Source organism: Callionymus lyra, chromosome 3, assembly GCF_982586985.1.
Source record: "Callionymus lyra chromosome 3, fCalLyr1.hap1.1, whole genome shotgun sequence".
Classification (NCBI taxonomy): Eukaryota; Metazoa; Chordata; class Actinopteri; order Syngnathiformes; family Callionymidae; genus Callionymus; species Callionymus lyra.
In genome coordinates this window covers 3,357,377-3,429,465 of record NC_141820.1, presented here as the reverse complement: position 1 = coordinate 3,429,465, position 72,089 = coordinate 3,357,377, and the positions used below count along the sequence as shown (strand labels likewise).

The 72,089-nt window shown below is 42.9% G+C and overlaps 2 protein-coding genes across 5 annotated transcripts; one reads left to right on the top strand and one right to left on the bottom strand.

The window, feature by feature from the left end:
* Positions 1-5,707: 5,707 nt before the first annotated feature.
* On the bottom strand, positions 5,708-10,848 carry LOC148083034 (exostosin-1c-like). Its single transcript, XM_087785678.1, has 5 exons — positions 10,810-10,848; positions 10,645-10,731; positions 10,428-10,588; positions 5,958-6,129; positions 5,708-5,890 (listed from the first exon to the last, which is right to left on the bottom strand). The coding sequence occupies exons 1-5, from the start codon at positions 10,846-10,848 to the stop codon at positions 5,708-5,710; spliced, it is 642 nt and encodes a 213-aa protein (XP_087641804.1).
* A 4,990-nt stretch (positions 10,849-15,838) lies between these two features.
* On the top strand, positions 15,839-46,586 carry LOC148083033 (uncharacterized). Of its 4 annotated transcripts, XM_087786176.1 has the most exons (15): positions 15,839-15,959; positions 19,087-19,165; positions 19,240-19,485; positions 20,276-20,419; positions 20,518-20,631; positions 21,567-21,645; positions 21,959-22,178; positions 22,321-24,079; positions 25,529-25,702; positions 27,458-27,631; positions 35,394-35,567; positions 44,626-44,799; positions 44,860-45,033; positions 45,341-45,387; positions 45,821-46,586. In XM_087786176.1, exons 1-15 carry the CDS (start codon positions 15,923-15,925, stop codon positions 46,360-46,362), a joined length of 4,137 nt encoding a protein of 1,378 aa, XP_087642302.1. In that variant the 5' UTR covers positions 15,839-15,922; the 3' UTR covers positions 46,363-46,586. The 4 variants fall into 4 exon arrangements, with proteins under 4 accessions (XP_087642302.1, XP_087642305.1, XP_087642303.1 ...); XM_087786179.1 differs by lacking the exon at positions 19,240-19,485; XM_087786177.1 differs by lacking the exons at positions 25,529-25,702; positions 27,458-27,631 and adding an exon at positions 33,414-33,587.
* The last annotated feature ends 25,503 nt before the right edge of the window (positions 46,587-72,089 follow it).

The following is a 72,089-nucleotide window of genomic DNA, read 5'->3' as shown; positions in this document are numbered from 1 at the left end:
TAGGATCAAGCGAAATAGCACATCCAGACTTTATTTTACTCATTCATAAAACAATGTCAAAATTATGGCGTTGAAACACCTAAAGATATACAATATAGTCACTTTTACAGGACCTTTTAAGCATGTATTAATCCATGAGAGCCTCTTGACTTCACGCGATGCGTGAACAATCCAAGCTTCAAAAAATTAAAATTAAGCATTTTTTACCGATTTATGTTCATCTCTTGAAGTGGTTCGAGGTCGTTAAGCACAATCGGGGGTAGAATCGCACTGTTGACATTAAACATTTCAAGTGCGCTTCATAGTTCTAGAATTACGGTAGCCAAATGACAACAGCGACACGTCACGTCACGTTACCATGGCAACAACGAGTTAAGCGACGCCTCAAATGTAACCCGGGTCGTTTGAATCCGACGTCGGGGAATGCTCTGTATATTACTGGGTGACCCGGGTAGACGAAAACCGACATTTTTGTCCCCCCTGTAACGTTACCTTAGGGACGCCAGGGGGACATTGCACGGCGTAGGACGGTATGACGCCTTGGGTATGAGGACGTGTTGGCGGGGCACCACTCCGACAACCAGCGATTAAATGATGAATAGCGAGTAAACATATCATCATTGGCCATATTGGGAAGGGGTCCAGAGAACACTACGGAGTCCGACATTGTTCGTGCGAATGCACACACCGACTGAACGTTAACCTTGGTGACCTCCGAGCGACGTAATCGGATGTCGTTGCTGCCGACATTAATAATCATCTTACTGTATTTATGTTTAGCTTTAGCCAGCAGCTTCAAGTTTGATTCAATGTCGCCCGCTCTGGCCCCAGGACTACTCTTGCTGGCTTTGCTAGTTTAACGTTCCGAAGTATGGAATCGCCTATGAACAGAGCAGGTTCCTCGACTGGTGACTTGTCGAGTGGAGAAAATCTGTTGGAAACGCTAAGGGGTTGGTGGTGCTCCGTTGACTTTGGCCGGGAACTATTCCTCCCACGAACAGTCACCCACCAACCCTGGTTTCCCGGCTGCTCGGGAATTGCTGGAGGACTACCTGCTAGGCTATGTGGCTGTGCACTGTCTACCTGACACTGGCTAGCTAGCGGTTTAGCATCGACAGCGCACAACCGGCTCTCTAGTTCAACAAGCTTCACCTCCAATCTAGCTAACAGGCTACACTTCACACAACTACTGCTATCTCTAAAGGAGGTCGAAGCGTAACTAAACATCTGACACACCGAGCAGGAAAGAACAAAGGAGGGAGAGGGAGAAGGAGGAGACATACTGAGAGGAAAGTTTGACGAATGCGCTCACCGGGAAGTTTTTCAAACTTGTCCTCGGCCCGATTCGACTCCGGAGGATGTTGGTCCAAAAATAAATGTAGATGTTCACGGATGCTCCAGTAATAAGGCGATCAAAAAGAGAAACGATTGTTCTGCTTCGAGCGAGAGAGACGCTACACGGTGCTCCACTACGATACGACAGGTGATACCCGTGTTCATGTGAGGTCAGACGGGTAGATGTTAGGTCAGACAGGTACATATGAGGTCAGACTTGTACAGGTGAGGTCAGACAGGTAGATATGAGGTCAGAAGGGTAGAGGTGAGGTCAGACGGGTAGATGTGAGGTCAGAAAGGTAGAAATGAGGTCACACTGGTACAGGTGAGGTCAGATAGGTAGATATGAGGTCAGAAGGGTAGATGTGAGGTCAGACGGGTAGATGTGAGGTCGGACGGGTAGATGTGAGGTCAGACAGGTAGATGTGAGGTCAGACAGGTAGATGTGAGCTCAGACAGGTAGATATGTGTGCGTGGAACCATAAGTAGATTCTGATCCACAGACCTCAGAGCCCGAGCTGGGGTGTAAGGCTGGATCAGATCAGTGATGTAAGGAGGAGCCTGACCATGAATAGCTCTGAAAGTAAGAACCAGAATTTTAAAGTTGATCCTGAAAGAAACTGGAAGCCAGTGAAGAGTTTTAAGGATCGGAGAAATGTGAGTTATCCTACTTGAGCGGCTCAGAATTCTCGCTGCAGAGTTCTGAATCAACTGCAGACGAGACGATCCTTCTTGTTAGGACATGAAAACAAACTGTTACAATAGTCCAGACGAGAAGAAACAAACGCATGGATTATAAGATCCAGATCATGTTGTGACAACATTTTCCTAAGTTTAGAGATTTTTCTCAGTTGAAGGAAACCGTTCCTGGTCAGTTTTCTGCAGTGTTGAACAAGAGACATGTCTTTATCAAATACAACACCCAGGTTTCTCAGGCTCAGTTTGACAGACTGACCTAAGTCACCCAAGTACTGACTCAACCCTGGAATCTTATCATCAGGAGCAATCACCAGAGTTTCAGTTTTGTCCACATTTAGCTGTAAAGTGTTTTCACTCAGCCATTGTTTGATTTCTAGCAAACAATTGACTAAGCTGTTCAGCCTTTGGGGCTCAGTTGGGTCAAAAGAGCAGTAGAGCTGGATGTCATCAGCAAAAATGTGATAAGAAACATCTGGAAATCTCTGAATGATTTTACCAAGGGGAATCAAGTACAGCAAAAACAATAAAGGACCCAGAACAGAACCTTGAGGGACTCCACACAACAGATCTGCCGATTCAGACCTCATTTGATTGGCAGATACACTAAAACTGCGCCCAGAAAGGTAAGATGAGAACCATTCTAACACAGACCCAGACAGTCCCACTTCATCCCTTAGTCTTCTCAGCAGGATCTGGTGATCAACTGTGTCAAAGGCTGACGACAGATCTAAGAGAACCAGAACAGTGAATTTACCAGAGTCAGCCGACACCATGATGTCACTGGACACTTTCAATAAAGCTGTCTCCTTAGAATGATGTTTACGGAAGCCCGACTGAAACTTCTCATGGATGTCGCTCTGATCCAGGAACAAAGACAGCTGCTCAGACACCACCTTCTCCAAGATCTTGGACAAGAAAGGGAGCTTAGAAATAGGCCTGAAATTACTGAGGTCAGTTGGGTCTAAGCCTGGTTTTTTGAGCAGAGGCTCCACAATGGCATGTTTAAATGCATTGGGAAAAACCCCTGTGGAAAGGGAGAGGTTTACCATATTGGTAACCCAGGGGCCAATTACATCAAATACTTTGATAAAAAGCCTACAAGGAAGGACGTCATCTGAGCAAGAGGAGGGTTTCATCTTGTTCACTAGTGCCGAAATATCACCCAAAGATACAGCAGTGAAGGATGACCAAGAGGAGGAGATGGGCTCAAAGACAGTAGGGGTTCCCAACAAAGGGGGAGAGATTTTCTCTTTGATCAATTTAATTTTGTCAATGAAAAATCTCAACAATGCATTGCTGTCAGCTTCACAGAAGACCGGCGTGATTTGAGGAGCAGGAGACACGAGAGAATTAATCGTGTCAAACAAAACTTTGGGGTTTTTCCTATTTGCTGCTACCAGTTTTCTGATGTAATCAGATCTAGCAGTTTCTACCATCTCATTGTAAGAAGTCAACAGATCCCTGAGGTGAAGTCTGTGCACCTCAAGTTTAGTGGACTTCCAGAGACGCTCAGTCTTTCGACAAAGTCTTTCAGACTCAGGAGATCTTCATTTGTCCAAGGGCACCGTTTTTTCTGAATTTTCAAGTTCGATTTAACAGGTGCCACTTGATCCAGTATTTCAACACAATGATCAGTGTAACAGTTAATCAAACTGTCCACATCTGGACAGTCATCAAAGGAAAGATGGTCAAACATAGCAGAAAAACTGTCTGCAGTATCGGCTGAGATGACACGCCTCTGAGACCTAACTTTCAAAGGCTTAGGTTCAGGGATGAAGTCCAGGTTGAACAAGACAAGAGAATGATCACTCAGATGGACATCATGTACAGATACATTAGAATTGTTCAGGCCAAGAGTAAAAACTAAGTCTAAAATGTGGCCTTTTTGATGAGTGGGTTCAGAAACATGTTGCTCAAAATTAAAGGCTTCGGTTAAAGTTAAAAGTTCTTTAGCAGAACAAGATGTGACGTCATCAACATGAAGATTAAAGTCTCCAAGAATAAGAACAGATTCCATCTGAATAATGGAAGATAAGAAGTCACTAAAGTCTTTCAAGAACACCGCCGCCAGAGTTGTTCCGAGCGATCGCAATTGCGCGTCTCATCCTGACCTGTACTCCAGCCCGACTCGATCCCTTGTGGAAATCGCCCGGTACTCGAGAGATCAAACGATATTCCACAGAGTCCGAGTCGATGAGAAGCGGAGCCGGAAACACGTTCACCGGACGTTGGTAGCTGTCGCGAGTGAAGTCCTCCAACGACTCCCTGATGTTGAGAAGAGCATCACGATCATAGATCCGAGATGCTTGAGACATATCTTAAGTGATATGAGCATAAAATCCGGACAAGTAGTCGTTAAAACGACTGTTTTTGGCAATTATTGCAGGAGCTTACATTTCAAGCAGCCGATCAAAGGCTCACCGGAAGCGGAAGTGTGAGGTCAGACAGGTAGATGTGAGGTCAGAGAGGTAGATGTGAGGTCAGACGGGTAGATGTGAGGTCAGAGAGGTAGATGTGAGGTCAGACAGGTAGATGTGAGGTCAGACGGGTAGATGTGAGGTCAAACAGGTAGATGTGAGGTCAGACAGGTAGATGTCAGGTCAGACAGGTAGATGTGAGGTCAGACGGGTAGATATGAGGTCAGACAGGTAGATGTGAGGTCAGACGGGTAGATGTGAGGTCAGACGGGTAGATATGAGGTCAGACAGGTAGATGTGAGGTCAGACAGGGAGATATGAGGTCAGACAGGTAGATGTGAGGTCAGAGAGGTGGATGTGAGGTCAGACAGGTAGATGTGAGGTCAGACGGGTAGATGTGAGGTCAGAGAGGTAGATGTGAGGTCAGACAGGTAGATGTGAGGTCAGACGGGTAGATGTGAGGTCAGACAGGTAGATGTGAGGTCAGACAGGTAGATGTCAGGTCAGACAGGTAGATGTGAGGTCAGACGGGTAGATATGAGGTCAGACAGGTAGATGTGAGGTCAGACGGGTAGATGTGAGGTCAGACGGGTAGATATGAGGTCAGACGGGTAGATGTGAGGTCAGACAGGGAGATATGAGGTCAGACAGGTAGATGTGAGGTCAGAGAGGTGGATGTGAGGTCAGACAGGTAGATGTGAGGTCAGACAGGTAGATATGAGGTCAGACGGGTAGATGTGAGGTCAGACAGGTAGATATGAGGTCAGACAGGTAGATATGAGGTCAGACGGGTAGATGTGAAGTCAGACAGGTAGATATGAGGTCAGACAGGTAGATGTGAGGTCAGACAGGTAGATGTGAGGTCAGACAGGTAGATATGAGGTCAGACAAGTAGATGTGAGGTCAGACGGGTAGATGTGAGGTCAGACAGGTAGATGTGAGGTCAGACAGGGTTAAATCAAACACCAGAGTTGATTAGAATTATTTACTTATTGAACCTTTTGTGGAATCACCTCCTTTGATCGACAACCATCAGTTCTGACACACACACACACACACACACACACACACACACACACACACACACACACACACACACACACACACACACACACACACACACACACACACACATCAGAACCGTCACGAGGCTTCAGAGAAAGTTCTAGAAGTTCTTCTTCATCTGGACTCGTGGCTCCAGAGACAGTCCTCCAGGGTCTGTCGTCTGGTCCAGCCTCCAGTCCTGTCTCCCATGTTCACGCTCTCTCCAGGTCCTTGTACTTCTTGCGGAACACGGACACCTGGTCCTTGAAGAGCACCGGGTCCAGGCGCAGCTGCGAGTGCACCAGAGGCATGTAGCCAAACCAGCTGAAGGTGTTGATGCACTCCTGCCGCTGACTGAAGTGCTCGGGGTCGACCCAAGGAACCGTCCTGGTGCCCTGGTGAGCCAAGAGAAGGTGGTGAGACTAAGAGCATCGGCAGGATCTCAGGAAGAGGAGCGCCCACCTGTGGACCCGGGAGCTCCTTGGACTGCTTCCTCTGGGCCACTTTGATTGGCGGCAGGTGCGTCGCAGCAGAGACCAGGAAGTTCATGAGGATGTCCTCGCAGTTGCACGAGCGGTCCACCAGAGTTCTCAGGGACTGGGGCAGGTAATGAGTGAACAGGTAGTGGTAGTACCTGCGAACATATGCAGAGTTTGAAACATGTTACCACAGTCCTATCAAACTGCTGTTCTCAGAGCGAACACTAGAGGTCGCTTCAGACTCACAGACTTCTTGTCCATCACATCAGAAGTTCAACCTTTAACGTCTGAACATTTGTTTCTTTATTATTCAGTAAACCATAAAAACAATCGATACAAAACTACTTCCAAGCTTTTCAACTTAAAAATATATATTTTTATTATAGAAACGTTAGGATTAAAGAATTAATGTTTTACGATATTAAGGCTTAAACTCAAAAAGATGATTCAATAGAAGAAAACGCTTCAAATAAAGGAAAAATGTTTAAATTCATTTTTTCTTGAACTAAATGTTTTGTTTTGAAAAAACTTTTGATGATATTGTTTTTCATCAAAATCCACTTTCTTTTATTCATTTATTTTATTGTGCAACTGATGTGTTTGATTGACTTTTTAATGTTAGTAAATCGTTTGTGTCATTCTTTTATTTTATTGGACAGACTTGTAGAAAATAGAAAAGCTTTATTCATCCAGAGGGAAACACACTTTCACAACAGCGCAGTTTAAAAAAATAAAGTGCAAGGAAAAAAATAAAAATAAAAGAGATAATACAAAATAAAATAAAAAAGATCTTAAAAATATACAATTATTTACAAAATTAGAAATTTAACACTATTAACAAAATACAATAGAATAAAATAAAATAAAAATAAAAACAAAAAAAGTAAAAAAATAAAATAAAACACACGAGAAGAAAAACACACTACGGATTAGCATCAGGATATTTAAAGTAGAGAGTTAAATATCCTGACACCAGTTGGGATGAAGGACCTTCTATAATGCTCCGTCCTACAATGGGGGGGCCTGAGCCACTGAAGGAGCTGCTCCTCCTCGGTCAGGTGCAGTGGGTGGAGAGTGTTGTCCCTGATGGAGGATAGTCTGGAGAGTGTCCTCCTCTCTCCCACCTCCTCCACCGAGTCCAGCGAGCGGCCCAGGACAGAGCCGGCCCTCGTGACCAGCCTGTTCAGTCTCTTCCTGTCCCGGTCCGTGCTGCCTGCTCCCCAGCAGACCACAGCGTAGTGGATAGCAGAGGCTACCACGGATTCATAGAAAGTCTTTAATAGTGGTCTGCACACTCCGAAGGACCTCAGTCTCCCCAGGAGGTGGAGGCGACTTCGGCCCTTCTTGTACACGGCGTTGATGTGTGTGGACCAGTTCAGTTTATTGTTGAGGTGAACACCCAGGTATTTGAAGCTGTCCACCAGCTCAATGTCCGAGCCCTGGATGCTCACCGGTTGATGTGGTGGGGACTTTTTCCTGAAGTCAATCACCATCTCCCTTGTCTTACCGGTGTTTAAGCAAAGGTAGTTGCTCTCACACCAGTCAACAAAGTCCTTGATGACTGACCTGTACTCCAGCTCGCCCCCCCTAGACACGCAGCCCACAATGGCCGAGTCGTCAGAAAACTTCTGGAGGTGACAGCTGCTGGAGTCATAGGCAAAGTCCGCCGTGTAGAGGGAAAAAGGAAAGGTGACAGCACTGTCCCTTGAGGCACCCCGGTGCTGCAGATGGTCACCTCAGACCTGCAGTCCTGCAGCCTCGCATACTGCGGCCTGTTGGTGAGGTAGTCCATCGTCCATGCTGCCAGCTGTGTCCCAACTCCTGCGTCATCCATCTTCTTCCTTAGCAGCGTCGGCTGGATGGTGTTGAAAGCACTTGAGAAGTCAAAAAACATGACTCTCACAGTGCTACCGGCGGCTTCCAGATGAGTCAGTGCCCGGTGCTGCAGGTAGATGACGGCGTCATCCACCCCCATCTTTGGCCTGTAGGCGAACTGCAGCGGATCCAACGCAGAGCTCACCGTCGTGTGTAGCTCGCGGAGTACCAGCCTCTCCAAGGTCTTCATCAGATGGGAGGTCAGGGCGACTGGTCTGAAGTGGCTTGGTTCCTTCGCGTGCACCGCCTTGGGAACCGGAACCACACAGGAGGTCTTCGACTGGACCGGGACCTTCTCCAGTTTGAGGCTCAGGTTGAAGATGTGTGTGACCAACTCACAAAGTTGATCAGCACAGTCCCTGAGCAGTCTGGGGATGAGTCCATCTGGTCCAGCAGCTTTCCTGATCTTCAGTCGCCTTAATTCTCTCCTCACCTGTTCAGATGTAACAGAGAGAGGTGGCTGTGGGGGGTTGGGCAGCTGAAGTAGGGCGTGTTGGGGGGGATAAAGGTGGCTTGGAGGTGAGAACAGTTGGGGGGAGGGGGCTGAAGCAGGGGAAAAACAGCTTTGTGAAGAGTGGGGGGCAGAGATGGAGGGGGGAGGGGGGCCCTGATCAAACCAGTTGAAATACTGGTTAAGTTCAGTGGCCCATCTTTGGTCTCCCCCTGCTGTGGCTCTGGCTCCACTCTGGCCATGACCTGAGATGTTCTTCAGGCCTTTCCACACATCCCTTGTGTTGCCCTGCACCAGTTGCTCCTCCAGTTTCCTCTTGTATTCCTCCTTGGCCATCCTGATCGCCTTCTTGAGCTCTCGCTGGACCTCTTTAAGCTCCTCTCTGCTCCCTGAAGCAAACACCCTCTTCTTCTTGTTCAGCAGAACTTGAAGTTGAGGGGTCACCCATGGCTTGGTGTTGGCAAAGCACCGCACCTTGCGGGTCGGCGTGACGTTGCCCTCACAGGACTTTATGTAATCCGTGGAATGGTCATTGAAGGTGTCGATGTCATCACCATGAGAGAACACGCTCCAGTCTGTAGACTCAAAGCAGTCTTTCAGCCTCTCCTTGGCTTCATCATTCCACATCTTAACAGTTCTTTTCTGTGCAGGCTGTCTCCTCACCATGGGAGTGTATTCAGGTCGCAGACGTATCAGGTTGTGATCAGAGCGGCCGAGGGGGGGCAGGGCGGTGGAGGTGTAGGCACCTTTTACATTTGCATACAAAAGGTCCAGAGTCTTGTCCTCCCGGGTGTGGCACTTCACGTATTGTGTGAAGGTGGGAAGAATGGAGGAAAGTGAGGCATGGTTAAAATGCCCGTTAATGAGCAAGAGAGAGTTCGGGTGTTTGAGCTGCAGGTCAGACACTGAGGCGCTCAGCCTCTCGCTCGCTGCGGCTGCGTCCGCAGAGGGAGGAATGTAAACAGTGAACACAATCACATGTGAGAACTCCCTCGGGATGTAATACGGGCGGATGCCCACCGCAACAAACTCTATGTCCTTAGTGCACACTTGTTCTTTAATGGAGACATGCGCGGGATCGCTCCATCTCTCATTAATAAACACCGCCACTCCTCCTCCTCTCCTCTTTCCATCCATGTCCCGGTCCGCACGAACCATCTTGAACCCCTCCAGGGAAACAACAGAGTCTGGGATCTTCTCCGTCAGCCAGGTCTCCGTGAAACATAGAAGGCTGCTCTCCCGGAAGTCTCTCTGATGCCGGGTCAGCGCAGCGAGCTCGTCCGTTTTATTCACGATCGAACGTACATTTCCCATGATGATCGATGCAATAAAGGGACGGAACCTACGCTTCTTCTCTTGTTTCATCCGACCTGCTCTGCATCCGCGTCTTTTTCTCTTGATTTCCACGGGAATCGTCCATTCTGCGCTGAGAGAGAGAGCGGTGTTGTGCAACCCCAACAGCTGATCCCTGGTGTAAACAATAGACCCGCTGAGCGTGTCTGCCGACGGAGTTCCCAAAAGTGACGAAAATAGCAGAAAACCGTATGCAAAAGTTGTAAAAGTGGTCTCGTTTTGTGCACAACGGCAACAAGATCCGACCACTCTAAAGAAAAAATTAAAAAGACGCCAAAAAAATGGAAAAAGTGTAATAAAAAGTAAGAAGAAAGAGGGAGCTGTTGTAACCAGCTGCTGCTCGTGCGGCGCCATGTAGAGGCTCATGTTCTTCTGTTGAATTATCTGTGAAATCATGGTTTATTCTTGAGATTCTTCTCTTAATGATGATGTTTAAGTGTTTGAACAGTTTATAAAACGCTTGATGTGTCAGTCGTGGATCTTATTCCTGCCGTGATGAGCTTCATTCATGTCGCAGTATGAAGTGATGATGGACTAGAGCTCAGATGATGGAACCCTGGATTCAGGAGATGTTCACCCTCGACATGGTGAAGAGAGAACCACACGTTGAGCTGGAGCGACTTTACTTTCAGCCTGTTTTGAACTGTGGCTCTGATGGAGGTCCAGCTGACAGCAGCACATGCCGAGCGTCTGTAACGGAGACTATTGAGACTTGTCTAGAAGAACAACAGCTCCACGTCGGCCTCAGATGGAAGAAGTTCTTCAGGTGGTCACCTGTGGTAGAAGGCAGCTCCAGTCAGCACGATGGAGTAGTCGTTGGTCCACTTGGACGTGTAGCCCCAGGCGTGTTTCAGGGGGTCCCAGAAGTGGCTCCTGGGCGGGTAACCCACGATCCTCTCGGGGAAGCTCCTCCACACCAGGAAGGCCAAGTTGACCTGAACGACAAGAGTCAATCCTGAAGCTCCTCCTTCTCGCCATCGTGTCCACAAACCTCACTGGTCAGCAGAACCGTGTCTTCGTCCAGGCTCAGCACAGCTTCCGTTTCTATGGCAACGTGAGGTAGAAACCGACTGGAGGCCTGCGACACAAACATGAGCCATCGGGGAAAGTCAGGACATGAGCGACACACCTGTCACAGAGAGGACGAGATTCTTACCTTCCGTCTGCCGTCCGTCACCGTGAGAGGAACCGACATGGGCGGAGCTTTCTCACTGTTCCAGATGATGATGATCTGCAGGAATGATGTCGACGTTCAATGACATCCCAGAAAACTCAGGTTATTATTTATTACTCGAGGTTATGTTGGTGTCTCAACCAGAAGGATGTGTCTCGCCTGCAGTTCATACAAAACAGCCAGAATTCTGATTCGCTCTCGTAGAAGAACTCACATTTCTCCGATCCTTAAATCTCTGCATTAGTTTGTTTCAGGATCATTTTAAAATTCTGGTTCTGACTTTCAGATCTTTTCATGGTAAGATTTCATTAATTAATTAATAAAACAAGAATGTTCTGTATGCAACAATATTCAAAAGACTTATATGGAAAAAAATGTATTCAAGAATATATATATATATATATAGGTACATTTTTAATAATATATATATATATATATATATATATATATATATATATATATATATATATATATATACATATATAATACAAACAAATTTTGGAGAGTTTAAAAATCTGCATCTTTTTTTGCCAATACTGTGTCAATATTATACATTCTTAACGATACACAACACACATACCAAATATCTACACAACTCTTTAAAGCTGACTTCCTGCAGCACACTGACTGACTGACCTGAGAGCAGGACTTGGACCTGGAGACCACCTGCAGCAGCTTCATGATTGGCTGAGACTGAGACACCAGCGGGGAGACGGCGTGGATGACGGCAGTGAATTCCTGACCCGGAGTGACCCCTGGATTTATGAAACAACACAACAGCATTTCTACAACTGACCCTGACACATCTTTGGGGGGGACGCGTGTGTGTACCCAGGCCCAGGTAGTAGAACGGGAAGTGGGCCAGATGTGTGGAGTATTCGGGAAGAACCAGCAGTCCTCCAGGCAGGAAGTTCCACATGTACTTGTTCCTGGACGCGTGAGAAAACACTCGGTCCTTGATGATCTGTGCGGAAAGAAAACTTGAATCAATTTGTTGCTCCACCAGATGGCGCTCTCAGCCGTGAGATGTTTCTCTCTGGAAACATTACTATTAGAAGGTTAAGAAGTGAAAGAACCGAGAAAGTGAGGCTTCATGAAGCTTCATCAAGAGTTTTCACTGATTGTTGGTCGATGATGATCAACATGATCTTATCTACTCACACGGTTGAAGTTGTGTCGTTCATTTGTTGTGTCAAATATGTAAACAACCCTTAACAGTCCAGGTCTCTGCTCTTCTGATCCCTCCTGCCTTTATTATTATTAACATTATTTTTAATGTTAATTTTAGTAATTAGGTCAGAATATTTGAATTGTTATTTATGTAAAATTAAGGTCAAATAAACTCAGTAACTCCAGAAGCAGCTGTGGATCAATGACATCAACAATATTGAATATTTCAAATGTTGTTTTTATTGATTAGTTTTGATGTGAAGATCAGAACAACCTTCCATCTGCATAACTGATAACCTGACGCTTCGTTCTACCCTCACTCGTGAACAAGACCGTGAGATACTTGAACTCTCCTCCTGTAGATGCTCGTCTTATTCATGAACTCTAGCCCATCGAAACATGTTCTGACCCACGAAGGCTCGTCCAGGTCCAGACGATTTTTAAGATGTCAATGATTTTTTGCTCAAATCAAGCACATTTAAAAATAATAATAATTGTTTCAAATAATATTCCATAAACTGAACAGATTAAGTCGCACGACTGGAACGATTCCAATTTCCGCCTGGAAACATTTATTTATTTCATTGAAGCAAGATCTCAGAGATGCTTCAGGACTTAAAACAAACATCATTTCAACTTCATCATGTTGACGTGAGTCACTCAGACTGTTGACCAGGTTACATCATTTACTCTTCAATAGTTTGCTTTAAAATTATTTAAAAAAAGTTGAAATGGAAAAAAGCTTCTGAAACATTGAACAGGTGGTCATAATGTTATGGCTCAATGATCCGACATGATCGATACCAAAGTCTCAAACAAGACATTGATCGACCGTTTGTGTAGTGAAGTTGTCTTCTCCTCTCGCTGTCTGTGACCTCTGACCTTCAGGGAGACGTCTCACTGGTTGATATTCGACTGCTCTCCCCTGATGGTAGACCTGTATCTCTACTGACTTACTTCCTCTCTTTTAGTCTTTGACTTCGACTTCCCAGAATCTTCATTTTCTCTCAATGTTGTTTCAAGTGGTATGTTTTTTACTGGAAAACTGTCAGGTTAATTCTAGAAATAACTTGAGCGAGAACTGTGTAGTCTTGATAGTATTGATAGTATTGAAGTGTAGTAAGTATAGGGTTAAATTTGATCAGAACGACCAGCACTCTGGTTATTACAAATATTACATTGTAATATTTTAAGAATATACCTGGAATAATGGAGCACCACCTTTGAGTCTTAGTCCAAAGGAAACTATTAAAATTACATGGATAATATTATAATTATTATAATTTACTTTGTTTTTTTAGTGGAAGCAAAATCAAACAAGAAGGAAAAGCACTATACAAATATTACTTAATAACTTACTTACATACAAATCCCCCTTTGGTCATTGTTGGGAAACCGTCGCTGTTTGTCCATCAAGGCCAAGGTTGTTGTAGGTCGAATGTCATCCAACTCATCCAAGATCGTCCCATCCTTTGTGGTTCTTGTACCATTGATAGACATTTCCAAACATCTCTTTATTTAATTTTAAATTATTGTATTATATTATTTATTTATTATTTTAGTTAAATTAGTGTAAGTATTACTAGTAAAAGCAGTAGTATAATTAGTAGTAAAATTACAAGTAGAATTAGTAGTATAAGTATAAGTACTAGAACGGTAGTAGAAGTAGTAGAAGCAGTAGTAGAATTAGTAGTAAAAGTATAAGTAGTATAAATAGTAAAAGGAGTAATAGAATGAGTAGTAGAAGTACAAGTAGAATTAGTAGTAAAACTAGAAATAGAACATGATGGACAGTAGTTTTTCCAGAGATCTGGAACTGTCACCAGTGAGTCCAGCTTCAACCACAGAGCCCTCCTGATCAACCTGTCCAACCTGTTGACACTCCTGTTCCCAACCCAACACACCTCAGCACAAAACACTGCCTCAGAAAGTACAGTCTACTCTGAACTTTCTTATACACATGGTCTGTGTCAGTTTACTGTCCAGCAACACACCGAGGTACAACTTGTCGCCTTTCATTGACACTGGACATGGCTTTGTCCTGGACCTCCCAAAGTCCAGCTCCTTGGACTTTGAGGTGTTCAGCTGCAAGGGGTTCCTCTCACTCCAGTCCACAAAGTCATGTATCAGACTTCTGTACTCGTCCTTGCTGTTGTCCCTGATGCATACAACAATGGCAGTGTCATCAGCATACTTCTGGACAAGACTCGGCTCAGAGTTGTAGCAAATGTCTGAAGTGTAGATGGTGAAGAAGAGGGGCCAGTACTGTCCCCTGAGGTGCTCCTGTAATGCACACCACTGTGTCAGAAGTGATGTCCTCCAGCCTGACATACTGTGGTCGATCAGTGAGATAGTCCGAGATCCAGGTGACCAGACCAGGGTCCACATGCATCTTTGTCAATTTGTCCTGCAGCAGAGTGGGCTGGGTGGTGTTAAAGGCACTAGAAAAGTCCAGGATCAGGATCCTCACTGAGCCACATCCTTAATCTATGTGAGAGTAGGTCCGATGCAGGAGGTGAAGTATGGCATCTTCTACACCAGGGGGCTTGTGCGTGCTGGACATGTGGCCTGAGATGTTTGAGGACCAGCCGCTCCAGTGTCTTCATCAGCGCCACTGGTCTGTAATCATTCAGCTCGCTCGGCCGGATCTTTTTCAGGACTGGAACTATACAGGAAGTCTTCTACAGGGTTGGTACTTTCCCCAGCATGGCTTCACCTCCTGCTTTGCTGACCTCATGGCGTCTCTGTCCCTGCTCCTGAAACCTTCTCTCTGTTAAGGACATCCTTGACCTCCTTTGTTACCAACGGCGTAAAATTAATTTATTATTAGGGTAACAGCGGACAGTCTCAGCAGGGGCGACAACGTCTGAGCAGAAATCTAAATATATAATCCGTTATATAGTGTTTCTGACCCTTGATGTCCTCTTGTGACTTCAGCAGCACATCCCAGTCTGTGGTGTCAAAGCAGTCTCTGATGGCGTCCTCCACAGCTGGTCCACTTTCTGATTGTCCTAGTGGTCACAGTCTGTCTCTGCACCAGAGGAGTGTACTGTGACTGAAGGTGGACCAGGTTATGATCGACCTTCCAAGTGGAGGTCATTGTGCGAGAACCCATAAGCCAGGAACTCCTCCAGAGACCAGAGGTCTGACTGTGCCCCGGTGTCCGCAATGGTGGATATTTTTGCCCCCTGGACCGGGTCTTGGGAGTTGGCTCCACCTCCCAGTCCGACAGGCTCGTCGATTGATACGGTGATTGACCCCTAACTTGGCTCGCCAAACTTGGAAAGGGGCCGTTATTCCTGAGCCGTTACAACTACGGGATTAATGTCCAACCACCGTCATAAACACGAACAAGATGGCCGACTACCAACTCAGTCAACGTATAATGGTTATATACTACCACCTGGTGGCCAAGAGTATTCCACGAACACAACGACGAGTTTGTTGTGAAAATAATCACATGTCAATGATGCTTCAGAAGTGCTGATGTGTTTGTCCATCACTGTCATGGAAGCTTCTGTCAAGTGTGTGAAGCTGAAGACACCTGGAGGACATGTGCAGCATTTGGATCAGAACCAAGACTTGTTTGGATGAAAAGAACAAAACTAGATGAAACTGGATAATAAACAAGTGAAAGAGATAAAGCTGTGTTTGCGACAGGTGTGGCAGCAACAGGTGTGGCAGCGACAGGTGAACAAGACTGCATTCCTTCTTCTAGATCAACATTGTGATTGAACTTGTCAAACGTCTTTATCCTCGTGGCACATGTTGTGTTGTTGAACTATGTTATAAAAGTGTGAGTCAACAACACAGTATGTTGCACTGATGTCTCTGACAGACACACCTCCTCACTGACGGTTCATCAGTGTTTCCCTGAGTCTGGATCAGAAGCAGCTCAGCTCACCTGGAAGTTTCACCTACAAACATGGACACAAGTCTTCAGAGCAGAGAGCTGCTCACAGGTCAGTGACTTTTTTCATGCTGTTCATGATGTTCCCCAGTCAGAGTGTGAATGCATGAGTCAAGAGTGAGTTTGTGAGGTGAATAAATGAATCAAGAGTGAGATGAATCTAGAGTGAGGGGAATAAATTAATAAACAGTTAGATGTATAGATTAACCAAGAGTGAGTTTGTGAGGTCAATAAATTAATTAAGACTGAGGTGAATAAATGAAAAAAGATTGAGGTGAATACATTGATCAAGAGTGAGGTGAATACATGAATCAAGACTGAGGTGAATAAATGAATAAAGAGTGAGGTGAATACATTGATCAAGAGTGAGGTGAATACATGGATCAAGACTAAGGTAAAAAAATGAATCGAGACTGAGTTTGTGAGGTGAATACCTAAATCAAGAGTGAGGTGAATACATGAATCAAGAGTGAGGTGAATACATGAAGCAAGAGTGAGGTGAATATATAAAGCAAGAGTGAGGTGAATAAATTAATCAAGAGTGAGGTGAACACATGAATCAAGACTGAGGTGAATACATGGATCAAGACTAAGGTGAATAGATTAATCAAGAATGAGGTGAATACATGGATCAAGACTGCGGTAAATAGATTAATCAAGAATGAGGTGAACACATGAAATGACAGTGAGGTGAATACGTTTATTCACCTCACTGTCATTTCATGTGTTCACCAAGATCAAGAGTGAAGTGAATAAAGTAATCAAGAGTGAAGTGAATAAATTAATCAAGAGTGAGGTGAATACATGAATCAAGAGTGAGGTGAATAAACGAATCACGAGTGAGGTGAATACATGAAACGAAAGTGAGGTGAATAAAAGAATCGAGAGTGAGGTGAATACAATTATCAGGAGTGAGGTAAATAAATGAATCGAGAGTATTGTGAATACATGATACAACAGTGAGGTGAATAAATGAATCAAGAGTGAGGTGAATAAATGAATCAAGAGTGAGGTGAATACATGAATCAAGAGTGAGGTGAATACATGAATCAAGAGTGAGGTGAATAAATTAATCAAGAGTAAGGTGAATACATGAATCAAGAGTGAGGTGAATTAAACAATCAAGAGTGAGGTGAATACATGAATAAAGATTGAGGTGAATACATAGATTAAGAATGAGGTGAATAATCGAATCAAGAGTGAGGTGAATACATGAATGAAGAGTGAGGTGAACAAATGAATCAAGAGTGAGGTGAATACATGAATGAAGAGTAAGGTGAATAAATGAATCAAGAGTGAGGTGAATAAATGAATCAAGAGTGAGGTGAATAAATGAATCAAGAGTGAGGTGAATAAATGAATCAAGAGTGAGATGAATAAATGAATCAAGAGTGAGGTGAAAACATGAATCAAGAGTGAGGTGAATACATGAATCAAGAGTGAGGTGAATACATGATACGAGAGTGAGGTGAATAAATGAATCAAGAGTGAGGTAAATAAATGAATCAAGAGTGAGGTGAATACATGAAACGAGAGTGAGGTGAATAAATGAATCAAGAGTGAGGTGAATAAATGAATCAAGAGTGAGGTGAATAAATGAATCAAGAGTGAGGTAAATAAAGGAATCAAGAGTGAGGAGAATAAATGAATCAAGAGTGAGGTGAAAACATGAATCAAGAGTGAGGTGAATACATGAATCAAGAGTGAGGTGAATACATGATACGAGAGTGAGGTGAATAAATGAATCAAGAGTGAGGTAAATAAATGAATCAAGAGTGAGGTGAATACATGAAACGAGAGTGAGTTGAATAAATTAATCAAGAGTGAGGAGAATACATGATACGAGAGTGAGGTGAATAAATGAATCAAGAGTGCGATGAGTAAATTAATCAAGAGTGAGGTGAATAAATGAATCAAGAGTGAAGTGAATACATGAATCGAGTGAGGTGAATAAATGACTCAAGAGTGAAGGGAATACATGATACAATAGTGAAGTGAATACATGAATCAAGAGTGAGGTGAATACATGAAACGAGAGTGAAGTGGAAAAAATGAATCAAGAGTGAAGTGAATAAATGAATCAAGAGTGAGGAGAATAAATGATATGAGAGTGAGGTGAATAAATGAATAAAGAGTGAGGTGAGTAAATGAATCAAGAGTGAGGTGAATAAATGAATCAAGAGTGAAGTGAATACATGAATCGAGTGAGGTGAATAAATGACTCAAGAGTGAGGGGAGTACATGATACAATAGTGAAGTGAATACATGAATCAAGAGTGAGGTGAATAAATGAATCAATGTTAATACATTTGATTTTTTCCTTTATTTAACAGGGACACTGCACAGCTTAGCATAGTACTTCAGTTATCTTAAAAACGGGTTTGGTATAATTTGCTGCTGCTATGTCTTTAATTCTTGCACCAAATGTATGTGATGGATTCTGCACTGACTCAATAAAATAAATATTAAATGCAGAGGTAATTTCATTACAATCACTGGTTAAATGTCCATGTATTTTCAATTCATGTCCAGCTCTCTCTTTGTGAATTCATTAACGTTCCTCAATATAAGTTTATTTCCCTTTCGTTCTTTAATAATGTCCATAAAAAAGTTGGTCTTTGCCTTCTTTGGTTCATTCACTTTGTTACGAAGACTACTAAAAACTCGTCCATCATTAATTGATTTAGTGCTGTTTTCACAAGTTGTCATTGAACCAAGGCAGGTTGACCTTGGGGTGTCCATTTCTGAACGTTTTGGTGTATTTTTCTTTAATTCTATTTATGGCATCTAACAATGATCCACAAGAGGCCTCTATATCATCTGTGAGTAGAACATCACTCCAATCAGTTTGGCTTATTTCTTCCTTAAATGCATTCATGTCCCGTTTCCTTATTCCATAGGAATGTTTAATTATCTCTTGCTGGTAAGTAAACCTGTTTTTTTGTCAACTTCTTTGCAACAAGAGTCATATTGTGATCCGACAAGCCAGTGAGGAGATAATAAGATTTAATGATCCTCTCAGGCTTGTTACTGAACAAGTTGTTACATCAGTCAGTATCAGAGAGTGAACACATGAATGTGTGGTTGAGCAACAACATGTTGTTTGTACTGATGAGGTTTTATTATAGTATCAACAACACAATGATGACGAGTGATGATGCTGTTGTGTTTGTGTGCAGGTGTGGACACAGAGGAGGAAGATCCACTATCTAAAAAAGGTCGGAGTGAAGACCATGACAGTCAGACCAGAGCTCAGAGGTGAGAAGATCACTTCTCCTGTCAGACCTTCAAATACTGGAATCATTTTCTCACTAAAACTTGTGTGTGTTCAGATCAAAGCTACGTACATCTGCTGGACCTGGACCTGGACCTGGACCTGGACCTGGACCTGGACCTGGACCTGGACCTGGACCTGGACCTGGACCTGGACCTGGACCTGGACCTGGACCTGGACCTGGACCTGGACCTGGACCTGGACCTGGACCTGGACCTGGACCTGCTCCCAGCTGTGTGTCTCTGAAGAGTGACAGATCTATGGGAAGATTTATTAACTTCAAAGGTGAACAGAAGCATCAGAGGTGAGAGACAACAGGAGCAACAAGAGAACATCTAGCAGTTATTTAAATATGCAGAGAAAACTATACAGTATATCTTTACACATGAGAGGAAGAAGAAAATAATAATAATAATAATAATAAATCTTATATGAAACCACCTTTCAGGAGACTCAAGGTCGCTGCACAATAAAATCACAGCTAGGATAAAATCACACAATTTAACCAAACCATTAAATTTCTTCTTTTAGGAATTACTTTTACTATTGTCCTGGATGAACTCCCATTTATGTTACGACCTGTCTGTCCGTCTGTCTGTCTGTCTGTCTGTCTGTCTGTCTGTCTGTCTGTCTGTCTGTCTGTCTGTCTGTCTGTCTGTCTGTCTGTCTGTCTGTCTGTCTGTCTGTCTCTCTGTCTGTCTGTCTGTCTGTCTGTCTGTCTGTCTGTCTGTCTGTCTGTCTGTCTGTCTGTTCCCAAAATATAATACAAAACCCAATAGAAAATACAAATTGGGAAAAACACTCTTCACTTCCACACTTTGTAATAATCAACTTAAATACTGGCTCACAGCCGTCAAAGAGGCAACAAAAGGAAAAGGCTGCTCAAGAGAACGCAGGCCAAGCAAACAACTACAATTTTACAACAATGAGTTAACGTTTAAAATATACAAACAAAAGAACCAAACTTAACTCCCGGTTACAGTGCATGGAACTGACCCTTCCTGTTAGAGGCTAAATCTGATCAGTGGAGGTCGTAACACATCACACCTTCAAATACTGGAAATACTTTCTCACTGCGACTTGTGTGTGTTCAGATCAAAGCTACGTACATCTGCTGGACCTGGACCTGGACCTGGACTTGGACCTGGACCTGGACCTGCTCCCAGCTGTGTGTCTCTGAAGAGTGACACGTCTATGGGAAGAACAATTAACTTCAAAGGTGAACAGAAGCATCAGAGGTGAGAGACAACAGGAGCAACATTAGAACATCTAGTGGTCAGATGGTGAACGACAGAGGAATGGATTAAAGTGTTGATCAGAGTTTTGTGTCTTTCAGGATCTACCAGAAGAAACAAGAAGAGTCTGAACTCAACTGTGAGTCTCTGAAGAGTGACTGGTCTATGGAACCTCCTGATAATTTCAAAGGTGGACAAGAGTCTTCAGAAGACAGGTGAGGTTTTCTGTCCCTCTTTGACTCACTGATGTGATGTTGGGTCTGTACAAAGGTCTCTGAGGTTCTTTCTACTTGGACTGAAGCCCTCAGATGTTCAGCACTTCATCACAGTTGACATGTTAGCATGAGCAACAGTCATGGAGACAATAACAGCTGCTGTGGGACAGACAGGTGCTGTTGGACTCATGAAGAAATCCACAACTTGATGTCAAATACAGTGAATTCATTTCACTGGATCATTCCATCTGTTGTTGAAGAAGTTTGTATCATGTGACGACCAACAGTCTCTTCAGTTGTTGAGTCAAGAAGAAGAATTCTAAATAGTGCAACTACTTTTCTTCTCCTCCACCTGAAGTCTTGTGAAACTTGACACACAACAAACGTGATGAAATATTCATCAAAAGTCAACTTTGATTTGAGTGTTTTTCTTGTGATGCAACATTCACGTGGATCATATGAGCGCCTCAGATGAAGGTCACTGATAAGAGAAGATACTTCAAGTGATTTAAGAGTCACTGATTCAATGATTGAGGGAATGTTTGAGTCGTCAAAGACTGTTAGTTGATCCTCAACAATCATTCTTTCACTCACAGCTGTGTTTCTATCAGCAGTTAGTGACTCTTGGTGACTTCAACTGAAGATGTTCATGAGTCAATGCAGCTCAAAACTTCTCTTTTATTGAGCTTCACGAACTGCTCGTCAAAAGTGCTGCAGACAGTCGTGGAGGAAAGTCGACTCACAAGAGAAGAAGCAACAAACTGCAGCCATGAGAATGAAATCACGACTGAAGTGTGAGACAAACTTGGTTTTCCATGAATGTGGAAGATTCTATCTTAGGTGGTCTGCACATGGAAGAGTCAGAGTCTTGCTCAGATCATTGGTGTCCTTGTAGAAGTAGACAGAACCTATTGACGGCCTGATGTTCTTCACAGAGAGGATCAGCAGGTCTCGGATGTTCTCAGTCTCCAGTGTGTCCAGCAGCATCAGACAGATGTGGACTCCACACTTCAGGTACGTTCAAGTCTTCAGCCTCACCTGCTGACTACAACAGCTGCTAACTCACCAGTCAGCTGCTTCTGCTGCTTCATGAAGCTCTGATCCTGGACAACTCCACCTGTCAGCTTCATACATGAAGTAGAAGGTCTGGTGTGGCTGAGACTCTTGTTTAGTTTTAGAGAGAAGAAGAGATTTGAATGTGACTCAGACTCTCTGGTCCTACTCTTGAAGAAAGTATTGCTCAACAGGTCCTGGTTAGACTTGGACTGAGACATACCTCTGGTGACATCTGTAGGTCACATGATCAAGTCACATGTTTGTGTTTCAGCTGCTGGAGGACAAGGTCATGACCCTGGTGAAGGAGGAACTGGAGAGAGTGAAGAAGTTTCTCAGACCAGGTGAGCAGAAACACCTGGATGATGAGGAAGAGGAGGAGTTGAAGTGTGAAGAGGAGCAGATGAGGAGCAGCAGAGAAGATTTCTTGATGTTCATCATGAACCTCCTGAGGAGCATGAAGCAGGAGGAGCTTGCTGGTCTTCTGTGGGGAAGTAAGAGGATTTGAACCTTTAACCTGTTGAAAAAGAAAACTTGAATCTATTAGAACATTTGAGATTGAAATTCCTGCAGCTGCTGAGAAGATTGATCTTCAGCTTCTAGAATATTGAGATTCATGGGACTTCTCTTCTTCAGGAAGTCGTGCAGAAAAGTGTCGACGACGGCTGAAGAGGAGCCTGAAGAAGAAGTTCCACAGTGTGTCTGAGGGGGTCGCTAAAGCAGGAAACTCTGCTCCTCTGAATCAGATCTACACGGAGCTCTACATCACTGAGGGGGGCACAGACCAGGTCAACCAGGAGCACGAGGTCCGACAGATCGAAGCAGCCACCAGGAACCCGACCAGACCAGAAACCACCATCAGACAAGAAGACCTCTTTAAGGCCTCACCTGAAGGAGACCGACCAATCAGGAGCCTGCTGACGAAGGGCGTGGCTGGCATTGGGAAGACCCTCCTGACACAGAAGGTCACTCTGGACTGGACTGAAGGCAAAGCTCACCAGAACTTCCAGCTCATGTTTCCTTTCACCTTCAGAGAGCTGAACCTGCTGAAAGAGAAGAAGTTGAGTTTGATGGAACTTGTTCATCTTTTCTTTCCTGAAACCCAAGATCTCAGCAGCTTTGAAGAAGTCCAGGTTCTGTTCATCCTTGATGGTCTGGACGAGTGTCGACTCCCTCTGGACTTCCTCAACAGTCGGGTCCTGACAGCAGCTACAGAGTCCACCTCAGTAGACGTCCTCCTGACAAACCTCATCAGAGGGAATCTTCTTCCCTCAGCTCGTCTCTGGATCACCACACGACCTGCAGCAGCCAATCAGATCCCTCCTGAGTGTGTGGACATGGTGACAGAGGTCAGAGGGTTCACTGACCTCCAGAAGGAGGAGTACTTCAGGAAGAGGTCCAGTGATGAGGAGCAGACCAGCACCATCATCTCTCACATCAAGACCTCACGAAGCCTCCACATCATGTGTCACATCCCGATCTTCTGCTGGATCACTGCCACAGTTCTGGAGGACATGTTGAAGAGAGGAGAGACAGGACAGCTGCCCAACACCCTGACTGAGATGTTCATCTACTTCCTGGTGGTTCTGTCCAAAGTCAAGAAGATGAAGTACCATGGAGCAGCTTGGACAGACACAGTTTGGGATCCTGAGAGCAGCAAGATGATGGAGTCTCTGGGAAAACTGGCTTTTGAGCACCTGAAGAAAGGAAACTTGGTCTTCTATGAATCAGACCTGACAGAGAGTGACATCGACATCACAGCTGCTTCACTTCACTCAGGAGTGTTCACTCAGATCTTCAGAGAGGAGAGAGGACTGTACCAGGACCAGATGTTCTGCTTCATCCACCTGAGTCTTCAGGAGTTTCTGTCTGCTCTTCATGTTCACCAGATGTTCTTCAACTCCGAAGTCAACCTGCAGTCAAGAATCGTTGACATAGAAAAGTTCTACCAGAAAGAAATCAATGAAGCTGTAGAAAGTCCAAATGGACATCTGGACTTGTTCCTGCGCTTCCTTCTGGGTCTTTCTCTGCAGACCAGCCAGAGTCTCCTGACAGGTTTGTTGACACAGACAGGAAGTAGCTCCTGGACCAATCAGGACACAGCAAAGCTCATCAAGAAGAAGATCAGTGAGAATGTGTCTCCAGAGAGAATCATCAACCTGTTCCACTGTCTGAATGAAGTGAAGGACACTTCTCTGGTGGAGGAGGTCCAACAGCAGCTGAGATCAGGACGTCTCTTCACAGATCAACTGTCTCCTGCTCAATGGTCCAGCCTGGCCTTCATCTTACTGTCCTCAGAGGAACATCTGAAAGTGTTTGACCTGAAGAAATACTCTACCTCAGAGGAGGTTCTTGAGAGGCTTCTGCCGGTGGTTCAAGCTTCAAATGAAGTTCTGTAAGTGGATCATTGAAACATCTCTGATATGAACCATGAATGTTTGATTTCCTTCTTCATTCAGGCTGAGAAACTCCAACTTCCTTTCTCTCTTCATGGTTTTTCTTTCACCTTGTTTTGTAAATCCATCATTTTCTAAAGTCACTTTTTGAAACAACATCAACTTTTCATTTGCATTTCATGAGCAAACACTTGAACATGTGTCGTGAACACAAACACACAAACACACAAACAGTGAATGAACAACTGTATGTTTCTCCCTCAGGCACAGACAGGGTTTATTTTAGGCTTGACCCCGAAATCCAGCGTGAAAACTGAACATAAATGATGAAGAAAATGAAAAGTTAACACAGTGTTAATAGAAACTAACATTCAAACAAAACAACACCTCGTTGGCTGCAAAGAGAGAAAAGTCTTGTTTAATGTTTCTTCAAGTCCTTGAGTTTATGCAAATGAATGTCTCTTGAGCTTCTTCTTAGACTTTTGAACTCTTGTGAGATAAACAGACAGGAAGTGGACTTTCAAAATAAAACTAAAAACGTTTCACAAGAACATAAATAACATGAACTTAAATCCACTGCAAACTTCACAATAATACAAAGAATATTCAAAGTAGAAACAAGTTACGACAACAGTTAGTCTGAAGCTAAAATGAAAAACACCAGATGATTCAATGAACTCATGACTTGTATGAAAACCATTCGATTTTCACTGATTATTATAAAACATTGAACCAGATGGAAACAAACTGATCCATATATTGATTGATGTCCAGAAACAACTTCAAAAATAGTCTCCAAACTTGAGAAATGTTTCAAAAGTTGAAACTAATTCAGTTCATGTGAAGCAAACATTGAGAAGAAATGAAGGTGAATGTGACGGAGGATGATTGACACTCCATCTGTGTCACAACATAGATCCACTGGATCCAAAGATGGAGAGAATTCACCTTGAATTTTCTAACTGTAAACATTCAAATGAAGACAACAATGTTGAGAGAGTGCAGGAGTGTGAGTGACAAACACACACACATTGTTTGAGCTTGTATTACCTGCAACACCTTCACACTCACACCTGACACAGTTATGAATAATAACTTTGTAAACCTGTTCATATTGACTTTAAGGTTAAAAAAACAAATAGAATAAATTGACTGAAGTGAATCTTCACGATGGAATCAGTGTCTTGATTAAATTGAAGATATTTTTACTCTGGAAACGAATTAAACACAACAATTGAGAGAAAACACACAAAAACACTGAGATAAGTAAGTGAATAGAAAAAGAATCAATGATGTGTTATTATGATCAATATACATGTAACAACCTTTTATTTTCATTTGTCTTTGTTGTTTGTTTTGTGACTTATTTTTCCTTATGTTATCTTGTGTTTGTTTCTCATATAAACACAAATCAATCCTCTTGTTGACGACACTCGTCTCTTTCACAGGCTGATCAACTGTGGACTGTCAGAGAGAAGTTGTTCACTTCTGTCCTCAGTCCTCAGCTCTCCGTCCTCTAGTCTGACTCAACTGGACCTGAGTTACAACGTCCTGCAGGATCCAGGAGTGGAGCTGCTGTCTGCTGGACTGAAGAGTCCACACTGTCACCTGGAGACTCTCAGGTCAGAACATCATGTCTTCAGCTTCAGAACATGTGAAAGTCAGAGGTGAGACTCCAGAGAGTCAAAGTTGAGTCTTCAGTGAGTTCTTCAATGAAGCAGATGATTCTAAGTGACCTCAGTCTTCAGCAGGTTCTACTTGAACTTGATTTGTTCTTCTGCTGGGTCGTGCTGTTCAGTATGTTGACACATATTTACTGATCTCAGATCCATTCAAAGACATTTGAGAGACTCTTGTGATGTCATAACTTGTTCTGTTGCTAGATTTCAATGCAGGGTAATGTTCATGGTGATGTGAGCATGTGTGATGAACACATCAGCAACTGTATGAAAAGTCAAACATGTTCTTCTTCATCACAATATTCAACAGTGTCGTCTCACATCCTGCTCATATCTTTCATTTCAACTCATCTCTGTGTCACCAACTCACTCCTTCTTTCTTTCTTCATGGTTTTTCTTTCACCTTGTTTTGTAAATCCATCATTTTCTAAAGTCACTTTTTGAAACAACATCAACTTTTCATTTGAATTTCATGAGCAAACACTTGAACATGTGTCGTGAACACAAACACACAAACAGTGAATGAATAACTCTGTATTATTATTTTATTTATTGATCCTTTATTCATCCAGGTTAGTCTCATTGACATTAAAATCTCTTTTACAAGAGAGACCTGGACAGGATGGACAGCAAAACATAGTTACACATGAAAACTATTTCATACAGTATTAAGTGCGTTGGTACAATATCAGAAAAGGATAAAAGATTACTGACTAAAAACATTCACACTTGCTGTTAGAGTTCGACGTCAAATTCCTGACAACAGCCTTGAATTTGTCAAAAGTCACTAGAGTCTCAAACTTGTGCTGCTTCTTCAGCTTCTTCCACGATGACGGCGCAGAAAACTTAAAAGCTGTTTTACCCAGTTCAGTACGAGCTGGAGGAACATTCATAACCTATAATCTCCTTGTAGATACAAACATGCCGATGACTAAGTCGTGGCGAAGAGAGCGAAGGCCAGTGACCTCTTGAGTATAGTGTGCAGTGATGGGTTAAGGGTCTTCAGTTTGTCATGAACCTCAAGGCTCCATGTTACACAGTGTCCAACATCTTTAGACAGTGAGCTGATGAATTCATGTACAACACATCTCCAGAATCAAGAACGGTCAGGAAGGTAGCTTCGACTCGTCGTCGTCGAGCCTAACCTTAGTTTCAGTTTATTTACCAGGTTTTGTATGTGAATTTTAAAGAGATGTGGTCATCAATCATAAAACCCAAGTATTTGTAAAAATACACCTCAATTGCATGACCTTGGGAAGTTAAAATATTGTGATTTATCTCAATCTTTTTGTTATTTGAAAATACCATAAGTTTGGTCTTATCAGCATTGAGAACAAGCTTCAGTTGACAAAGCTGAGCCTGAACTTGATCAAAAGCACTTTGCATGAACTCAAAAGCCTTATTAAGTGAAGATGCACAACAATACGTTACGGTGTCTAAAACTGAACCCTATTTTTACTCTGGAAAAGAATTAGACACAACAATTGAGAGAAAACACACAAAAACACTGAGATAAGTAAGTGAATAGAAAAAGAATCAATGATGTGTTATTATGATCAATATACATGTAACAACCTTTTATTTTCATTTGTCTTTGTTGTTTGTTTTGTGACTTATTTTTCCTTATATTATCTTGTGTTTGTTTCTCATATAAACACAAATCAATCCTCTTTTTGACGACACTCGTCTCTTTCACAGGCTGAGCTTCTGTCGACTGTCAGAGAGAAGTTGTTCACTTCTGTCCTCAGTCCTCAGCTCTCCGTCCTCTAGTCTGACTCAACTGGACCTGAGTCTCAACGACCTGAAGGATCCAGGAGTGGAGCTGCTGTCTGCTGGACTGAAGAGTCCACACTGTCACCTGGAGACTCTCAGGTCAGAACATCATGTCTTCAGCTTCAGAACATGTGAAAGTCAGAGGTGAGACTCCAGAGAGTCAAAGTTGAGTCTTCAGTGAGTTCTTCAATGAAGCAGATGATTCTAAGTGACCTCAGTCTTCAGCAGGTTCTACTTGAACTTGATTTGTTCTTCTGCTGGGTCGTGCTGTTCAGTATGTTGACACATATTTACTGATCTCAGATCCGTTCAAAGACATTTGAGAGACTCTTGTGATGTCATCACTTGTTCTGTTGCTAGATTTCAATGCAGGGTAATGTTCATGGTGATGTGAGCATAACCTTTGGATCATCACACTTCTGATTCCACCAATGAAGCTGCTCGTGGATCACTTGTCTTTTATTTGTAAGATTCTGCACATAAATCAAAATACAGTTTGAGGATGGATCGCTCACACACTCGTTGCTCTCGCTCTAGAAACACCACACAATAAGTTAAACGCTAAACAATTAAACAAACATATACAATAAAACTGCTTCTAAACAAATATAAAATACGACAATTGAAAGAAAAGGTGTTTCTAACATATTTTTATACACTAATGCTCACAGAGCATCTCCTCCTCCTACCTCATCGCAGTCCTCGAGGCCATAGACATAATTACATGGACGCCGCATCGACTGCTGCCCTCACTAGAGCGGTGTGTATACAGGGCGGCCATCTTGGTACAGTGTCACTCGCTCCTACAGTGCATTAGGTCTATAGAGGAATGATGTGTTTTCACTATCAGTAATCGCTCATTTGTCAAGAGGGCAGAACCCGATCACCAACAGCAAGAGACCCTAAGATGCCCCCAGCTCTGCGGTTATAGTTTTTGGCCAATTTGAGTAGATTCGGATAACTCCTGCTTCAACCGAGACACAAAGTCATGATGGTCAACAACAGTGGAATCAGGGAGAGCATGCTGGAACACAACATCAACAGGTTATCGTGGTGTCCTGCCAAACATGAGGAAAAAGGGTGCGAACCCAGTCGACGGATACCTGCTTAGCTTTTGAGAAATGATCAGTCACAACAAGTACGTCCACGCTTTGATTGACAGATTTCTCAGCAGAACAAAAATCAATGCAAACCAATTCCAAAGCTGCAGATGTTTGAATGCATTCAAGGAGGACACGAAATGCAGGTTCTGGAGTTTTAGCAACAACAGAGTGAAAAACAGCCCTTTACGTGGTTAATGATGTCACTCTCCAGTCCACTCCAGTGACACAGTGTGTGTCTGACCCTGATGACCTCTGAGTCATGTAAACCACGCAACACCTGACCTTTTAATGAATTTGGGACGATTAACTGGAATATTTTTTGTGTTTAGTTTTCTATGACGTTTGACATAATGAAACGCCATGTTTAGAATGTTGTCCTGTTCTTGCAGTCTGGCTTTTTCACTCTTAGTTAATGAGTCAGACTGAGTGATGTCCACAAGATGAGGAAGAGGAGGTTCTGTGCCTTCTTTCTGGCTCATTCCACCGGACACTTGTGCTTCAAAAACGGCTGATAATTCTTCAGCTGTCATGGAATTTTGTTGGTCTAGTGCAGGGGTGGCCAACCAGTCAACGCCTAAGAGCCACATTTTTTTACTGTGTTACCTCAAAGAGCCACATCATGGGTCACATGAACATCATCCCTTCCTCACACACAGACCTCTGCTTAGCCAGATTTATTGTAAATGTCACACACCAACATGATAATGACAGAATTTGACTTCTACAGTCAGGGCCAGTCATTTTCAACAATGAACATTGTGTGCACTGTGTGTACTGTACTGTACTGTCTTACACACACAAACTCTCAGTTCAACCAAGTCCACAAACAAAATATAATAATTAAAATATTTTTCTCTCTTACTATGCATGTTGCTTATTAGGACTTCTGTCATTCCTTGCTTTGAACAAACCTCTTCAGATCTGGCTTGTATTATTGCGCGTTAGATGAAAATACCGTATTGAACTCAAGCGAAGCGAATGCGCACACTGACCGAATCTGTGCCAACATAAAAACTAAATGTTCTGTAGCAAAGTCTTATCATAGAATCCCTCCTACCGGCACGGTCGCGGCGTTCAACTGAACTGAGAAAGGAATGAATCACTTCATGAAGTGATTCGGTTCAGTACGTTCACTCAAAAGATCGTTCGTTCGAACAAATCGTTCGTGACGACACAACACTAGAACGTTAGAGCCGCATGAAACCAGGCAAAGAACCGCATGCGGCCCGGGAGCCACGGGTTGGGCAGGCCTGGTCTAGTGCTTCACCCTCATTCAAAGACTGCTCAATGACCCTTTGACACTTCGTAGTACACTTGAATGCACCATGCACTTTTTCATCTTCAAGGCCACACATCTTCTCCAACAATGAGACGTAGGTCTCTGTAACTGGTCTATGACCAATGCAAGACTGAACAAATGGTTCTCAAGGGCACCAGTGACCACATTCTTGTTGCCAGGTACATAGTTCGGATCAAAACTATAAGCTGCCAACTTGGACACCGATCTTTGTTCACATGCGTCCAACCAGGGCTTAGTCAAAATGTAGGTTAGGGGATTGTTATCTGTCCAAACTGTAAGATGTCTCACTTTTAGCCAGTGACTGAACTTATCACAAACCGCCAGAAACTCTAGCCGATGAGCAGGTTAATTCAGCTGTGAACGTGAGAGGCTTTTACTGGCAAAAGCCACTGGTCGTGCTACAGTGCCCCCTGGTGGCAACTGTGAGAGGACAGCACCTAACCCATCAAAAGAAGCTCTACAGCAGGAACAAGGGCTCTGTGAAGTCAGGGTGAGCCAGAGTGACACTGTGGACTGAGTCATGTTTAAGTGTTTGGAATGCAGCCTTACACTCAGCAGAACAATCAACAGGAGTGAGTCTGATGAAACCTTTTCAATTTAGGTTTGCGTTTTCTGCCTCTGCTGTTACAGGAGACAGGATCAGAAACAAGATCAAAAAGTGGTTTGGCTTCAGCTGAACATCCCTCTATGAAATGGTGATAATACAGGACCATGCCAAGAAATGATCTCATCTTCTTTGCAGAAGAAGTGATTCCATCAGAGTCAAACAGATCAGGTTCTTCCACATCAACCACGGCCTGTATTTTATCAGGGTCTGTCTTTTACACCATTTGCACAAATAATGTGTCCTAAGAACCTTACAGATCTGCAAAGAAAGTTACATTTCCTAGGTGTAGCTTTAAGTTGTTAGCAGCAAGACGCGAAAAAAACATCTCCAACCGTTCAATTGCAACCTCCTCTGATGGAGCAAAAACCAGCAGGTCGTCCAGATAACACAAAAGAAAAGTTCTTATCACCAAATATGGACATCATCATCCGTATAAATGTTGCGGGGCTGTTGGTAAGACCCTGGGCATTCTATTATATTTGTGCAGACCTGTCTGGTGGGGCAGGGGGTCCGCATCTTTCACTGTTCTGGCATCAACCATCTGAAGTCATTGCAAATGCGTAGGTCACCATTAGGTTTAACAACAAGCACAAGAGGAGAAGAAAACTCACTCTGAGATTCACGAATAATCCCCTGTTCCTCCATCTTATTTAGATCCTCAGTTTCTCATATTGACTAGAGGGGTCACGGAGGTACTGCAGTCTGAGAGGCTTGTCGTCCACCAAACAGATTCTATGAACATATTCATTCAACACAATCCATTTTGTGTTTTGAGAAAGTACACTCATAACTTTGGACGATACGTACTACATTTTTTTTTACAATCAAGAGACACTTCACAGGTGAGATCTAAGTCCTCCAGATCCATGTCCTTCAACGTGTGGATGATCATCTCCTCAGACAGCAGTGGATGTTCTGTGTCAACATCACATTAGAATAAACTGGTTCTGGTTGAGGCAAGTCTTGGACTGAGGGGCGAGTGACACATCTGCAACCATAGCATTTATTTTTATAGTGAGTAGCTTCTCAGTAGGATTCAACATCTTCACAGGAACCCAGCCATCCCCCCACAAGGTAGTGACAACTCTTCCTTCCAGGATTTGTGCAGGTCTCACTTTGGACTGTGTTGCTCGATCACAACTGTTTTCCCCACAGTTGACTGAGCAGACGATGACACTTTAGCCCACACTAGATGTTCAGACCCTGGTTGCAGTGTGACACGACTCTTTGTCGTCCTGATCCTGGATTGCAGGTCTTCCTCTTTCCACTCGTCTGAATGTGACAAAATAACTGCATCATCACATGTTGAGGTTAATGATGGAACTATTGAACCCTTCATCTTTGAAATGAGCAATTTCATGATGTTTCCCTGATGTGTGAAGGCAGGTGGCATAAGAACTTGAGGTGAGTTACGTCTTGTGTGTTCTGGAGAGTGACAAAAGAAGCAGAGAAGGTTTTCTCGGCAGTGAGAATATGCAGAGTGTGAACCATCAGCACATACAGAACATGGCACAGCGTCAAGTCCTTCTACTCGGTGTTGTCTCTTGTAGTTGTTACGTGTCCTTCTGTTGTATTGGTTCTGACTCTGGTTCTGCAGCATCTTTTCCAACAACCCCAGCAACCTCTCCATTGTAGAAGAGTCTGGATCAACTGGCTGCTGTCTCTCAGGTGGTTCACAGGCTGCTGTAGGTTAACTTCAACTCTATCCATGTTCACCTCTTCACTATGTCTGGCTGGTGTCTTCAAACTAGTCTATGAAATTCATCCAACGCGTCCTGCACTTCACGGCTGACCATTTATCCAAAGTATGGACCGGAATGTGAGCCAGATCTGGGTGATCAAACATTTGTCTTGTTCCCACAAGCAACCTGTGGCGACTGCAGCAGCTTTCTTGAGGCGGAGCCAGTAGTCCTACGGGTCTTCATCACATCTGGGAGAGTTGAATAAAAGTCTGCCAAAGGCACCGATGAATAGCGTTCAGAAGAAAAAAGTTTCCTCAAGAGACCAGACACAGCGTGAGGACGGCGTGCAACATCTATCTCTCCATTTCTATCCCAAACTTCACTCTTTAGCTCGAGCCCTTAAATGTGTGAGAATTTCTTCCACCCGACTCTCCAGTTGAACATCACGTTTCTTGAAATAATCTTCCATCAACTCGAGCCATTCTTCCAACTCAACTTTGTCTGAACATCCCCACGGAAAACAAGAGGAGCCTTGAGTTCTCTTGGTGTTTCGTGTCTAACATGAGAGAATCTAGAAATGTCCGTTGGGAAGTGACTTGAACCATCATGGGCTCCTGAGCTGTTGTGTGGAGCTGATGGAGGGGCTGTCGTCCTTGGATGGGATACCATAGTCTCAGCTCACTGTCCTCCAGATGTTGAACTACATCAGTCGTTTGGTCAGTCATGTTGGCATTAGCTGAAGGTTGATAGTAGTCCATGTATAGTGGAAGTAGTCGACTCCTTGATTGACAAACACACACACATTGTTTGAGCTTGTATTACCTGCAACACCTTCACACTCACACCTGACACGGTTATGAATAATAACTTTGTAAACCTGTTCATATTGAATTGAATGTTAAAAAAACAAATTGAATCAGTGTCTTGATTAAATTGAAGATATTTTTTACTCTGGAAAAGAATTAAACACAACAATTGAGAGAAAACACACAAAAACACTGAGATAAGTAAGTGAATAGAAAAAGAATCAATGATGTGTTATTATGATCAATATACATGTAACAACCTTTTATTTTCATTTGTCATTGTTGTTTGTTTTGTGACTTATTTTTCCTTATGTTCTCTTGTGTTTGTTTCTCATATAAACACAAATCAATCCTCTTGTTGACGACACTCGTCTCTTTCACAGGCTGAGAAACTGTCGACTGTCAGAGAGAAGTTGTTCACTTCTGTCCTCAGTCCTCAGCTCTCCGTCCTCTAGTCTGACTCAACTGGACCTGAGTCTCAACTACCTGCAGGATCCAGGAGTGGAGCTGCTGTCTGCTGGACTGAAGAGTCCACACTGTCACCTGGAGACTCTCAGGTCAGAACATCATGTCTTCAGCTTCAGAACATGTGAAAGTCAGAGGTGAGACTCCAGAGAGTCAAAGTTGAGTCTTCAGTGAGTTCTTCAATGAAGCAGATGATTCTAAGTGACCTCAGTCTTCAGCAGGTTCTACTTGAACTTGATTTGTTCTTCTGCTGGGTCGTGCTGTTCAGTATGTTGACACATATTTACTGATCTCAGATCCATTCAAACACATTTGATTCTTAGACTTTTGAACTCTTGTGAGATAAACAGAGAGGAAGTGAACTTTCAAAATAAAACTAAAAACGTTTTAAAGAACATAAATAACATGAACTTAAATCCACTGCAAACTTCACAATAATACAAAGAATATTCAAAGTAGAAACAAGTTACGACAACAGTTAGTCTGAAGCTAAAATGAAAAACACCAGATGATTCAATGAACTCATGACTTGTATGAAAACATTAGATTTTCACTGATTATTATCAAACATTGAACCATCAACATAGTCCTGTCAATCAAGTCTGAAGCCATGTTGGAGTCACTAGATGAACCATCTATAGGAGATTCACTCAATAAAGACTCACAGCATGGATCAGTGACCAGAAGATGATTTGACTTTAGACTCACTAAAATAACTGAGTCGACGCTCGAGTCACAATGACTCGTCTGGGTCGACTCTTGAGTCACGAATCACTTAACCAGGTGCAGTAGTGAGTCACTCTTCACGAGTCCCAGTGTACTGGAGTCACAAATCACGAGTCACGAGTCTGATAGGTGCGACCAGAGTTGGACTCGAGTCCAAGTCGTTGACTCGAGTCCATCTCTGCCAAAAGTATTGTCTTCAAACATGGAAGATTGTTTCAAATATCAATGAAAGCTGACAGTAAATCCTGGTTTGACCCTCCTAGGCCTCCATAGTCAAACCTGCAACTACAGAGAAAACATTTGAAACCTGGAGATTTAAAGGAACGACATGTTTGAACAATGATGGAGGAAAACTTTGAAGACTTTGATGAATGTGAAAAAATATCATTAGAAAATAAGAAAATAAGAAACATCTTCACTTGAAACATGTTTATGAATCATGAATAAAAAGTGTCACCAGATGGAATCAAACTGATCCATATATTGATTGATGTCCAGAAACAACTTCAAAAATAGTCTCGAAACTTGAGAAATGTTTCAAAAGTTGAAACTAATTCAGTTCATGTGAAGCAAACATGGAGAAGAAATGAAGGTGAATGTGACGGAGGATGATTGACACTCCATCTGTGTCACAACATAGATCCACTGGATCCAAAGATGGAGAGAATTCACCTTGAATTTTCTAACTGTAAACATTCAAATGAAGACAACAATGTTGAGAGAGTGCAGGAGTGTGAGTGACAAACACACACACATTGTTTGAGCTTGTATTACCTGCAACACCTTCACACTCACACCTGACACGGTTATGAATAATAACTTTGTAAACCTGTTCATATTGAATTGAATGTTAAAAAACAAATAGAATAAATTGACTGAAGTGAATCTTCACGATGGAATCAGTGTCTTGATTAAATTGAAGATATTTTTTACTCTGGAAAAGAATTAAACACAACAATTGAGAGAAAACACACAAAAACACTGAGATAAGTAAGTGAATAGAAAAAGAATCAATGATGTGTTATTATGATCAATATACATGTAACAACCTTTTATTTTCATTTGTCTTTGTTGTTTGTTTTGTGACTTATTTTTCCTTATGTTATCTTGTGTTTGTTTCTCATATAAACACAAATCAATCCTCTTGTTGACGACACTCGTCTCTTTCACAGGCTGATCAACTGTTTGCTGTCAGAGAGAAGTTGTTCACTTCTGTCCTCAGTCCTCAGCTCTCCGTCCTCTAGTCTGACTCAACTGGACCTGAGTCACAACGACCTTTATGATCCAGGAGTGGAGCTGCTGTCTGCTGGACTGAAGAGTCCACACTGTCACCTGGAGACTCTCAGGTCAGAACATCATTTCAAACAAACACAAACACACACATGGATGTAAACAGTGAATGGATTCATGTTTCTTCATGAAACCTTTTTCACTCTGAGAGGATTTGAATGACTTTTCCTCGACTCATGAACTTGGTTCTAGAAGTGATGATATTTCATGAACACAACAGGAAGGTGAAGAATATTTCAAGTCATCTTGACATATTTATCAACACAGTCTGGAGACTAAACTCTAGTATTTCTATCATGACTCGACAGTAAAAGACGTTCAAATCATTGAATGTTGAAGAAAACCATCAACAATTAGAACAAACTCTCTTCTCTGGTTCTTGAAGCTTCCATGAGACGCAGGTTGATCTTTACAAACACACAACACAAGTCACACAACACAAGTCACACAACCAAGTCACACAACACGAGTCACACAACACGAGTCACACAACACGAGTCACACAACACGAGTCACACAACACGAGTCACACAACACGAGTCACACAACACGAGTCACACAACACGAGTCACACAACACAAGTCACACAACACAAGTCACACAACACAAGTCACACAACAAGAGTCACACGACACGAGTCACACAACACAAGTTACACAACAAAACTCACACAACACAAGTCACACAACACAAGTCACACAACACAAGTCACAAGACACAAGTTACACAACAAAACTCACACAACACAAGTCATACAACACAAGTCACACAACACAAGTCACACAACACAAGTCACAAGACACAAGTTACACAACAAAACTCACACAACACAAGTCACACAACACAAGTCACACAACACAAGTCACAAGACACAAGTTACACAACAAAACTCACACAACACAAGTCACACAACACAAGTCACACAACACAAGTCACACGACACAAGTCACACAACACAAGTCACACAACCATCACTCGCACAACACAAGTCAGACAACACAAGTCAGACAACACAAGTCACACAACACAAGTCACACGACACGAGTCACACAACACGAGTCACACAACACGAGTCACACAACACGAGTCACACAACACGACTCACACAACACGACTCACACAACACAACTCACACAACACGACTGACACAACACGAGTCACACAACACGAGTCACACAACACAAGTCACACAACACGACTCACACAACACGAGTCACACAACATGAGTCACACAACAAGAGTCACACGACACGAGTCACACGACACGAGTTACACGACACAAGTCACACAACACAAGTCACACAACACAAGTCACAAGACACAAGTTACACAACAAAACTCACACAACACAAGTCACACAACACAACTAACACAACAAAAGTCACGCAACAAAAGTCACACAACACGAGTCACAACACAAGTCACGCAACAAAAGTCACCCAACAAAAGTCACCCAACAAAAGTCACACAACACAAGTCACACAACTAACACAACAAAAGTCACGCAACAAAAGTCACACAACACGAGTCACAACACAAGTCACACAACAAAAGTCACCCAACAAAAGTCACACAACACAAGTCACAACACAAGTCACACAACACGACTCACACAACTCAAGTCACACAACACAAGTCACACAACACAAGTAACAAGACACGAGTCACAACACAAGTCACACAACAAAAGTCACGCAACAAAAGCCACACAACACAAGTCACACAACATGAGTCACACGACACGAGTCACATGACACAAGTTACACAACACAAGTCACACAACACAAATCACACAAGTCACACAACAAAACTCACACAACACAGGTCACACAACGTGACTCACACAACACAAGTCACATAACACAACTAACACAACACAAGTCACACAACACAACTAACACAACAAGAGTCACACAACACAAATAACACAACAAGAGTCACACAACACAAGTCACACGACTCACACAACACAAGTCACACTACATAAGTCACACAACATGACTCACATAACACAAATAACACAACACAAGTCACAAATAACACAACAAGAGTCAAAGAACACAAGTCACACAACACAACTAACACAACACAACTCACACAACTCACACGACACAAGTCACACAAGTCACGCAACACGACTCACACAAAACAAGTCAAAAAACACGACTCACACAAGTCACAAAACACGAGTCACACAACAAGAGTCACACAACACAAATCACACAACACATGTCACACAACACAAGTTACACAACATGACTCACACAACAAAAGTCACAACTCACATTACATGAGTCACGCAACAAAAGTCACACAACACGACACACAACACGACTAACACAACACGACTCACACAACACAAGTCAGACAACACGACTCACAAGACACAAGTCGCACAACTAACACAAGTCACACAAGTACACAAGTCACACAACACAAGTCACACTACACAAGTCACACAACACGAGTCGCACAACATAACTCACACAAAAAGAGTCACACAACACAAGTCACACAACACGACTCACACAACACGAGTCACACAACACGAGTCAGACAACAAGAGTCACATGACACGACTCACACAACACGACTCACACAACACGAGTCAGACAACAAGAGTCACACGACACGAGTTACACGACACGAGTTACACAACACAAGTCACACAACACAAGTCACACAACAAAAGTCACGCAACAAAAGCCACACAACACAAGTCACACAACATGAGTCACACGACACAAGTCACATGACACAAGTTACACAACACAAGTCACACAACACAAATCACACAAGTCACACAACAAAACTCACACAACACAGGTCACACAACGTGACTCACACAACACAAGTCACATAACACAACTAACACAACACAAGTCACACAACACAACTAACACAACAAGAGTCACACAACACAAATAACACAACAAGAGTCACACAACACAAGTCACACGACTCACACAACACAAGTCACACTACACAAGTCACACAACATGACTCACATAACACAAATAACACAACACAAGTCACAAATAACACAACAAGAGTCAAAGAACACAAGTCACACAACACAACTAACACAACACAACTCACACAACTCACACGACACAAGTCACACAAGTCACGCAACACGAGTCACACAACACGAGTCACACAACACGAGTCACACAACACGAGTCACACAACACGAGTCACACAACACGAGTCACACAACACGAGTCACACAACACGAGTCACACAACACGAGTCACACAACACAAGTCACACAACACAAGTCACACAACACAAGTCACACAACAAGAGTCACACGACACGAGTCACACAACACAAGTTACACAACAAAACTCACACAACACAAGTCACACAACACAAGTCACACAACACAAGTCACAAGACACAAGTTACACAACAAAACTCACACAACACAAGTCATACAACACAAGTCACACAACACAAGTCACACAACACAAGTCACAAGACACAAGTTACACAACAAAACTCACACAACACAAGTCACACAACACAAGTCACACAACACAAGTCACAAGACACAAGTTACACAACAAAACTCACACAACACAAGTCACACAACACAAGTCACACAACACAAGTCACACGACACAAGTCACACAACACAAGTCACACAACCATCACTCGCACAACACAAGTCAGACAACACAAGTCAGACAACACAAGTCACACAACACAAGTCACACGACACGAGTCACACAACACGAGTCACACAACACGAGTCACACAACACGAGTCACACAACACGACTCACACAACACGACTCACACAACACAACTCACACAACACGACTGACACAACACGAGTCACACAACACGAGTCACACAACACAAGTCACACAACACGACTCACACAACACGAGTCACACAACATGAGTCACACAACAAGAGTCACACGACACGAGTCACACGACACGAGTTACACGACACAAGTCACACAACACAAGTCACACAACACAAGTCACAAGACACAAGTTACACAACAAAACTCACACAACACAAGTCACACAACACAACTAACACAACAAAAGTCACGCAACAAAAGTCACACAACACGAGTCACAACACAAGTCACGCAACAAAAGTCACCCAACAAAAGTCACCCAACAAAAGTCACACAACACAAGTCACACAACTAACACAACAAAAGTCACGCAACAAAAGTCACACAACACGAGTCACAACACAAGTCACACAACAAAAGTCACCCAACAAAAGTCACACAACACAAGTCACAACACAAGTCACACAACACGACTCACACAACTCAAGTCACACAACACAAGTCACACAACACAAGTAACAAGACACGAGTCACAACACAAGTCACACAACAAAAGTCACGCAACAAAAGCCACACAACACAAGTCACACAACATGAGTCACACGACACGAGTCACATGACACAAGTTACACAACACAAGTCACACAACACAAATCACACAAGTCACACAACAAAACTCACACAACACAGGTCACACAACGTGACTCACACAACACAAGTCACATAACACAACTAACACAACACAAGTCACACAACACAACTAACACAACAAGAGTCACACAACACAAATAACACAACAAGAGTCACACAACACAAGTCACACGACTCACACAACACAAGTCACACTACATAAGTCACACAACATGACTCACATAACACAAATAACACAACACAAGTCACAAATAACACAACAAGAGTCAAAGAACACAAGTCACACAACACAACTAACACAACACAACTCACACAACTCACACGACACAAGTCACACAAGTCACGCAACACGACTCACACAAAACAAGTCAAAAAACACGACTCACACAAGTCACAAAACACGAGTCACACAACAAGAGTCACACAACACAAATCACACAACACATGTCACACAACACAAGTTACACAACATGACTCACACAACAAAAGTCACAACTCACATTACATGAGTCACGCAACAAAAGTCACACAACACGACACACAACACGACTAACACAACACGACTCACACAACACAAGTCAGACAACACGACTCACAAGACACAAGTCGCACAACTAACACAAGTCACACAAGTACACAAGTCACACAACACAAGTCACACTACACAAGTCACACAACACGAGTCGCACAACATAACTCACACAAAAAGAGTCACACAACACAAGTCACACAACACGACTCACACAACACGAGTCACACAACACGAGTCAGACAACAAGAGTCACACGACACGACTCACACAACACGACTCACACAACACGAGTCAGACAACAAGAGTCACACGACACGAGTTACACGACACGAGTTACACAACACAAGTCACACAACACAAGTCACACAACAAAAGTCACGCAACAAAAGCCACACAACACAAGTCACACAACATGAGTCACACGACACAAGTCACATGACACAAGTTACACAACACAAGTCACACAACACAAATCACACAAGTCACACAACAAAACTCACACAACACAGGTCACACAACGTGACTCACACAACACAAGTCACATAACACAACTAACACAACACAAGTCACACAACACAACTAACACAACAAGAGTCACACAACACAAATAACACAACAAGAGTCACACAACACAAGTCACACGACTCACACAACACAAGTCACACTACACAAGTCACACAACATGACTCACATAACACAAATAACACAACACAAGTCACAAATAACACAACAAGAGTCAAAGAACACAAGTCACACAACACAACTAACACAACACAACTCACACAACTCACACGACACAAGTCACACAAGTCACGCAACACGACTCACACAAAACAAGTCAAAAAACACGACTCACACAAGTCACAAAACACGAGTCACACAACAAGAGTCACACAACACAAATCACACAACACATGTCACACAACACAAGTTACACAACATGACTCACACAACAAAAGTCACAACTCACATTACATGAGTCACGCAACAAAAGTCACACAACACGACACACAACACGACTAACACAACACGACTCACACAACACAAGTCAGACAACACGACTCACAAGACACAAGTCGCACAACTAACACAAGTCACACAAGTACACAAGTCACACAACACAAGTCACACTACACAAGTCACACAACACGAGTCGCACAACATAACTCACACAAAAAGAGTCACACAACACAAGTCACACAACACGACTCACACAACACGAGTCACACAACACGAGTCAGACAACAAGAGTCACACGACACGACTCACACAACACGACTCACACAACACGAGTCAGACAACAAGAGTCACACGACACGAGTTACACGACACGAGTTACACAACACAAGTCACACAACACAAGTCACACAACACAAGTCACACAACACAAGTCACACAACACAAGACACACAACACAAGTCACAAGACACAAGTTACACAACAAAACTCACACAACACAAGTCACACAACACAACTAACACAACAAAAGTCACGCAACAAAAGTCACACAACACGAGTCACAACACAAGTCACACAACAAAAGTCACCCAACAAAAGTCACACAACAAAAGTCACACAACACAACTAACACAACAAAAGTCACCCAACAAAAGTCACACAACATAAGTCACAACACAAGTCACACAACATGACTCACACAACACAAGTCACACAACACAAGTCACACAACACAAATCACACAAGTCACACAACAAAACTCACACAACACAGGTCACACAACACAAGTCACACAACACGGGTCACACAACGTGACTCACACAACACAAGTCACATAACACAACTAACACAACACAAGTCACACTACACAACTAACACAACAAGAGTCACACAACACAAATAACACAACAAGAGTCACACAACACAAGTCACATGACTCACACAACACAAGTCACACTACACAAGTCACACAACATGACTCACATAACACAAATAACACAACACAAGTCACAAAACACAAATAACACAACAAGAGTCAAAGAACACAAGTCACACAACACAACTAACACAACACAACTCACACAACTCACACGACACAAGTCACACAATTCACGCAACACTACTCACACAACTCAGACAACACGACTCACACAAAACAAGTCAAACAACACGACTCACACAAGTCACAAAATACGAGTCACACAACACGAGTCACACAACACAAATCACACAACACAAGTCACACAACACAAGTTACAAAACACGACTCACACAACAAAAGTCACAACACAACTCACATTACATGAGTCACGCAACAAAAGTCACACAACACGAGACAACAAGACACAAGTCACATGACACAACTAACACAACACAAGTGTAACAACGCAAGTCACACGACACAAGTCACACAACACAACTAACACAACACAAGTCACACAACACAACTAACACAACACAAGTCACACCACACAAGTCACACGACACGAGTCACACAAAACAACTCACACAACACAAATCACACAACACGAGTCACACAACAAAAGTCACAACACAACTCAGACGACACAAGTTACACAACACAAGTTACACAACACAAGTTACACAACATATGTCATGCAACATGAGTCACGCAACAAAAGTCACACAACACGACTCACACAACATGACTCTCACAATACGAGTCACACAACAAAAGTCACAACACAACTCACATGCCACGACTCACACAACACAAGTTGCAGAACACAAGTTACACAACACGAGTCATACAACACAACTCACAAGACACAAGTAACACAACAGAACTAACACAAGTCACACAAGTACACAACACAAGTCACACAACACAAGTCACACTACACAAGTCACACAACACGAGTCACACAACTAAAGTCATATAACACAACTAACACAAAAAGAGTCACACAACACAAGTCGCACAACACGACTCACAACACAAGTCACACGACACGAGTCACACAAGTCACACAACACAAGTCACACAATACGAGTCATACAACATGATTCACGCAACAAAAGTCACACAACACGACTCACACAACATGACTCACACAACACAAGTCACACAACACGACTCACACAACACGAGTCGTACAACACAACTCACAAGACACAAGTAACACAACACAACTAACACAAGTCACACAAGTACACAACACAAGTCACACAACACAAGTCACACTACACAAGTCACACAACACGAGTCACACAACATGACTCACACAACACAAGTTACACATCACAAGTCATATAACACAACTAACACAAAAAGAGTCACACAACACAAGTCACAAAACAGGACTCACACAACACAAGTCAAACAATATGAGTCACACAACGAGTCAAAGTCGAGTTACACAACACCAGTGTGAGTGGAGTTACACAACACCAGTGTGAGTGGAGTTACACAACACCAGTGTGAGTGGAGTTACACAACAACAGTATGAGTGGAGTTACACAACAGGGTGAGTGGAGTTACACAACACCAGTGTGAGTGGAGTAACACACCAGTGTGAGTGGAGTTACACAACACCAGTATTAGTGGAGTAACACACCTGTGTGAGTGGAGTTACACAACAACAGTGTGAGTCGAGTTACACAACACCAGTGTGAGTGGAGTTACACAACAGGGTGAGTGGAGTTACACAACAACAGTGTGAGTCGAGTTACACAACACCAGTGTGAGTGGAGTTACACAACAGTGTGAGTGGAGTTACACAACACCAGTGTGAGTGGAGTTACACACCAGTATTAATGGAGTTACACAACAGTGTGAGTGGAGTTACACAACAGTGTGAGTGGAGTTACACAACAGTGTGAGTGGAGTTACACAACAGTGTGAGTGGAGTTACACAACACTAACACTAACACTGACATTAAACACAAACACACATCAATCCTCTCACAACAGTGAGTCATGTGATCATTTATACATCAAGTGTTGAACTGATGAAAACTTCATTATTTCATGTGTTGATCAAGTTGATCTTGATTGAAATCAAAGTCTTCAAATGTTCACACAATCATGTGATGATCTTATGAACGTCAAGAGTTCAGTGTTTCCTCCAATCAAGGCTTTCAAGGCAAAATAGAGAAAAAGTCTCTTGTTGACGTTTCTGTCTCTTTCACAGACTGATCAACTGTGGACTGACAGAGAGAAGTTGTTCACTTCTGTCCTCAGTCCTCAGCTCTCCGTCCTCTAGTCTGACTCAACTGGACCTGAGTCACAACAACCTGAAGGATCCAGGAGTGGAGCTGCTGTCTGCTGGACTGAAGAGTCCACACTGTCACCTGGAGACTCTCAGGTCAGAACATCATGTCTTCAGTTCTTCTGATTTAATGAAACTGTTTCTCCTTCATTACAGTCTGTCAGCGTGTAAGATCTCAGCAGGAGGTTGTTCTTCTCTGGCCTCAGCTCTGACATCTAACCCGTCCCATCTGAGAGAGCTGGACCTGAGCTTCAATCATCCAGGAGGACCAGGACTGGAGCTGCTGTCTGCTGGACTGGAGAGTCCAGACTGGAGGCTGGAGACTCTCAGGTATGGACGGAGCAGCAGAACTCACTGACTGAGCTCCAAAGATCTTCTGAACATGTGATCAGAAGCAGAGAGATGTGAGTGTGTGACGCTGCTCAGACTCTTCATCTGAACTGAGCACATGAATCCAACTCTCAGAGCTTCTCCATGTTCTCCTGCTGGACACCAGTGGAAGAACAAGGAGACAGTGGAGACTGAGCGAGTGTTTCTAGATCCATCTTTGTTGTGGTCAACACAGTCATGAAAGAACGTCCACTTAGCAGCATCTGAAGTCAAATGAATCTGATCTTCTCAATGTTTCTTCCTCCAGGCTGGATCACTGTGGACCACAGAGGTTAACATCTGGACTGAAGATGTGTAAGTTTGATTTGATTGATGGATGAGAACTCCTTGACTCTGTCAGCTTCTAGTGGAGCAGTTGTGATGTTGAGATGTTGTTACACTTGAATCTGCTGATGGAGCTTCATCAAGTCCAGGATGATGGTGGAGATGAACACAGAGATGTTTCAAGAACATGAAGAAACATCATGTTAGCTTCATGCTAGTTTAGCTGCTGACTTGATATGGACACACTGGTGTCAATCAAATGATGATTCTGGGATGTTCCTCCTGGTTCTTCTCTGGAGGTGGTCCCAGTCTCAGAAGACTGTTGACTTCACTTTGATGATGATCTCCACTAGATGTCAACAAACAGAGCAGCCCTCCCTGGCTTGCTGGGACACTGAGTCCATGATTGTCTTGAAGAGAAAGTTCTTCCACCATCATCACCTCTCGTGTCTTCTTCTCTCAGACTTCCGTCCACTCTCACTGGACCCGGACACAGCACACCGGCGCCTCCTACTGTCCAACGACAACAGGACGGTGGAACTTGTGCTGCAGGATCAGGATTATCTGGACCATCCCGACAGATTCCACCGGTGTCTTCAGGTGATGAGCAGAGAAGCTGTGACTGGACCATGTTACTGTGAGCTGGAGTGGAGAGGAGGAGCTTCTATCGCACTGACTCTCAGAAGAGACGGAGGGAAAGAAGACGAGTCTGAGTTTGGACAGAACCGTTATTCCTGGAGTCTGAGCTGCTCTGATGATGAAGGATATAAATTCTATCACGATAAGAAAGAAACTGTCATCAAGAGTCAAGAAGTTTCTCACAGAGTAGGAATGAAGATGAACTTTGATGAACCTGGATATTTAAACTTCTTCAGTGTCTCCTCTGATGGACAGAAACATCTCGCCACCTTCTTCATCTCCACTGAACCTTTGTACCTGGGATTTGGACTCACAGAGGTTCCTGGTTCTGGTTCCTCAGTGTGTGTGTGTGACCTGAGTGTGTGAGTGTGTTCCTCCAACACACTTGTGTAGCTGCTGTCAATCATCATTAAAGTGCTGACAGTGATGATGGAAGAAATCTGCTCCTGAAACAAACGTGTTGATCTGAATGTTGTTGAAGAAACTCTTTCATCACTTGTTGAGTCGACTGAAGACTTGAAGTTCAGTGGAGCACGAGTCACTCATGATGTTCATCATGTTTAATAAAACATTTGCTTTAAAACTTTCAAGAGACTCAAGGTCACTTCACAATAAAATGTTAGAAAGAAGGTCAGACAGGTAGATGTGAGGTCAGACGGGTAGATGCGAGGTCAGACAGGTAGATGTGAGGTCAGACAGGTAGATGTGAGGTCAGACAGGTAGATGTGAGGTCAGACGGGTAGATGTGAGGTCAGACGGGTAGATGTGAGGTCAGACAGGTAGATGTGAGGTCAGACAGGTAGATGTGAGGACAGACGGGTAGATGTGAGGTCAGACAGGTAGATGTGAGGTCAGACAGGTAGATGTGAGGTCAGACGGGTAGATGTGAGGTCAGACAGGTAGATGTGAGGTCAGACAGGTAGATGTGAGGTCAGACGGGTAGATGTGAGGTCAGACGGGTAGATGTGAGGTCAGACAGGTAGATGTGAGGTCAGACGGGTAGATGTGAGGTCAGACAGGTAGATGTGAGGTCAGACAGGTAGATGTGAGGACAGACGGGTAGATGTGAGGTCAGACAGGTAGATGTGAGGTCAGACAGGTAGATGTGAGGTCAGACGGGTAGATGTGAGGTCAGACGGGTAGATGTGAGGTCAGACAGGTAGATGTGAGGTCAGACAGGTAGATGTGAGGTCAGACGGGTAGATGTGAGGTCAGACGGGTAGATGTGAGGTCAGACAGGTAGATGTGAGGTCAGACGGGTAGATGTGAGGTCAGACGGGTAGATGTGAGGTCAGACAGGTAGATGTGAGGTCAGACGGGTAGATGTGAGGTCAGACAGGTAGATGTGAGGTCAGACGGGTAGATGTGAGGTCAGACGGGTAGATGTGAGGTCAGACAGGTAGATGTGAGGTCAGACAGGTAGATGTGAGGTCAGACGGGTAGATGTGAGGTCAGACAGGTAGATGTGAGGTCAGACAGGTAGATGTGAGGACAGACGGGTAGATGTGAGGTCAGACAGGTAGATGTGAGGTCAGACAGGTAGATGTGAGGTCAGACGGGTAGATGTGAGGTCAGACGGGTAGATGTGAGGTCAGACAGGTAGATGTGAGGTCAGACAGGTAGATGTGAGGTCAGACGGGTAGATGTGAGGTCAGACGGGTAGATGTGAGGTCAGACAGGTAGATGTGAGGTCAGACGGGTAGATGTGAGGTCAGACGGGTAGATGTGAGGTCAGACAGGTAGATGTGAGGTCAGACGGGTAGATGTGAGGTCAGACAGGTAGATGTGAGGTCAGACGGGTAGATGTGAGGTCAGACGGGTAGATGTGAGGTCAGACAGGTAGATGTGAGGTCAGACAGGTAGATGTGAGGTCAGACGGGTAGATGTGAGGTCAGACGGGTAGATGTGATCATCAGAACCGTCAGAGAAAGTTCTAGAAGTTCTTCTTCATCTGGACTCGTGGCTCCAGAGACAGTCCTCCAGGGTCTGTCGTCTGGTCCAGCCTCCAGTCCTGTCTCCCATGTTCACGCTCTCTCCAGGTCCTTGTACTTCTTGCGGAACACGGACACCTGGTCCTTGAAGAGCACCGGGTCCAGGCGCAGCTGCGAGTGCACCAGAGGCATGTAGCCAAACCAGCTGAAGGTGTTGATGCACTCCTGCCGCTGACTGAAGTGCTCGGGGTCGACCCAAGGAACCGTCCTGGTGCCCTGGTGAGCCAAGAGAAGGTGGTGAGACTAAGAGCATCGGCAGGATCTCAGGAAGAGGAGCGCCCACCTGTGGACCCGGGAGCTCCTTGGACTGCTTCCTCTGGGCCACTTTGATTGGCGGCAGGTGCGTCGCAGCAGAGACCAGGAAGTTCATGAGGATGTCCTCGCAGTTGCACGAGCGGTCCACCAGAGTTCTCAGGGACTGGGGCAGGTAATGAGTGAACAGGTAGTGGTAGTACCTGCGAACATATGCAGAGTTTGAAACATGTTACCACAGTCCTATCAAACTGCTGTTCTCAGAGCGAACACTAGAGGTCGCTTCAGACTCACAGACTTCTTGTCCATCACATCAGAAGTTCAACCTTTAACGTCTGAACATTTGTTTCTTTATTATTCAGTAAACCATAAAAACAATCGATACAAAACTACTTCCAAGCTTTTCAACTTAAAAATATATATTTTTATTATAGAAACGTTAGGATTAAAGAATTAATGTTTTACGATATTAAGGCTTAAACTCAAAAAGATGATTCAATAGAAGAAAACGGTTCAAATAAAGGAAAAATGTTAAAAAGCATTTGTTCTTGAACTAAATGTTTGGTTTTGAAAAAACTTTTGATGATATTGTTTTTGATCAAAATCCACTTTCTTTTATTCATTTATTTTATTGTGCAACTGATGTGTTTGATTGACTTTTTAATGTTAGTAAATGTTTGTTTTCTTTTATTTTATTGGACAGACTTGTAGAGGCTCATGTTCTTCTGCTGAATTATCTGTGAAATCATGGTTTATTCTTGAGATTCTTCTCTTAATAAGGTAAGGTAAGGTAAAACTTTATTGATCCCTCAGGAGGTCTCCTTTGGGAAATTGTTTTTTACCAATAGCCAGCAATTTTTCATAAACAATAAAAAATAATACATAAAAAATAAAATAAGAAGAACATAAAGAGGAAGAACAAGATGATACAATCTAAGTCTAAAGACAAAGATAAAGGACATAGGTCAAGGAAAGAAAAACAACAAAGACAAAGATACAGAGACTAACATGGAACAGAACATCCAGATACTTTCACTCCACTCCTGCCCCCGAACTCAGAATTGTACAATTTAATAGCCCGAGGGATGAATGTGTCCCTGAGTCTATTTGTTTTGCACCTGGGTAGGAGCATTCGTGCACTCATTCTGCTTCTCTGCTCACTGATGACAGTGTTCAGAGGATGACTGTCATCATCCATGATGGACAGTAGTTTGTTCAATGATATCCTCTCAGCAACTGTCACCAGTGAGTCCAGCTTCATTCCAACCACAGAACCAGCCCTCCTGATCAACCTGTCCAACCTGTTGACACTCCTCTTGGACACATTTCCACCCCAACAATGACCCCTAATGATGACGTTTAAGTGTTTGAACAGTTTATAAAACGCTTGACGTGTCAGTCGTGGATCTTATTCCTGCCGTGATGAGCTTCATTCATGTCGCAGTATGACGTGATGATGGACTAGAGCTCAGATGATGGAACCCTGGATTCAGGAGATGTTCACCCTCGACATGGTGAAGAGAGAACCACACGTTGAGCTGGAGCGACTTTACTTTCAGCCTGTTTTGAACTCTGTGGCTCTGATGGAGGTCCAGCTGACAGCAGCACATGCCGAGCGTCTGTAACGGAGACTATTGAGACTTGTCTGGACGAACAACAGCTCCACGTCGGCCTCAGATGGAAGAAGTTCTTCAGGTGGTCACCTGTGGTAGAAAGCAGCTCCAGTCAGCACGATGGAGTAGTCGTTGGTCCACTTGGACGTGTAGCCCCAGGAATGTTTCAGGGGGTCCCAGAAGTGACTCCTGGGCGGGTAACCCACGATCCTCTCGGGGAAGCTCCTCCACACCAGGAAGGCGAAGTTGACCTGAATGACAAGACTCAATCCTGAAGCTCCTCCTTCTCACCATCGTGTCCACAAACCTCACTGGTCAGCAGAACTGTGTCCTCGTCCAGGCTCAGCACAGATTCTGTTTCTCCTCAGAAAGTACAGTATACTCTGAACTTTCTTATACACATGGTCTGTGTCAGTTTACTGTCCAGCAACACACCGAGGTACAACTTGTCGCCTTTCATTGACACTGGACATGGCTTTGTCCTGGACCTCCCAAAGTCCAGCTCCTTGGACTTTGAGGTGTTCAGCTGCAAGGGGTTCCTCTCACTCCAGTCCACAAAGTCATGTATCAGACTTCTGTACTCGTCTTCGCTGTTGTCCCTGATGCATCCAACAATGGCAGTGTCGTCAGCATACTTCTGGACGAGACTCAGCTCTGAGTTGTAGCAAATGTCTGAAGTGTAGATGGTAAAGAGGAGAGGGGCCAGTACTGTCCCCTGAGGTGCTCCTGTACTGCACACCATAGTGTCAGACTTGATGTCCTTCAGCCTGACATACTGTGGTCGATCAGTAAGGTAGTCCGTAATCCAGGAGACCAGACCAGGGTCCACATGCATCTTTGTCAGTTTGTCCTGCAGCAGAGTGGGCTGGGTGGTGATAAAGGCACTAGAAAAGTCCAGGAACAGGATCCTTACTGAGTCACTTCCTTTATCCATGTGGGAGTACGTCCGATGCAGGAGGTGAAGGATGGCCTCTTCTACACCAACTGGCCGGTAGGACAATGCAGGGGGGCTTGTACGTGCTGGACATGTGGCCTGAGATGTTTGAAGACCAGCCACTCCAGTGTCTTCATCAGCTGTGACGTCAGTGCCACCGGTCTGTAATCATTCAGCTCGCTCGGCTGGATCTTTTTCAGGACTGGAACTATACAGGAAGTCTTCCACAGGGTTGGTACGTTCCCCAGCATCGCTTCACCTCCTGCTTTGCTGACCTCATGGCGTCTCTGTCCCAGCTCCTGAAAGCTGCCTTCTCTCTGTTAAGGACATCCTTGACCTCCTTTGTTACCCACGGTTTATTATTGGGGAAACAGCGGACAGTCTCAGCAGGGGCGACAACGTCTGAGCAGAAATTCAAATATATAATCTGTTATACACTGTTATACTACTCCCTAGATGTCCTCTAGGGACTTCAGCAGCACATCCCAGTCTGTGGTGTCAAAGCAGTCTCTGATGGCGTCCTCCACAGCTGGTGTCCACTTTCTGATTGTCTTGGGTTACAGTCTCTGCACCAGAGGAGTGTATTGTGTCGAGGTGGACCACGTTATGATCGGAACTTCCAAGTGGAGGAAGAGGTTTGGTTCTGTACGCCTCCTTCAAGTTGGAATAAAGTAGGTACATTGTCCTGTCATTCCTGGTGGGAGAATCCACCGACTGGTGAAAAGTAGGCAGTGTAGAGTCCAGGTTAGCATGATTATAATCTCCAGAGATGATGGTAAAAGCGTCACAAAGTAACAGTATAAGTAGAATTAGCAGTAGTAGAAGCAGTAGTATGATTAGTAGTAATAGAACAAGTAGAATTAGTAGTAAAAGTACAAGTAGAATTATTAGTAAAAGTACAAGTAGAATTAGTAGCAAAAAAACAAGTGCTCAAGGGACAGTGCTGTCACCTTTCCTTTTTTCCCTCTACACGGCGGACTTTACCTATGACTCCAGCAGCTGTCACCTCCAGAAGTTTTCTGACGACTCGGCCATTGTGGGCTGCGTGTCTGGGGGGGACGAGCTGGAGTACAGGTCAGTCATCAAGGACTTTGTTGACTGGTGTGAGAGCAACTACCTTTGCTTAAACACTGGTAAGAGAGATGGTGATTGACTTCAGGAAAAAGTCCCCACCACATCAACCGGTGAGCATCCAGGACATTGAGCTGGTGGACAGCTTCAAATAGCTGGGTGTTCACCTCAACAATAAACTGAACTGGTCCACACATATCAACGCCGTGTATAAGAAGGGCTGAAGTCGCCTCCACCTCCTGGGGAGACTGAGGTCCTTCGGAGTGTGCAGACCACTATTAAGGACTTTCTATGACTCCGTGGTAGCATCTGCTATCCACTACGCTGTGGTCTGCTGGGGAGCAGGCAGCACGGACCGGGACAGGAAGAGACTGAACAGGCTGGTCACGAGGGCCGGCTCTGTCCTGGGAGAGAGGAGGACACTCTCCAGACTATCCTCCATCAGGGACAACACTCTTCACCCACTGCACCTGACCGTGGAGGAGCAGCTCCTTCAGTGGCTCAGGCCCCCCAGTGTAGGACGGAGCGTTATAGAAGGTCCTTCATCCCAACTGGTGTCAGGATATTTAACTCTCTACTTTAAATATCCTGATGCTAATCCGTAGTGTGTTTTTCTTCTCGTGTGTTTTTAGTTTCTGTTTTTATTTTATTTTATTTTATTTTATTCTGTTAATAGTGTTAATTTTCTAATATTGTAAATAATTTGTATATTTTTAAGATCGTTTTATTTTATTATCTTTTTTATTATTTCTTTTTTTCCTTGCACTTTATTTTCGTTGTGCTGTTGTAAAAGTGTGTTTCCCCTCTGGGGATGAATAAACGTATTCTATTCTATTCTAGTAGTAGAAGTAGTAGAAGCAATAGTATAATTAGTAGTTAAAGTACAAGTATAATTAGTAGTAGTAGAAGTAGTAGAATCAATAGTATAATTATTAGTAAAATAACAAGTAGAATTAGTAGGAGTAGAAGTAGTTGAAGCAGTAGTATAATTAGTTGTACAAATATAATTATTAGTGTAAGTACAAGTATAATTAGAAGTAAAAGAACAAGTATAATTAGTTGGAGTAGAAGTAGTAGAAGCAATAGTAGAATTATTAGTAAAAGAAAAAGTGGAATTAGTAGTAGTCAAAACAGTAATATAATAGGTAGTAAAAGTAGAAGTAGAATTATAGTAAAACTACAAGTAGAATTACTAGTAAAAGTACAAGTATAATTATTAGTAAAAGTACAAGTATAATTAGTAGTAAAAGTAGAACAAGTATGATTATAACTAGTAAATTCAGTAGTTGAATTAGTTGTAAAAGTATAAATAGTATAAGTAAGTAGTAACAGCAGTAGTGTTATTATTAGTAGAAGTAGTATAAATTATACTTTGTATGTATAAGTAGTAAAACCAATAGTAGAATGAGTAGTTAAAATACAAGTATTAAAATAGTATACATTGTAAGGAAATGACAACTTTACTGTAATCAATCATCTAGATTTAACACACATTTCAAATAGTCACTTCATTAACTGATAATCTTTTATATTTAATTCATATTAAATTATCATTGTCTTGCATTGCATTCACTTAAACTAAACTCAAACTACTCAGGTTCACATCCACGGTCAGGTCACACACACAGAAAGATTAAACAATCCCAGATTCCCAGCAAGTCTGTGTGAACCTGTTTGAGAACTCACACTGAAAGACACAACAGGCCAGCAAGTCGCTGGGAACAGACTCTCTCTAGAAGACAACAACCTTTGGTAAATTTCCACAATGACCACGTGCGGCGGCCATCTTAGAATCAAGTGTTTACAGTCACTGACCAATCCTACATTCACAATTGACTAGAGGCGTTAACCTGAATATTCTACTATAAAGATCCACCATTTTGTGAGATCTTTGCGTTCTGGCATCCGAAGACGTCTGCGATAAATCTCTCTGCTTGCTAGCGCCGTGTTCACGTAAGTTTGTCTCTGACTTATGTGCATAATTCACTAAATGAGCATTTTTCTTAAACTCATCCATGTGTCTGTCCTTCATTTTCCACCACCACGTACGAGGCTGGGGAGGGGTCGGTTCACCGGAACACAAAATCCCCACAAAATATAAGTAATAAAAGCAGTAGTAGAACTAGTATTCAGCATATTTCAACAACAGTTACCATAATAAAGTAGTAACAGAGATTCAAAGTACTTCTCTGATACTAAAATAAAAACTCTGAATCGTCCACATGAAGAACTTTGTTCTCTAGAAAACAAGCTCTGCTAACTTGACTTGAGGAGCTTCTTTTGTCTGGTCCTGGTAGAACGAGGAACCTTCGTCCTCACAATCCTCCTCAGACACACTTGTCTCATCACCTTCACCCGGATGTGTTTAGAAATATGGATGTAAACAGTTCAGATGCTTCATCTTTGCTGTTCTTCAAGGTCAGAAAAGCAAACCAATAACTTTCGCCAAGGCTAAGAAATTAGTAACAAAAGCAGTGAAACGGTTTCCGCTTCCGTCTTCCGTGGCACAGAATTATGTCACAGAGGGACAACTGTGACAACAGTTATGGACAACTGTTAGCCACACTGTGAGAGTCTTATGAAATTTCTGTTCCTGCTCTACACACAACAATTAAAATAGGTAAAATAAACGTATACCACATCCAACGCAAGTAACGTCACTTGATCACTATTGTTCCTGTGGGCAGATTATCCGTACACCAGGCTATTATACAATAACTCCAAATCGTGGTTGGAGGCGATCCTTTAAAAATAATTGGGTAGCTAAGCCAAAATTTAAGGTTGGAGTTTTGAATGTTTAAATCCTCGTTGGGTAGAAGCTCGTACCACAGTCGTGATTTTCCATTTGTTTAGGCCTAAAAAATAAAGTTTGCAGTGGTGTGAACACTGAAACTAACAAACATGTATTGGAAGACGGTTAGTCTTTAATTAAAGTTTAGGTACCACAGTTTAAGTTTTAACACTTTTGATAATTACGCAGCTGTCAGCTGGGCTCACACAAGAGAAAGAAGGGGGCTTTAGCTTGACTCAGATAAGGTGAAATAGAGAAAGGAGGGGCTGTGGGTTGTGGGTTGATCATACACACACACATGCAGAATGGATCCCTAGGTCATTGGGGGGTCAGAGGTGCAGAGAGAGAGAGACAAAGATAGGAGCTTTGGGGAATATTCACTTTAGGAATCTCTGTTTAAAAGTTTTGGTCAGAGCCAATACACAAATATTTTAGGTTATAACCAAAATTTAGCAATTTATCAGCACCAATTATGTAGTAATGTTATATATGTTCTTTATAAAAAGCTTTATTTCCGAACATCCAAGTTCTGGTCGATTTAACTTTAAAATTGCCTCTAGGTAAAATTTAGCTGAAGTTGGAGCACCACCCTATGATTTTATAGTACAAGGGAAACTATTAAATGTTCTTGGATACTAATTCATTAATTGGCCTTATTAATTAATTATGAAACACTTGTTTTAATAAATCTCATTTACTGAAGATACTACTTGTTGTCATGATTATCTGTTCTTTACTGAGTAAGAGGCTCTTAAATTGATTATACAAAAATTGTAAAGGCAACTGATGTACTTTTTCATAAGATTTATTGAAAGATACAAAGAGAAAAGAGAACAGTTAAGAACAATTTAATGGAATGATGATGCTTTGATATCATGGAAGGAACAATATTACTCCTCTCGTGCTCCTGATTGGTGGATGACATCTGATTGTACGTCACCCCACATTGGCTGGAGATGGTCCACCCCTCTGTCCTTTGGATTTCTCTCCTCCTTCGAATTGACTTTGAAACTTCTTTTATTTGACGTTATAGAACGATCTAAGGCTCACATAAAATATTAACTTATCATACCTTCCCAGCTCTTTCTAAGGATCACAATGATATCAAACATTACATGTTAGGAAAGCACAGTATTGATATGTATGTTCAAACACCATATACACATCAAAGCACTTTTATATTGTGTGGAAACACACACTCACAAATACACATATACTCACATGCGTGTGGATATATAATAATCAAAATGTGGGAACCATTATTGAATCATTAGGTGTGTATGACATTTGATTAATGGTGACCTGTCATTGTGACCTGCTATGTAACTTGATGTTCTGATTCTGAGAGGGAATTCACTGGGGGGCAGATAGCGAGACAGACAAAACACATCTTGCTGACACACTGGAACACATCGTCCCAGGGTCCTGTTTTATCAGCTAACTGACGTTTGTACCGCGATTGACACATGTAACCAACATCCTGGACAACGTGAGCCGTCAGACGAAGAACCACACCTCTATAATTAACTGTCTTGAATTTTATTGGCTTGTTTGAATATGTAATCACACATTGTTTTCTTTCAATAAAACGAAGCCGCACTGTGGGGCTTGTCAGAACTTTCCTCGGATCCGGCTGGGCAGTAGCAAGTGCAGTTTGCGGAAACTGTAGTACTGGAGTTCTCCCCTTTTGCAAAACGTTGATTCGAAAAGACAATTCTGTCTCTTCTAAGTTCTTCCTCCATCCATTTCATCTTTTACGTGAAGGCAGCGATTCGTGTTCCGGGACGGTTTATTGAAAGATACAAAAGAGAGTGTGTGTGTGATCAGCGACCCCCCGGAAATTGTTTCATAACAATATACCATGGGGGCTCGAGCTTTCAGCCGCTCCGCCCCACGCCTCTGGAACAGCCTTCCCCCGGACATCAGAAATATGGACTCACTTCTCACCTTCAAATCCCACCTTAAAACTCATTTATTTAGGCAGACATACTCACCAATGGACTGAAAATCTGCTGCAAGCTCTGTGTTTTTAACTTGTTTTTCATTGTGTTTTTGCATTGTTTTCTGATTGTTAGGCGACCTTGAGTGCCCTGAAAGGTGCCATATAAAATAAATGTATTATTATTATTATTATTATATATATATATATATATATAGTTCATGTGACTTCCTTCTGTGGCGTCTCTTTACCAGAACAGATTTTATTGAACAAGAAAAAGACATTTAATATTCGGAAAAGTCATCTGGTCATTCTGCTCTTCTGGTCATGATGTCTTTTGACCATGTGTAAAATGGCCTTTTCAGAGTAAACTGTCGGGTCCACCAGAATATTTAGGAGCCGAGTTATGTGCTTTACTCGCGGAACCAGAGGGCGAGAAAATCGCATCAAGTCATGTTATTTTGATGAACAATGTTTGGCTAAAACATGAATGTTTCTTATGATAAACAAGAGGGAAATGTTAAAGAATTGATGTTGCTTTTATAGTCGTATCACAATATACATGTAGTCATGCTTGCTGCTGCTCACACTGAGCATGAAGGAATGTGGCCAATTAGAGTTGAGTTTCTAGAGAAATGAGTTATGCCACGCTCACTGACTCATAGAGAAAACAGTTTTTTGCTGGCTGCGTCCAGAAAATCCCTGACACAGACCACACTTCAGAACCTCTGAGCTGTGTTGCCACATGGACACCTACCACTCTGTGTCGTCGGACCACCTCCTGCTCCGACAGGTCCGACCTGTGGACGATCAGTTCAAGGAACCTCTGAGATGATCTGGTGTCTATCAACTCACCCGGTGAACTTCAGACAGTGAGCCTCGTCGTCCCAGACCCAGCTGTTGGCAGCTTGTTCGTTCTTCTTCTTCGCCTTCTTCTTCTTGCTGGACAAACTGCTGATCTGGGACGACCACGGACTGTTGGGTGAAGACGTGAACGATTGTTGAGCCATTAGAACCTCAGACTGACCAGTGAAAGAACTCTCAAAGGTCTGTTTGATTATAGTTGAAAATGGTTTGAGTATAGTTGATAATTGTTTGATTACAGTTGAAAATTGTTTTGATTATAGTTGAAAATTGTTTGATTATAGTTGAAAATAGTTGATTACAGTTGAAAATTGTTTTGATTATAGTTGATAATTGTTTGATTATAGTTGAAAATAGTTGAAAATTGTTTTGATTATAGTTGAAAATTGTTTGATTATAGTTGAAAATAGTTTGATTAAAGTTGAAAATAGTTGATTACAGTTGAAAATTGTTTGATTATAGTTTAAATTGTTTGATTATAGTTGAAAATTGTTTGATTACAGTTGAAAATTGTTTGATTATAGTTTAAATTGTTTGATTATAGTTGAAAATTGTTTGATTATAGTTTAAATTGTTTGATTATAGTTGAAAATTGTTTGATTACAGTTGAAAATTGTTTGATTACTAAAGCGGATAAAACCGGAGTCCGTTTCCGTCGCTCCAACACGACGTCACGTCCGGGTCTTAATACTTTGCTTTATGGAGAAAAAAGGATCAATTCAGAGTGTACGGTCGTTTATTCACCGCTTCAAAACAAACAAACATACAAACTTTTACGATCGAAAGGACTCGCTCTTTGCCGGCAGCTCTACAGGTCAATAGCTCCGGGAAAGACGGTCTTGGGTTATGGGTCGTCTCTACATTTAAGGGAAAGTTTCCTGTCCAGGGGGTCGCCTATTCCGGGGCAGTGGTTCTTTTATGTTAACTCCTGTTTCGAGTCACCTGGAGAGTAACTTCCTTCCTTGCCTGTTGTGTGTTCAAGTTCCTTTGTCTTCCAGCCCCCCTCTTTTGGGTGTGTTCCGTGTTGCCCTTTTGTTTCACGTCCACAGGTGTGAACAGAGCAGACAGACAGTCCTTCATTAAATCGCTGAATAATCTCTAGTCTGTTTCAAGCTACCCTTGACACAGTGTATATCAGTATGAAAGTGAAATGTTGGTTGTGAATGTGTATTTAAACGTTTAAGCTCTTAGATGAGGCTAGTATTTTATACTCTATATTTTGATCATCTTTTTAGCATTAATTTAACTTATGGCGTATACGTATAGTGTAGAATAATTTCCAATCTAACAACTCCCCCTGTTGACGTGGCCTTTACAGGTCACGTCATAAACAAAAAGGTCCAATTTTCTAAGTAAATGGTTGTTCCGCAGCAATATTTTATCATTACTTTATTATTATATTATCTAATATTATCATTTTCCCAATAACATATTATTATCATGTACCTGCACACGCTATATGTATAACCGAAAATATAATCATCTGTCTGTTATGTTAAAACATTTTAAAACGGTGACACAAGGTTTGGCCTTATTCAGAAGTGGTCTTTCATCATTCTTTCATGTTTCTCAGCAGTCCAGTCCATCAGCATTATCGTTATCATCATCCTCTGCAGTTGGTCTGTTCGTTCTTCATCTTCCATAGTCGGTGTGACTGTTCTTCTTCGTCATCTAGTCCTCTTCGTCCATGTTCCGATTCCAGGCGTGCAGAGGAAAAACTGATCCCAGAAATCCGTCTTCTTCGATCTTCTCCGAGTCCATCTTCTTGAACCTACACACAAACAACCTTCATTCATTCACTTCTTCCGGTGAGCCTTTGATCGGCTGCTTGAAACGTAAGCTCCTGCAATAATTGCCAAAAACAGTCGTTTTAACGACTACTTGTCCGGATTTTATGCTCATATCACTTAAGATATGTCTCAAGCATCTCGGATCTATGATCGTGATGCTCTTCTCAACATCAGAGAGTCGATGGAGGACTTCACTCGCGACCGTTACCAACGTCCGGTGAACGTGTTTCCGGCTCCGCTTCTCATCGACTCGGACTCTGTGGAATATCGTTTGATCTCTCGAGTACCGGGCGATTTCCACAAGGGATCGAGTCGGGCTGGAGTTCAGGTCAGGATGAGACGTGCAGTTGCGATCGATCGGAACAACTCTGACGTCATCGAACGTCATCGATGTTTGATCGACATTCCTCTCACTGTGTGTGACGACACATCAGCGCTGCCGTCTGTCCAGACCTCAACGAAAGGTGGTAAGATTTTTTCATTTCCTCTCTTTAATTCGACTTTTACAACCGAGTTGAACTTCAGTGACAGCTGGTACCCACGTGACCGCTGTTCGCTTCAAAAGATCCCGCTCTGCGCGCCTGTCAGTGACGCGGCGTCGTCAGTGACGTCATCGGTGCTGAATGTGGGACTTCTTAATGTTCGCTCCATTACTAATAAATCCTTTATTCTTAATGATCTTTTCACAAGAGTTAATTTGGATTTATTATGTCTTTCTGAGACTTGGCAGAGAGAGGAAGAGTTTATTCATCTGAACGAACTCTGTCCAGTAGGGAGCGCTGTCCTGGGGAAGCCTCGCCTCTCTGGTCGTGGAGGAGGTCTTGCTACTGTTTTTAGGGAGAGTTGTTCTTGCAAAGTGATTCAGACACAGGAATTCACTTCTTTTGAGTCTCAGATGATCTTGGTTGGTTCTACAAGACCTTTCTATTGTGTGTCAATCTACCGTCCGCCTGGTCCTGCGACGGTGTTCTTGAAAGACTTTAGTGACTTCTTATCTTCCATTATTCAAATGGAATCTGTTCTTATTCTTGGAGACTTTAATCTTCATGTTGATGACGTCACATCTTGTTCTGCTAAAGAACTTTTAACTTTAACTGAAGCCTTTAATTTTGAGCAACATGTTTCTGAACCCACTCATCAAAAAGGCCACATTTTAGACTTAGTTTTTACTCTTGGCCTGAACATTTCTAATGTATCTGTACATGATGTCCATCTGAGTGATCATTCTCTTGTCTTGTTCAACCTGGACTTCATCCCTGAACCTAAGCCTTTGAAAGTTAGGTCTCAGAGGCGTGTCATCTCAGCCGATACTGCAGACAGTTTTCTGCTATGTTTGACCGTCTTTCCTTTGATGACTGTCCAGATGTGGACAGTTTGATTCACTGTTACACTGATCATTGTGTTGAAATACTGGATCAAGTGGTACCTGTTAAATCGAACTTGAAAATTCAGAAAAAACGGTGCCCTTGGACAAATGAAGATCTCCTGAGTCTGAAGAGACTTTGTCGAAAGACTGAGCGTCTCTGGAAGTCTACTAAACTTGAGGTGCACAGACTTCACCTCAGGGATCTGTTGACTTCTTACAATGAGATGGTAGAAACTGATAGATCTGATTACATCAGAAAACTGGTAGCAGCAAATAGGAAAAACCCCAAAGTTTTGTTTGACACGATTAATTCTCTCGTGTCTCCTGCTCCTCAAATCACGCCGGTCTTCTGTGAAGCTGACAGCAATGCATTGTTGAGATTTTTCATTGACAAAATTAAATTGATCAAAGAGAAAATCTCTCCCCCTTTGTTGGGAACCCCTACTGTCTCTGAGCCCATCTCCTCCTCTTGGTCATCCTTCACTGCTGTATCTTTGGGTGATATTTCAGCACTAGTGAACAAGATGAAACCCTCCTCTTGCTCAGATGACGTCCTTCCTTGTAGGCTTTTTATCAAAGTATTTGATGTAATTGGCCCCTGGGTTACCAATATGGTGAACCTCTCCCTTTCCACAGGGGTTTTTCCCAATGCATTTAAACATGCCATTGTGGAGCCTCTGCTCAAAAAACCAGGCTTAGACCCAACTGACCTCAGTAATTTCAGGCCTATTTCTAAGCTCCCTTTCTTGTCCAAGATCTTGGAGAAGGTGGTGTCTGAGCAGCTGTCTTTGTTCCTGGATCAGAGTTTCATCCATGAGAAGTTTCAGTCTGGCTTCCGTAAACATCACTCTACGGAGACAGCTTTATTGAAAGTGTCCAGTGACATCATGATGTCGGCTGACTCTGGTAAATTCACTGTTCTGGTTCTCTTGGATCTGTCGTCAGCCTTTGACACAGTTGATCACCAGATCCTGCTGAGAAGACTAAGGGATGAAGTGGGACTGTCTGGGTCTGTGTTAGAATGGTTCTCATCTTACCTTTCTGGGCGCAGTTTTAGTGTATCTGCCAATCAAATGAGGTCTGAATCGGCAGATCTGTTGTGTGGAGTCCCTCAAGGTTCTGTTCTGGGTCCTTTATTGTTTTTGCTGTACTTGATTCCCCTTGGTAAAATCATTCAGAGATTTCCAGATGTTTCTTATCACATTTTTGCTGATGACATCCAGCTCTACTGCTCTTTTGACCCAACTGAGCCCCAAAGGCTGAACAGCTTAGTCAATTGTTTGCTAGAAATCAAACAATGGCTGAGTGAAAACACTTTACAGCTTAATGTGGACAAAACTGAAACTCTGGTGATTGCTCCTGATGATAAGATTCCAGGGTTGAGTCAGTACTTGGGTGACTAAGGTCAGTCTGTCAAACTGAGCCTGAGAAACCTGGGTGTTGTATTTGATAAAGACATGTCTCTTGTTCGACACTGCAGAAAACTGACCAGAAACTGTTTCCTTCAACTGAGAAAAATCTCTAAATTTAGGAAAATGTTTTCACAACATGATCTGGATCTTATAATCCATGCGTTTGTTTCTTCTCGTCTGGACTATTGTAACAGTTTGTTTTCATGTCTTAACAAGAAGGAGCTGTCTCGTCTGCAGTTGATTCAGAACTCTGCAGCGAGAATTCTGACCCGCTCAAGTAGGAGAACTCACATTTCTCCGATCCTTAAAACTCTTCACTGGCTTCCAGTTTCTTTCAGGATCAACTTTAAAATTCTGGTTCTTACTTTCAGAGCTATTCATGGTCAGGCTCCTCCTTACATCACTGATCTGATCCAGCCTTACACCCCAGCTCGGGCTCTGAGGTCTGTGGATCAGAATCTACTTATGGTTCCAGGCACACGGCTCAGGACCAGAGGAGAGAAATCTTTTCAGGCTGTTGCTCCTAAGCTTTGGAACAATCTTCCTCTCTCTTTGCGCTTGATGGAGTCTACTGACTACTTTAAGAAACATCTTAAGACGTTTCTATTTGTTCAGGCTTTTCCTTGAATTTCTCGAACTCCTGTGTTGTTCTCGGTATTATCTTGATCTTTAAAGTATGTACTTTTTTGAGTATTATTTTGATTGTTAAAGCGCTTTGTGACCCTGGTCTCGAAAAGCGCTATATAAATAAATATTACTTACTTACTTACTTACTTCATTCAGGAGTAGCTCTGACCAAAAAAAAGGTTTTTATTAATGTAATAGAATTGGGTAATTTCCCCATGTACTTATCGGCTTGTTTCTTCTGATGGGGAATGTGGTTGATGCTTCTGAGTGCGTTTACTCATCCAGGTCAGAAAATCCTGCGTCCACTGATTTTGACCCTGGTTGGAGAGAGTAATATACACGTCCGCTGACCTCTGCCTGTTATCTGGCAGTATGAGCGACCACAATGCATGTTCTTTTACCCCATTTGTTTTGTTGTTCGTGTTTATTTTGTATTTTTATTATTTCCATGTTGGTTCTTATTAACATTTTTTATATATTTTTTTTTTATTTCTACTTTTAATATATATTTTATTTCTTCTTTAGTTTATTTTAAATCTAGATCAGTTTTAGTTTTAATCTAAATGAGCTAATTTTTATTGTTAGTGTAGTTTAAGTTTTTAGGTTCATTCTTAGTTTTTGTTTGCTTATTTTTTCATTTTTCTTTTCTTTTTCGCTTTGATTTACCCGGGGCCTCCCCCATTTAGGACATAAAACCAGGAATCCCCAAATTAGGAACATCACTGTCATCAATAATGTTCACTGTTCATTCATTCCATTCATTCCATTCATACATCAACCTCCCCTAGAGGACACATAACATCTTTTTATGTTACCTGTCCTTTGGGTTACTGTTGTCTGATCATCTCAAAGATCACCTTGATCCAACTCCCCCTGTTTAACTACGCCGTCTCTGCTGTAGTCCTTCTTGTGGAACCTGTGAGAGTCTTAAGATGTTATTTTACCAGGTTTTCTTCAAATGGTGGTGTGACTGTTCTGCACTGGTGTTGGTGCCACCCCTGCTGTGTCACATTCCAGGTATCTCCACCTGAATGCTAATTTAAACCTGGATCCTCCATGACCTTTGTTAGGTCATTTTTAAGGCTTCCTTTGTCTCCTTCAACTGTAAAAGGAGAACTAGACATATCCGTTAAATACAAGAAAAACATATAACTTTTCTTTCTGCAAAATTGAAACTGGGGTGTTATGTTGTCTGACCTCACCTGTGCTGAACTTTGGAAATCATTCCTTTACCATTGAATTAAAACCTACATCTATTTTATATGAAACCTTTTAAAAAAAATTCAAATGAATGTCACCACTATTTATTTATGTTGCGAAGACTTCCCTGTCAGAACCATGTCTTCTAAATGAGATTGTAAAGCATTGTACAGTAAGGATGCAAAAGTAACCATTTTCACTTTCATTGATAAATTCAACTTCTGTAATTAACAAATTCCTGATAAAAACATATCTCATGGGCTTTGTAATGCAATGTTTTTTCAAAGCCAACTAGAATCCTCTGTGCATCACCGTCTTGCCCAAAAAAACATCTTTCCTTTTGACCAATTGTTTTTATCATTAATTACATTAGAGACCTTTCTTAACTGACCATTTCAGCAACTGATTCACACCTCCACTTCTACAACCTGATTCACACCTTCATTACTACTCAAAATTCTTCTCCTTACCTACAACCTACAACTGGACACAGAAGTCACTTTCTCCATGAGCCTGACATCATCTCCTCTGTTGCACCACGGCTCATGTGGAATTGTTTACAACCTGTGGAATGTCGGCAGGGGTCCGTGTCCTTTGTTTTAACTGTCCTCACAACACAACTCGCTCCAGCCTCTGTGCAGCTGATTTAAAACATCTCCTGTCCTGTAATTACACAACTTAACACATTCAATTAGTAATAGCCATGAAATTGAATTCCTTCGTCTTGATGATTATTTATCTGTTTTTTTTAGCTTTTCTTTGTGCTATCAGTAGTTTGATGAGGGCTGAGGACTCATATCAGGTAGGGGCAGTAGATGCCGGCCCCTTCTACTCGGCTTGCGGAACTGTTGTCCTGCATGACTACTGAAAAATCTACATCCCCTTTTTATTTTAAGAGATTTGTAATGTGCTGGGATCTGTGGGTAGAAAGGACATTCATTTCTCCAGTGACCTGGTTGTCCACATGAAAAGCAGCAGTCGTTGCCTGGTGTGAAATACTGTTGGGCTGCAGCCATTTGCTGCCGCTGTTCAGCTTCCAAATCTTTGTGCATGCATGACATCAGTTCATTCACATCCACCTTTGTAGGGAACACCTTTCTCATGGCCTTAAATATTCGTTTTGCATGAGGAGAAAAAAGTGCCTGATATGGCTCCCTACAAGTTCCTGCTTTTTCCTCTATTTTTAACAAATTATCAAAACCCACACATGCCATAACAATTTGTCTCCAATCTCCAATAGCCAATACAATTCCTGTCATATTGTTGCAAAAAACATTAATCCACGGACCTGCTCCCCTTTCCAAAGGAGGAAGTTTTTCTTTCAGACATTGTACATCCATCATAGTTGCTGAGACGTAATCAGTATAATCCCTCTTTCTTCTACTCTTCATCACTAGAGGAAACTGTCCATGAGGTCCTGTTCCCAATCCATCTAGTCTCCCTTTCTCACCTTTTCTAGTTTTAACTTTATGTTTAGAGGGTGTCAGTGGCGTGCCTGGGTCAAGTCTATAATTACAATGATTGTCTTGTTCCTCATTCTTACTGCTGCTTCTTTCCTCACTGTCATTTTTCTTTTTCAATTTTTCTGATTTGTCATCTACCTCCTCACACAGCTGCTCTATAGTTCCAAGTGTACTTGTCATGGCTGCACTCACATCTTTATCTACTTTTTCTTGTCTTATTGCTATTTCAAACATGTTAAGTGTGGCTAACAGATCTCTTGTGAGAATGTCTTGCCTATGTGTTATTATTGCTACATTATCGATTATCTCTTTTAAATGTATCATTTTTGTTTTATCTATTTCATTACCATCTTGATCCATCATCAGCTGCCCTCCTGTAACATTGAACACTGGAGCCTGGGTGTTCACTTTCTCTTTCATTACCATTTTTTGCAATCTATCAGACAACATTTGTGAGTTTACATTTTGGTTTCCACCTTCTAGGTAAGGTGGTGGTGAATCAGTTTTTTCAGTTACATTATTTTCATCAACAACTTCCTTTTTAACAGCTTTCACTGGTGCCATCACTTCAGTATTTAACTATCATTTTTACCATTTCCATAATCACAAAAAATCGGTCTCCATCAGTTTTAGTTTTTTCTAACAAAGCCAGTCTGAGTTTTTCACTAAACAACATGCTTGTTTTTCTCCTCCTAATGACTTCAAGTTCTAGATTAATATTTTTCACATTTTCACCAAGAATATCTTCTTCAGGCATACGCATGCCCCAATCAGGCAGATTTCCAACCTTTCTTTGCTTTTTAGCCCATTTATACCAGTTTTTTACAACATTTTTCCGATCCAACGGAGCAATTTTTTCCATATACCAACTTACAGAGCGAAACAATACAGCACCACATGATCCTATTCCACAAGACTGCCATTTTACCCGCAGTTCAGATAAATCCATTTCTTATTTTTATTTATTTTATTTTTTCCTTATTTTCTTTTTCTTTTATTTGTTTTTACACTGTTGTTTACACAATTGTTCGTCTCCCTCTCTATAAGAGAACTGTCACGCTTGAATACCTATATTATAATCGCAAACTTTATTATGACATGACAATCAAATAAAGTTAATTTTACCATTTAAAAAAAAACTGATGGAACTTACAAGAAAAAACTCTTTTTTAAACCAATAGAAACTGAAGAATTTCTTTCCACAAAACTTGAAAAACACGTATTAGCATTAACGTCGCATTTAGTCAAGAAAGTCGTTATTTTTTTTATCACAATATAGGTTCTCACTATGCAACCAACGTAACATAAGAAACAACAAGAGTATTTGAATTCGTAAAACTTGCGGCGCAAGAAATGATTTTTTCCCAAAAATATTATATACTATATATATATATATATATATATATATATATATATATATAATATATATAACACGCTTGAATACTTATTTTATAATTACCAAAAATTTGTATAAAAAAAACTTGAACAACATGAAATTCACAAGCAAAAAACGCTTTTTTCAACCAATAGAAGTCCACGGCAGTTGACCGTGAAACTTCTTTTATAAATATAGTAAGCCGTTTTTTCTTTCTTTTTTTAGCCAATAGAAATTTAAGAAAGCTATAAATTTCTTTATTTAAAACTTGAAAAACACACATTAGCGTTAACGTTGCATTAATCAAGAAAGTTGTTTTTTGTTTTTTATCATAACATAAGTATTCATAAGGCAGCGTAACCTATAAAAAGCTCTGTTTTTTCCCATTCACACACCATTCGTACTCAAGGGGATTAAGTATCTCTAAAAGGGTGAATTAAATGCCTTTAAAGCGTGCTAATAGAGACATATTTGTCACTCGATAGAACCCCCGGCCAATTATGTTCAATCTGTGATTACTTTAGGTGCCAAGAGTCGTAACGGAAAATAAAACCAAAACCACAACAACAAGTTATATGTTTGCTTGCCTTACAAGCGGAATCAACGCACAACCCATCCACTCATACGGCTTCAAAATCGATTAACTCAGCCAGACGAAACTAAATGCAGAAATTAAATAAAAGGTTTTCTGCTTACCATATTTTGGGCCCGTTCGTCTGACTGGCCTCAGTCGCCGTCTTTTCGTCCAAGAATCTCCAAACAAATCCGGGTCACTCGCACCAATTAAAACGATTAAAACTAGTCTGTTTCTGTTGCTCCAACACGACGTCACATCCGGTCTTAATACTTTGCTTTATGGAGAGAAAAGGTCAAAATGCAGAGTGTACGGGTCGTTTATTCGCATCTTCAAGTCAAACAAAGATACAAACTTTACGATCGAAAGGACTCGCTCTTTGCCGGCAGCTCTACAGGTCAATAGCTCCGGGAAAGACGGTCTCGTGTTATGGGGTTTCACTGTATTTAAGGGAAAGTTTCCTGTCCAGGGGGTCGTCTATTCCGGGGCAGTGGTTCTTTCAAGTTTCTTCAGTCTCGGGTCACCTGGAGAGTAACTTCCTTGCTTCCCTGTTGTGTGGGCGGATTCCTTTGTCTTCCAGCCCCCCTCTTTTGGGTGTGTTCCATTTTGCTCTTTTGTTTCACGCCCACAGGTGTGAACTGAGCAGACAGACAGATGCTTCATTAAGTCGCTGATTTATCTCTACCTGTTTCAAGCTAGCCTTGAGACAGTGTATATCAGTATGAAGTGAAATGTTGGTTGTGAATGTGTATTCAAACGTTTAAGCTCTTAGATGAGGCTAGTAATTTATACTCTATATTTTTATTATCTTTTTAGCATTCATTTAACTTATGGCGTATACGTATAGTGTATAATAATTTCCAATTTAACAATAACATACTCATTTTTGTCATTCATTATTCATTCCTTTTTAAATAAATCTATAAAACGTCACGTCGTGGTACGCCTCTCTATTCTGGTGTAATAACGGTCAATTTAAGAGCCTCTTACTCAGTAAAGAACAGATTATCACGACAAAAGTAGTAAACTTCAGTTAAATGAGATTGATTAAAACTAGTGTTTCATAGTTAATTAATTAGGCCAATTAATTAATTATTATTCACGTAAATGTAATAGTTTCCCTTGAACTATAACCAAGGGTGGTGCCCCCTTTCTTCAGGTAAATCTTACCTAGAGGCAATTTTAAAGTTAAATTTACCAGAACTTAGATGTTCTGAAAATAAACCTTTTTATAAGGCCTATAAATCACTACATTGAGCACCACCTCTGGATGAAGCCGCCACTCCCCCGACGGAGGCTTGCCCCGAGAGAGCAGGTCTGCGACCTGATTCCGGTCCCCGGGCAAATACATTGCTCTCAGGCTTGCCAGGCGTGGAGCCGCCCACAGCAGGATGTCCCGGGATGCTTGCAACAGCTGTGCAGACCTGGTGTCCCCCTCATGGACACATTGTCTGACCGCACAAGCACATGTCGCCCTCTCAGGAAGGGAAGAAAGTACTGCAGGGCCATATACACAGCTCGTAGCTCTAGAACATTGTCAAGTCAAGACTCAATTACACTCCAAACCAGCAGAGGGTGAACATGTGCAAAAGACTCTGGTGGGACCAACATCCTGGCCTGTGTTGCCAGTAGGACCGAATTCACCTGCGCACCCACCAGAACAGCATGGCCTAAATGTTTGGACTGAGCCAAGTCAGTCTCTCTCACCTGCTCCTGAAAACAGGACATGACCACAGCTCCTGATCACCACGAAGATGCAACTGGTAGGAAAGAAACTACTTTTAGTGAGAATTATGTTTGCTCCTGATTGCTAATAATTGATTAAGATACTTTTGTTTAAGCTAATTTAAGCTTGCATTTTGTCTTTTGGTTTGCACTTAAAACACGTACTTAAATAATTTTGTAAACTTGGTTGGAAAAGCAAGTTATATGAACATTTTATTTAACAAAAAGTTGACCTTTATTGAAATGTATTAAAACTAATTCATGTTTCTGTTTTAAAGGTTTTCAACCTATTCTTTATTGACAATTATATTCCGAACTGGAATCTTCGAGTGAAATCATCAGAAGAAAATAAAAAACCAAAGAAAGAGAATTGAGTTGTCCTTTGCATCCTTCGACAAGTGGTCAAGCCCTTTTCAAGTTTAGGCATAGTTGTGGTCCGAACACACACAGAACTTGACAAACATTGATGTGTTCCGAGCAGTCTCGAGCAGACCACAGCCCCTGGGCTGTACGGTTTTGCCACACTGCACCCCACCCTGAGAGGGAGGCGTCTGTTGTGATGGCCTCTCGACGGAATGCAACCGAACCCATCTGCATGCCTTGGAGGAGAAAACGTCTCTCTCTCCACGGAGCCAGAGTAAGGAGGCAACGGTGTGACACCTAGAGTCTCCTGTGCCGGTGCCACCTGGCATCCAAATGAAAGTTGTTCAGCCACCTCTGAAGGGGACGTAGCGACAACAGCCCCCAAAGAGACCACGGTGGCGGCAGCCGTCAGTTTGCCTAGGAGTCGCAGAAACTCCACGTAATGCAACCACATGCCCCTGCAAAAGAGGGGAAGGAGGCGGAGGATGTCGTCCACCCGCTGTGGTGAAGGCCAGGCCTTCATTGAGACTGTATCGGGTGTCATCCCGAGGAAAATTGTGCTCTGCGAGGGAACTAGGCAACTCTTTGTAGAGTTGACCCTGAGACCTAGTCGAGACACATGGGAAAGAAGGTTTGTGGTGTCCAGGGTCACCCGAGACCGGGACGGAGCACAGATGAGCCAATCGTCTAGGTAGTAAGTAAGTAAGCACGTAATTTTTATTTATATAGCGCTTTTCCAGACCAGGGTCACAAAGCGCTTAAACAATCAAAACAATATTCAATAAAGTATATACTTTAAAGGTCAAGATAAAACTGATAACACAGGTAGGGCAGGATCTTTATGACCTGCGACTGCAGGGGCGAGAGGGCTGCCATCACAACCCTGGTAAATACCCACGGCGAAAGGGAGAGGCCGAACGGGAGCACCCTGAACTGAAAATGACGTCCCTGAAAGGCGAACCTCAGGAACTGTCTGTGGTGTTTTGCCATGGGCACATGAAAGTAAGCATCCTTTAGGTCTGTTGAAGTAAACCACTCCTACGGAAACAGTGCGCAGAACCTCTGCAGGGCTGAGCATGTGGAATTTCAAGACCTTCAGGAACTTGTTGAGTCCCCTCAAGTCGAGGATAGGGCGGAGTCCGCCATATTTCTTTGTTACGAGACAGTAAGTCGAGTAGACCCCTCCTGGTTGTAACAGGGGATCTATCTGCTCGATTGCACCCTTGTTCAGGAGGACGGACAACTCCCGGTTGAGGGTTTGGGCTTTTGCCGGGTCGTGTATGATCCTGACCCAGCCAACGGTTGGGGGACGGCGTCGGAACTGAAGTTTGTACCCGTTGGTCAAGGTGGAGAGCACCCAAGGGTCCCTAGTGGAAGTAGCCCAGTAGCTGAGCTGCTGCTGGGAAAAACAGCCGACGGCCGACCCCAATGCCTCAGTGCCGGGTCCCCCGGCCTCGAAAGGCTCTGGTGGTACGACGGACAGTATGTGAGGCCTGAGGTTGCCCAGAGGGCAGCCGCTCAGGGGCTCGAAAAATCTGTTCCGCCTGCTGAGCAGGCTGTGGACGTGGGCGCTGAGACCTGAGGTAGCCTCTGGGGTAAGCCTGTGGATGAGAGCGGCGCTGGGGGGGAGCTGAAGAACTCCTAGGTCTGCCCGGAGGAGGCACACTCCTGCGAAGCCCGGACAGCTGCTGTTGAGTTTGTCTGGCTTGGTCAGTTCGCTCAAGTGCCTCTAGCGCTGCAGGTCCAAAAGTTCCCCCGGTTCCACTGGAACACTGCGGAGGTTTCTCCTGCATGCCTCTGTCAGAGGTCATTGTGCCAGCCAAACCTGGCGGCGAGCCTGGACGAGAGTGGACATCAACCGCCCCAGCTTTCTAGACATCAGCGCGAATGCCTGCAGGGAAGCGTCACTGAAATTATGGACAGAAGCATCCAGCAGAGTGTCCTGTAGGGATCCTGATAAAGCAAGCATCAGGTGGGACATAGAATTACCTATGCGTCCCATGCGTGCCGCTGAGTCATAGGCTTTGGAGAGCAGGTCATCCGTCACCCGACACTGGGGACGAGGACACCTCGCATCCGTACTCAGAGCCTCATCAGGTGAGACAATTAACACAGCTATTGTCGGCTCAACCGCTGGTATGCGGCCCAAGCCAAACTTGGGTGCATCCTGCATGGCTGCCAGGGTCCAGCCGTCTGAAGTTGCACGAGGGAAGGCTCTAGAGTCCCTCCAGCATGCATGCAACTCCCTCAAATATTCATCAGATGGAGGCACAGTAAAGTTGGCGGGAGCTGATCCGCGCCTGAAAAAAGCACTGGCCGGAGCTGGCTAAGCCTGCGGTATATCCAACTGCAGGCGAGCCAGGGCCGTACGAATGATGGCCCCCATTGAGCCGTCTTCAGAACCAACAGTAGAGCTGTGCGCCGCGGAGGCGTGGGAGGCTACATGCTCACCCAACTCTCTTTCATCAGTCCCAGACTTGAAGGCCAGGAAGAAGGATCTCATTTGATTAACCTCCTCCGTTAATTGGTCCACCTCGGAAGCAAGTCCGGACTCTTTAACCTTCTTCCTAGAAGTGGGGCCTCTAGTCTCAGCAGCCTGCCGTTTAGATCGGCGGGATTGTGCTGGAGTCTGCCGCAGGGCTGAGGTCAACTGCTCAGGCAACGAAACGAGGCCCAACAGTTGTTCCACCTCAGCAAGTCTGGCAGCCCTTACTCCCCGGGGCATGAAGCTGCAGTTCATACA

Coding starts and splice junctions, on each gene's coding strand:
- LOC148083034 (XM_087785678.1), bottom strand. CDS start 10,848: ATGTCGGTTCCTCTCACGGTGACGGACGGCAGACGGAAG. Junction 10,732..10,809: donor TGACGGACGGCAGACGGAAG/GTAAGAATCTCG, acceptor TTTGTGTCGCAG/GCCTCCAGTCGGTTTCTACC. Junction 6,130..10,427: donor GGAGCTGCCTTCTACCACAG/GTGACCACCTGA, acceptor ATATGTTCGCAG/GTACTACCACTACCTGTTCA.
- LOC148083033 (XM_087786176.1), top strand. CDS start 15,923: ATGGACACAAGTCTTCAGAGCAGAGAGCTGCTCACAG. Junction 20,632..21,566: donor CAAGAGTCTTCAGAAGACAG/GTGAGGTTTTCT, acceptor TGTTCTTCACAG/AGAGGATCAGCAGGTCTCGG. Junction 45,034..45,340: donor TGGAGGCTGGAGACTCTCAG/GTATGGACGGAG, acceptor TTCTTCCTCCAG/GCTGGATCACTGTGGACCAC.